The sequence below is a fragment of the Nerophis ophidion genome, linkage group LG21 (genome assembly GCF_033978795.1).
Source record: "Nerophis ophidion isolate RoL-2023_Sa linkage group LG21, RoL_Noph_v1.0, whole genome shotgun sequence".
NCBI lineage: Eukaryota > Metazoa > Chordata > Actinopteri > Syngnathiformes > Syngnathidae > Nerophis > Nerophis ophidion.
In genome coordinates, this window is record NC_084631.1 from 19,095,522 (window position 1) to 19,167,610 (window position 72,089).

The 72,089-nt window shown below is 38.9% G+C and overlaps 1 protein-coding gene and 1 long non-coding RNA gene across 2 annotated transcripts in view; both read left to right on the forward strand.

The window, feature by feature from the left end:
- The first annotated feature begins 13,484 nt into the window (after window positions 1-13,484).
- Window positions 13,485-48,430, forward strand: spaca4l (sperm acrosome associated 4 like). The gene is made up of 3 exons (XM_061882850.1): window positions 13,485-13,530; window positions 42,951-43,061; window positions 47,824-48,430. Exons 1-3 carry the CDS (start codon window positions 13,485-13,487, stop codon window positions 48,051-48,053), a joined length of 387 nt encoding a protein of 128 aa, XP_061738834.1. The 3' UTR covers window positions 48,054-48,430.
- Window positions 48,431-68,021: 19,591 nt separating this feature from the next.
- Window positions 68,022-72,089, forward strand: part of LOC133539459 (uncharacterized) — a 21,883-nt gene continuing 17,815 nt past the window's right edge. The window contains exons 1-2 of the long non-coding RNA XR_009803388.1: window positions 68,022-68,103; window positions 68,884-69,023. This is a non-coding gene — a long non-coding RNA (uncharacterized LOC133539459). The remainder of the gene's footprint in view (window positions 68,104-68,883; window positions 69,024-72,089) is intronic.

Here is a 72,089-nt window from a genome sequence, read left to right on the forward strand (position 1 = left end):
GAAATACCAGATCTTTATGTTCTAATATCGATTATCAAAACAACAAATCAATACTTTTGATATTTTGGTTCAGGGGTGTACAAACTTATTCCTGTACAAGTCAGTTTGTGAGGGTCATTGATATTGGTTAAAACATTTGTGAGCTTTGTATTATAGGTGATGAAGTATATTATTATCATTACTTAGAACATATCAGCATTTTTTCCATTACATACTGTTTTTTTGCATCTTTTTCTTGAATTTGTACAGGTTTTTTTCCCCCATGTAAGAATGGAATAAAATAACATGAATGTGTAACAGCATAACCTAGTATATTAATGTTCAGTTACATATTCATATTTTTGTGATTAATTCATAAGTTAGTATTTCATTATTTAATTAACTACGTAGCTACATTTTTCATATTTTATGTAAATTGTGTTTTTATTTTGGGACCTTCTAATTTAGATAATTTTTAATGCTTAAAACATACATATTTAAATACAAAATATTGCATTATAATTGACTAAGCATGTTTTTATTAATTATTAGTTAAAAGATTTCAGATTTTTCTCATTACATGCCGATTTTTTTGCTCTTTTTTAACTTACATTTTATTGTTGTTTTTGTTAAATAGATGCTATTATTTAAAATAAAACTAATTTTTATATTATAGCAGATACATTAGTTATATTTGCACCGAGTATCGGATTGGTATCACCGATACCTTCCTGAATTTTACTCAGTGTCGGATCACAAAAAAAAATGAGTGGTATCGCACATTACTACCAAAAATAAAATACATTTTTTTTATTTTGTCTTACATTTATGAAACAAATTCATCACTGTTAAAAACACAAACAATATAACATCAGAGCGTAGGTCTTGAAAAAGCAATACTAGGCGAACACACACACACACACATATATATACATATATACATATATATATATATATATAGAATATATATACCGTATTTCTTTGAATTGCTGCAGGGCATATAGTATGCGCCTGCCTTGAATTACCGCCTGGTCAAACTCGTGACGTCACGAGTGACACTTCCCCTGTCATCATTTTCAAAATGGAGGAGGCTGATTTCAATACCGGTAATTTGAAATTGCATAAAAAGAAGAAGATTAAGAGCTATTCAGTAGGATTTAAGGTCCAAGCTTACATTACACTCAAATTTTTACTGCATACTTTTGGTAAGTGCCGGAGTGAGAAGAGTTTTTAATTAGCGCATGTTTACTTTTACCGCATGCCTTTGGTAAGCGCAGGAGTGAGAAGAGGTTTTAAATTAATTAGCGCCCCGACGGCAATTCAAGGAAATACGGTATGCAATGTATGTGTGTATATACATACAAATATGTGTATATGTATATATATATATGTGTGTGTCTATATGTATAAAATATATGTGTGCATATATATATATATATATATATATATATACATACATACATATATACACTGTCAAACTCGTTTGCACTTGCATGACTTAATCTTTGAGACAAGCATATGCTACTGGCAGGTAGACCCGCTAGCGTGTTTACTGGCATATATATATATATACATATAATGTGTGTGTATATATGTCTGTATATATATACATATGTGTATATATGTATGTATATATATATATCCATCCATCCATTTTTTATACCGTTTATACAATATATATATATATATATACTGTATCCATCCATTTTCTACCGCTTATTCCCTTTTGGGGTCGCGGGGGGCGCTGGCGCCTATCTCAGCTACAATCGGGCGGAAGGCAAAGTACACCCTGGACAAGTCGCCATCTCATCGCAGGGCCAACACAGATAGACAGACAACATTCACACACTAGGGCCAATTTAGTGTTGCCAATCAACCTATCCCCAGATGTATGTCATTGAAGGTGGGAGGAAGCCCAAGTACCTGGAGGGAAGCCACGCATTCACGGGGAGGACATGCAAACTCCAAACAGAAAGATCCCGAGCCTGGGATTGAACCCAGGACTACTCAGGACCTTCGTATTGTGAGGCAGACGCACTAATCCCTCTTCCACCGTGAAGCCCTATATATATATATATATATATATATATATATATATATATATATATATATATATATATATATATATATATATATATATATATATATATATATATATATAATATAATATACAGTGGCATACTCCAGGGGTCAATACTGTGACCAAAGCTGTTTAATGTTACAATGTTAAACTTATTAAATATACCTAATGTTACATTAGGTAAATTTGCACCGAGTATCAAATTGGTATCACCGATACCTTCCTGAATTTTACTCAGTATCGGATCACAAAAAAAATGATTGGTATCGCACATTACTACCAAAAATAAAAATGTATTTTGTCTTACATTTATGAAACAAGTTAATCACTGTTAAAAACACAAACAATATAGCATCAGAGCATATGTCTTGAAAAAGCAGTACTAGGCGAACACACACACACATACAGTTTATATAAAACCCCGTTTCCATATGAGTTGGGAAATTGTGTTAGATGTAAATATAAACGGAATACAATGATTTGCGAATACTTTTCAACCCATATTCAATTGAATGCACTACAATGACAAGATATTTGATGTTCAAACTCATAAACTTTGTTTTTTGCAAATAATAATTAACTTAGAATTTCATGGCTGCAACACGTGCCAAAGTAGTTGGGAAAGGGCATGTTCACCACTGTGTTACATCACCTTTTCTTTTAACAACACTCATTAAACGTTTGGGAACTGAAGAAAATAATCGTTGAAGCTTTGAAAGGGGAATTCTTTCCCATTCCTTTTTTATGTAGCGCTTCAGTCCTTCAACAGTCCGGGGTCTCTGCTGTCGTATTTTACGCTTCATAATGTGCCACACATTTTTCATGGGAGACATGTCTGGACTGCAGGCGGGCCAGGAAAGTACCCGCACCCTTTTTTTTTTACGAAGCCACGCTGTTGTAACAATTGTCTTGCTCAAATAAGCAGGGGCGTCCATGATAACGTTGCTTGGATGATAACATATGTTGCTCCAAAACCTGTATGGACCTTTCAGCATTAATGGTGCCTTCACAGATGTGTAAGTTACCCATGCCTTGGGGACTATTACACCCCCATACCATCACAGATGCTGGCTTTTGAACTTTGCGCCTATAACAATCCGAATGGTTATTTTCCTCTTTGTTCTGGAGGACACCAGGTCCTCTGTTTCCATTTGTCTTTGAAATGTGGACTCCTCAGACCACAAAACACCTTTCCACTTTGCATCGGTCCATCTTAGGTGAGCTCGGGCCCAGCAAACAAACTAAGACCATAACCAATGCGCTCGGAGCCGCACTTTGGAGACCTTCTGATGTAAACTGTTAGGATTTCCCAAGTCGTTTATCTGCAGTCACAGACTGTTGGATGATTTTAGGTGCGTCACACCCACTTTTTAAAGCCCTGGCAAACTAAATGTGTGTTTCACCCAAAGAGGCCTTTTTACCGCCTCCCTCTGAGCAAACATTTAGAAAAAGTTGACTCTGAAGACGCGGTTGCATAATCTGACAGGAGACTCTTCCTCCTGTTGTCCAGACACTAGACGAAAGCGCGTGGTAGTCATGCGGACAAACAAAACAACTGATGGTTTTAGCCACACTAAAAGTTTTGATGTTCTTTCTGCAGGGCGTGCTGGACGAAAGTAAACATACTCGGGCAAGACGAGGCCTGCTTGTGTGTGAACAAGTGCCCTAAGTCTCCTCCTCCTTAGCAACTTGTTAGATAACTCTGCTCACGGCTAAATTGGGGCCCTTAAGAAAGGAAAAAATTAAAATTGGAGCTTCCCCAACTTTTTTATCTATTTCTGTGAAACCATTTTGATACTTTTTTTAAACCCTCATGGGACAAATCCTGAATTTTTTTGTCCTTTTAGTCCATTTTGTTGTGTCCATATTACATGATTTTTCCAGTCCAATTTTTCCACAGGTGTACGATACGCTGGCAGGTAGTTATTTGACAACACCCCAAATCCAAACAAGTCATAAAAGGACCTTTTTTTTTTCAAAATGCATAAACACATTTTGGTTTCTTTTTTATTTTATTTATTTTTTTTTGCTCAAACCTCTCAACTTAAGCCCTAAACAAAAATGTCAAACAATCAATCAATCAATCAATCAATGTTTACTTATATAGCCCTAAATCACTAGTGTCTCAAAGGGCTGCACAAACCACTAAGACATCCCCAGTAGGCCCACATAAGGGCAAGGAAAACTCACACCCAGTGGGTCGTCGGTGACAATGATGACTATGAGAACCTTGGAGAGGAGGAAAGCAATGGATGTCGAGCGGGTTTAACATGATACTGTGAAAGTTCAATCCATAATGGATCCAACACAGTCGCGAGAGTCCAGTCCAAAGCGGATCCAACACAGAAGCGAGAGTCCCGTTCACAGCGGAGCCAGCAGGAAACCATCCCAAGCGGAGGCGGATCAGCAGCGCAGAGATGTCCCCAGCCGATACACAGGCAAGCAGTACATGGCCACCGGATCAGACCGGACCCCCTCCACAAGGGAGAGTGGGACATAGAAGAAAAAGAAAAGAAACGGCAGATCAACTGGTCTAAAAAAGGAATCTATTTAAGTGAAGTGAAGTGAAACATATTTATATAGCGCTTTTCTCTAGTGACTCAAAGCGCTTTACATAGTGAAACCCAATATCTAAGTTACATTTAAACCAGTGTGGGTGGCACTGGGAGCAGGTGGGTAAAGTGTCTTGCCCAAGGACACAACGGCAGTAACTAGGATGGCACAAGCGGGAATCGAACCTGCAACCCTCAAGTTGCTGGCACGGCCGCTCTACCAACCGAGCTATGCCGCCCGGTTGGGCGGTTAAAGGCTAGAGTATACAAATGAGTTTTAAGGTGAGACTTAAATGCTTCTACTGAGGTTGCATCTCGAACTGTTACCGGGAGGGCATTCCAGAGTACTGGAGCCCGAACGGAAAACGCTCTACAGCCCGCAGACTTTTTTTGGGCTTTGGGAATCACTAATAAGCCGGAGTCCTTTGAACGCAGATTTCTTGCCGGGACATATGGTACAATACAATCGGCAAGATAGGATGGAGCTAGACCGTGTAGTATTTTATACGTAAGTAGTAAAACCTTAAAGTCACATCTTAAGTGCACAGGAAGCCAGTGCAGGTGAGCCAGTACAGGCATAATGTGATCAAACTTTCTTGTTCTTGTCAAAAGTCTAGCAGCCGCATTTTGTACCAACTGTAATCTTTTAATGCTAGACATGGGGAGACCCGAAAATAATACGTTACACTAGTCGAGGCGAGACGTAACAAACGCATGGATAATGATCTCGGCGTCTTTAGTGGACAGAATGGAGCGAATTTTAGCGATATTACGGAGATGAAAGAAGGCCATTTTAGTAACGCTTTTATTGTGTGCCTCAAAGGAGAGAGTTGGGTCAAAGATAATACCCAGATTCTTTACCGTGTCGCCTTGTTTAATTGTTTGGTTGTCAAATGTTAGAGTCGTATTATTAAATAGAGTTCGGTGTCTAGCAGGACCGATAATCAGCATTTCAAAAACTATGTTTTTGTTTATTTCAACTAGTGCTGTCATATGATCAATCTTTTAATTCAAGCAGTCACAATTTGGATCAATCATGTTTAATCATGGTAAAATAATTTTAAAACATAGTCCAATATTCGGACATTAATGCAATGTTATTGTCAGAATGCAAAAAAAGAAAAACAAAAGCTGGACTTGAATATTTTTTTAAATCAGATTAATCCCACTTTTGAGTTTGGATTAATTTGGACTGATTAAGTAAATTACCTTTTAAAAAGAGCCCAATGTTTGGACAGAAATGCAATTTTACTGTCAAAATGTCAGAAAGGAAAACTGTTTCAATGTACTTAATATAAAAAAGTTTAATCAGAAAATTACAATTTTGAATTTGGATTGATCATGATAAATCAAGTAACACTAACCTTTAAAAAAAACAACAACAACCTAATATTAGGACAAAATTGCAATTTTATTGTCAGAATGACATCGATTTTAGTTGTTTCAAATGTGCTTGAATGCACTAAAAAGAATTTAAGATTTTTTTTAATCTGAATAATCACACTTGAATTTGGATTCATCACGAGCAGAAAAACTTTAAAAATGAGCCCAATATTCAGACACAAATGCAATTTTATAGTTAAGATGTCATTCGGGAACATTTTTTTAAATGTTGTACTTTAATGCACAACATTTATTTAATGATTACATGTTTAATTAGATTTATCACACATTTGCGTTTGGATTAATCACAACTAATCAGAAGTAAATAAACTTTCGAAAGAGCCCAATATTTGGACAAAAATGCAATTGAACTGTCAAAATGTCAGAAAGGAAAACTTTCAATGTAGTTTTTTATTGAATTTTTAATCATGAAATTACAATTTTGAATTTGGATTAACTATGATAATATCAGGCAACAATAACTTTTTTTAAAAGCCTAATATTAGGACAAAAATGCAATTTTACCGTCAGAATGTCATAGATTTTAATTTTTTTAAATGTGCTTGAATGCACTGCATTTTTTTTTTATTATTATTTTATCGGAATAATTACACTTGAATTTGGATTAATCACGGACAGAATAACTTTAAAAATGAGCCCAATATTTAGACGCCAATTCCATTTTTATGGTTAAAATGTCATTCAGGAACATTTTTTTTAAATGTACTTGGACGCATAACATTTATTTGATGATTACATTTTTAATCAGATTCATCACACTCTTGCATTTGGATTGATCATGATTAATCAGAAGTAAATTACCTTTAAAAAGAACCCAGTATTTGGACAAAAATGCAATTAAACTGTCCAAATTTCTGAAAGGAAAACTGTTTCAATGTAGCTTTTTTTTAATTATTACAATTTTTAATCAAAAAATTTTAATTTTGAATTTGGATTAATCATGATGAATCAGGTAAGAACTTAAAAATAATAATAGGGGAAAATGCAATTTTACTGTCAGAACATCATGTTTTTAAAAAAAATTAAAAGCTTGAATGCACTTATTTTTTTTAAGTTTTTTTTTTATCTGAATAATCACACTTGAATTTTGATTAATCACGAGCAGAATAACTTTAAAAATTAGCCTAATATATCAACAAAAATGCCTTTTTAATGTTAAAATGTCATTCAAGATTTTTTTTATGTTGTACTTGAATGCATTTATTTGATGATTACAGTTTTCATCAGATAAATCACACTTGCATTTGGATTAATCATAATTAAACATAAATAAATTACCTTAAAAGGAGCCCAATATTTGGACAAAAATGTAATTTCACTGTCAAAATAACAAAGGAAAACTCTTTCAATGTACTTTTTTTTTATTGCATTTTTAATCAGAAAACGTATTTTTCCCATATTGCCAATGTAATAGGAAAGGCTTTATGAACATGCCAGTCAGAGTTAAGGGTACCATAACAACTTTTAAATGAGGAAAAATAATGTATGCTCAAAATATTTTTTAGTAAAAGTGCAATTTTACCAAATTTAAACTTATTTTTTAAAACTTCACAAATATTTATTTAAATTGTGAATAATATTGTTTTTTAAATATTTTCCCCCTGAACCTTTAACTAAAAGTTCCCCAAAAATGTCCATTCAAAATATTTTCAGTAAAAAGGGCAACTTTCAAAAATGTAAAAATATGTATTAAATTATAAAAATATTTATTGAAATTATAAAAAATATTGATTGTAATTTTTTTCCTATAAACTTTCAAACATAGGTTCATAAAATGTGTCTGTTCAAAAATTTTTTTGTAAAAGTGCAATTTTCCCAAATTTAAATATATCTTTTTAAAAATGTAACAAATGTTTATTTAGATTATGAAGAATATTGGTTTTAAATATTTGTTTCCCCTGAACCTTCAATTAAAAGCTCCCAAAAATATTTATTGAAATTATAAAAAATATTGATTTAAATTTTTTCTATAAACTTTCAAACATAGGTTCATAAAATATGTCTATTCAAAATATTTTTTAGTAAAAATGCAATTTTACTCAATTTAATTATATATATATATATATATATATCAATCAATCAATCAATCAATGTTTACTTATATAGCCCTAAATCACTAGTGTCTCAAAGGGCTGCACAAACCACCACGACATCCTCGGTAGGCCCACATAAGGGCAAGGAAAACTCACACCCAGTGGGACATCGGTGACAATGATGACCCAGTGGGACGTCGGTGACAATGATGACTATGAGAACCTTAGAGAGGAGGAAAGCAATGGATGTCGAGCGGGTCTAACATGATACTGTGAAAGTTCAATCCACAATGGATCCAACACAGTCGCGAGAGTCCAGTCCAAAGCGGATCCAACACAGCAGCGAGAGTCCCGTTCACAGCGGAGCCAGCAGGAAACCATCCCAAGCGAAGGCGGATCAGCAGCGCAGAGATGTCCCCAGCCGATACACAGGCAAGCAGTACATGGCCACCGGATCGGACCGGACCCCCTCCACAGGGGAGAGTGGGACATAGAAGAAAAAGAAAAGAAACAGCAGATCAACTGGTCTAAAAAGGGAGTCTATTTAAAGGCTAGAGTATACAAATGAGTTTTAAGGTGAGACTTAAATGCTTCTACTGAGGTGGCATCTCGAACTGTTACCGGGAGGGCATTCCAGAGTACTGGAGCCTGAACGGAAAACGCTCTATAGCCCGCAGACTTTTTTTGGGCTTTGAGAATCACTAACAAGCCGGAGTCCTTTGAACGCAGATTTCTTGCCGGGACATATGGTACAATACAATCGGCAAGATAGGATTGAGCTAGACCGTGTAGTATTTTATACGTAAGTAGTAAAACCTTAAAGTCACATCTTAAGTGCACAGGAAGCCAGTGCAGGTGAGCCAGTACAGGCGTAATGTGATCAAACGTTCTTGTTCTTGTCAAAAGTCTAGCAGCTGCATTTTGTACCAACTGTAATCTTTTAATGCTAGACAAGGGGAGACCCGAAAATAATACGTTACACTAGTCGAGGCGAGACGTAACAAACGCATGGATAATGATCTCAGCGTCTTTAGTGGACAGAATGGAGCGAATTTTAGCGATATTACGGAGATGAAAGAAGGCCGTTTTAGTAACGCTTTTAATGTGTGCCTCAAAGGAGAGAGTTGGGTCGAAGATAATACCCAGATTCTTTACCGTGTCGCCTTGTTTAATTGTTTGGTTGTCAAATGTTAGAGTTGTATTATTAAATAGAGTTCGGTGTCTAGCAGGACCGATAATCAGCATTTCCGTTTTTTTGGCGTTGAGTTGCAAAAAGTTAGCGGACATCCATTGTTTAATTTCATTAAGACACGCCTCCAGCTGACTACAATCCGGCGTGTTGGTCAGCTTTAGGGGCATGTAGAGTTGGGTGTCATCAGCATAACAGTGAAAGCTAACACCGTATTTGCGTATGATGTCACCTAGCGGCAGCATGTAGATGCTGAAGAGTGCAGGGCCAAGGACCGAACCCTGGGGAACTCCACACGTTACCTTAACGTAGTCCGAGGTCACATTGTTATGGGAGACACACTGCATCCTATCAGTAAGATAAGAGTTAAACCAAGACAAGGCTAAGTCTGACATACCAATTCGTGTTTTGATACGTTCTAATAAAATATTATGATCGACGGTATCGAAAGCAGCGCTAAGATCGAGGAGCAGCAACATAGATGACGCATCAGAATCCATCGTTAGCAATAGATCATTAGTCATTTTTGCGAGGGCTGTCTCCGTGGAGTGATTTGCTCTGAAACCGGATTGAAAGGTTTCACATAGATTGTTAGACGCTAAGTGTTCATTTAACTGCTCCGCAACAATTTTTTCAAGGATTTTTTAAATAAAGGGAAGGTGAGAAACCGGTCGGTTGTTTACCATGAGGTCAGGATCGAGGTTAGGTCTTTTAAGAAGAGGATGAATAACCGCTTTTTTGAATGCTAGGGGAACAGTGCCCGAGGAGAGTGATAAGTTTATAATATTTAGCACTGATGGACCTAATAATGGTCCTGGTCGTGGAACTGTGGACCAGCTCCATACTCTCGGCAGGGTTCTTGAGGGTGCATGGGAGTTTGCCCAACCAGTCTACATGTGCTTTGTGGACTTGGAGAAGGCATTCGACCGTGTCCCTCGGGAAGTCCTGTGGGGAGTGCTCAGAGAGTATGGGGTATCGGACTGTCTTATTATGGCAGTCCGATCCCTGTACGATCAGTGTCAGAGCTTGGTCCGCATTGCTGGCAGTAAGTCGGACACGTTTCCAGTGAGGCTGTCCTTTGTCACCCATTCTGTTCATAACTTTTATGGACAGAATTTCTAGGCGCAGTCAAGGCATTGAGGGGTTCCGGTTTGGTGGCCGCGGGATTAGGTCTCTGCTTTTTGCAGACGATGTGGTCCTGTTGGCTTCATCTGGCCGGGATCTTCAGCTCTCACTGGATCGGTTCGCAGCCGAGTGTGAAGCGGCCGGAATGAGAATCAGCACCTCCAAATCCGAGTCCATGGTTCTCTCCCGGAAAAGGGTGGAGTGCCATCTCCGGGTTGGGGAGGAGACCCTGCCCCAAGTGGAGGAGTTCAAGTACCTAGGAGTTTTGTTCACGAGTGGGGGAAGAGTGGATCGTGAGATCGACAGGCGGATCGGTGCGGCGTCTTCAGTAATGCGGACGTTGTACCGATCTGTTGTGGTGAAGAAGGAGCTGAGCCGGAAGGCAAAGCTCTCAATTTACCGGTCTATCTACGTTCCCATCCTCACCTATGGTCATGAGCTTTGGGTCATGACCGAAAGGATAAGATCACGGGTACAAGCGGCCGAAATGAGTTTCCTCCGCCGTGTGGCGGGGCTCTCCCTTAGAGATAGGGTGAGAAGCTCTGTCATCCGGGAGGAACTCAAAGTAAAGCCGCTGCTCCTTCACATCGAGAGGAGCCAGATGAGGTGGTTCGGGCATCTGGTCAGGATGCCACCCGAACGCCTCCCGAGGGAGGTGTTTAGGGCACGTCCAACCGGTAGGAGGCCACGGGGAAGACCCAGGACACGTTGGGAAGACTATGTCTCCCGGCTGGCCTGGGAACGCCTCGGGATCCCCCGGGAAGAGCTAGAAGAAGTGGCTGGGGAGAGGGAAGTCTGGGCTTCCCTGCTTAGGCTGCTGCCCCCGCGACCCGACCTCGGATAAGCGGAAGAAGATGGATGGATGGATGGATGGACCTAATAATACAAAGAGCTCCTTGATCAGTTTCCCAGGAAGAGGGTCAAGTAAGCATGTTGTCTGTTTTATTCCATTTACACGTTGTAACAATTCCTCTAATGTTATTTCCTCAAAACGAGAGAAACTATTTTGGAGGGCAGTATCCGCCGTATATACCATCGTATCAGTGTTAATAGAACATATATATATATATATATATATATATATATATATATATTTTTATATTATTTATTTATTTATTTATTTATTTTTAATTTAACAAATGTTTATTTAAATTTTGAACAATATTGGTTTTAAATATTTTTTCCCTTGAAACTTCTATTAAAAGTTCCAAAAAAATGTACATTTAAAATATTTTTTAGGTTAAAAATGTAACTTACAAACATTGATGTATTAAATTATAAAAGATATTTAAAGAAATCATAAAAATATATGATTTTAAGCCCCCGTCCCAAACGTTCAATAGAAGTTACATAAGAGGTCTATTCCAAATACTTGTTAGTAAAAAAAACTTCACAAAATTTAATAAATCTATTACATTACAAAAAAATTTTAATTGGTTTTAAAGGCCTACTTAAACCCACTACTACCCACCACGCAGTCTGATAGTTTGTATATCAATGATGAAATATTAACATTGCAACACATACCAATACGGCCTTTTTAATTTACTAAATTACAATTTTAAATTTACCGGGAGTTTCGTCTTCGAAACGTCGTGTAATGATGACGTGTACGCAAGACGTCACGGGTTTTTAGGAAGTATGAGCGCTGCGCACACACAAAGCTAAAAGTTGTCTGCTTTAACGGCATAATTACACAATATTTTGGACATCTGTGTTGCTGAATCTTTTGCAATTTGTTCAATTAATATTGGAGAAGTCACAGTAGAAAGATGGAGTTGGGAAGCTTTAGCCTTTAGCCACACAAACACACGGTGATTCCTTGTTTAAAATTCCTGGAGGTGAAACTTTTACTATGGATCAGAGCGCGGTCAAGAGAACATGGATCCCGACCACATGTCAACCAGCGGGTTTCGGTGAGAAAATTGTGGTTAAAATGTCCGTTCTTACCGGAGAAAAGCTGAGTTTGTGCCGTCCATAGCTGCAGTCGACTCCCCTGAGACACTGCGCGTCAACACACCCGTGGAGACACCCTTCCGACTATCAGGTACTGTTAAACTCACTAAAACACTAGCAACACAATAGAAGGATAAGGGATTTCCCACAATTATAGTAAATTTGTCTAAAAACATCGGAATCCGTCCCAATGCAATCGCGTTTTTGTTTTTTTTCTAGTCCGTCGCTATCAATATCCTCAAATACGAATCTTTCATCCTCTCTCAAATTAATGGGGAAATTGTCGTTTTCTCGGTCCGAATAGCACTTTTTGTTGGAGGCTCCCATTAAAAACAATGTGAATATGTGAGGAGCCATCAAACACGTGACGTCATCGTCTGCGACTTCCGGTAGAGGCAGGGCTTTTCTCTTAGCACCGAAAGTTGCAAACTTTATCGTGGATGTTCTCTACTAAATCCTTTCAGCAAAAATATGGCAATATCGCGAAATGATCAAGTATGACACAGAATGGACCTAAATAAGAAATCTCCTTTCAGTAGGCCTTTAAACTTGTGATTTAAAATGTCCAATATTTTTCAGTAAAAAGTGCCACTTTCAAAAAAATCTAAATATGTGTGAAACTTTATATATATATATATATATATATATATATATATATATATACATATATATATATATATATATATATTTATATATATATATATATATATTTATATATATATATATATATATATATATATATATATATATGTATATATATATATATATATATTTATATATATATATATATATATATATATATATATATATATATATATATATGTATATATATATATATATATCCTACTGGTGGACTTCAACACTCATGTTGGCAACGACAGTGAAACCTGGAGAGGCGTGATTGGGAAGAATGGTCGCCCGGATCTAAACCCGAGTGGTGTTTTGTTATTGGACTTTTGTGCTCGTCACGGATTGTCCATAACAAAGACCATGTTCAAACATAAGGGTGTCCATATGTGCACTTGGCACCAGGACACCCTAGGCCGCAGTTCCATGATCGACTTTGTAGTTGTGTCATCGGATTTGCGGCCTTATGTTCTGGACACTCGGGTGAAGAGAGGGGCGGAGCTTTCTACCGATCACCACCTGGTGGTGAGTTGGCTGCGATGGTGGGAGAGGATGCCGGAAAGATCTGGCAGGCCCAAACGCATTGTGAGAGTCTGCTGGGAACGTCTGGCAGAGTCTCCTGTCAGAGAGAGTTTCAATTCACACCTCCGGGAGAACTTTGAACATGTCACGAGGGAGGTGCTGGACATTGAGTCCGAGTGGACCATGTTCCGAACCTCTATTGTCGAGGCGGCTGATTGGAGCTGTGGCCGCAAGGTAGTTGGTGCCTGTCGTGGCGGTAATCCCAGAACCCGTTGGTGGACACCAGCAGTGAGGGATGCCGTCAAGCTGAAGAAGGAGTCCTATCGGGTTCTTTTGGCTCAGAGGACTCCGGAGGCAGTGGACGGGTACCGACGGGCCAAGCGGTGTGCAGCTTTAGCGGTCGAGGAGGCAAAAACTCGGACGTGGGAAGAGTTCGGGGAAGCCATGGAAAACGACTTCCGGACGGCTTCGAAGCGATTCTGGACCACCATACGTCGCCTCAGGAAGGGGAAGCAGTGCACTGTCAACACCGTGTATGGTGCGGATGGTGTTCTGCTGACTTCGACTGCGGATGTTGTGGATCGGTGGAGGGAATACTTCGAAGACCTCCTCAATCCCACCAACACGTCTTCCTTTGAGGAAGCGGTGCTTGGGGAATCTGTGGTGGACTCTCCTATTTCTGGGGCTGAGGTAGTTAAAAAGCTCCTCGGCGGAAAGGCCCCGGGGGTAGATGAGATCCGCCCGGAGTTCCTTAAGGCTCTGGATGCTCTGGGGCTGTCTTGGTTGACAAGACTCTGCAGCATCGCGTGGACATCAGGGGCGGTACCTCTGGATTGACAGACCAGGGTGGTGGTCCCTCTCTTTAAGAAGGGGGACTGGAGGGTGTGTTCCAACTATCGTGGGATCAACCTCCTCAGCCTTCCCGGTAAGGTTTATTCAGGTGTACTGGAGAGGAGGCTTCGCCGGATAGTCGAACCTCGGATTCAGGAGGAACAGTGTGGTTTTCGTCCTGGTCGTGGAACTGTGGACCAGCTCTATACTCTCGACAGGGTTCTTGAGGGTGCATGGGATTTTGCACAACCAGTCTACATGTGCTTTGTGGACTTGGAGAAGGCATTCGACCGTGTCCCTCGGGAAGTCCTGTGGGGAGTGCTCAGAGAGTATGGGGTACCGGACTGTCTTATTGTGGCAGTCCGATCCCTGTATGATCGGTGTCAGAGCTTGGTCCGCATTGCTGGCAGTAAGTCGGACACGTTCCCAGTGAGGGTTGGACTCCGCCAAGGCTGTCCTTTGTCACCAATTCTGTTCATAACTTTTATGGACAGAATTTCTAGGCGCAGCCAAGGCGTTGAGGGGATCCGGTTTGGTGGCCACGGGATTGGGTTTCTGCTTTTTGCGGATGATGTAGTCCTGATGGCTTCATCTTGCCTGGATCTTCAGCTCTCACTGAATCGGTTCGCAGCAGAGTGTGAAGCGACCGGAATGAGAATCAGCACCTCCAAGTCCGAGTCCATGGTTCTCGCCCGGAAAAGGGTGGAGTGTCATCTGCGGGTTGGGGAGGAGACCCTGCCCCAAGTGGAGGAGTTCAAGTACCTAGGACTCTTGTTCACGAGTGGGGGAAGAGTGGATCGTGAGATAGACAGGCGGATCGGTGCGGCGTCTTCAGTAATGCGGACTTTGTACCGATCCGTTGTGGTGAAGAAGGAGCTGAGCCGGAAGGCAAAGCTCTCAATTTACCAGTCGATCTACGTTCCCATCCTCACCTATGGTCATGAGCTTTGGGTCATGACCGAAAGGATAAGATCACGGGTACAAGCGGCCGAAATGAGTTTCCTCCGCCGGGTGGCGGGGCTCTCCCTTAGAGATAGGGTGAGAAGCTCTGCCATCCAGGAGGAGCTCAACGTAAATCCGCTGCTCCTCCACATCGAGAGGAGCCAGATGAGGTGGTTCGGGCATCTGGTCAGGATGCCACCCGAACGCCTCCCTAGGGATGTGTTTAGGGCACGTCCAGCTGGTAGGAGGCCACGGGAAGACCCAGGACACGTTGGGAAGACTATGTCTCCCGGCTGGCCTGGGAACGCCTCGGGATCCCCCGGGAAGAGCTAGACGAAGTGGCTGGAGAGAAGGAATTCTGGGCTTCCCTGCTTAGGCTGTTGCCCCCGCGACCCGACCTCGGATAAGCGGAAGATGATGGATGGATGGATGGATGGATATATATATATATATATATATATATATATATATATATATATATATATATATATATGTATATATAAAAACACTTCATTATATGATTAAAAATATTGGTTTTAAACTTTTAGTGGAATGTTTCAGAAAATGTGCATACATTTACAAAAGGTCCTCCATGCAACCTTTATGATGACCTGATATATTTCTGTTCTATTTCATTCTTCTTTATGGTTCTTATGCAACATGTCCCAAATACTGTGCAGCATTTTGGCTTGTGTTTTCTCACTGTGCTGTGACAACAGGTTCAAATGCTAAAAATAGACATCTTGAAATGTGTACATGAGGTCATCCCAATGCTTTCGGGGTTACATGTGATTGTTTCTGACTCCTCAGGACCCTTTTTATGTACGATGTTTCATGTTTCAGTGTTCATGCGTGTCATATTGCAGGCTTGTATAGAACTTTTGTTGTGGTGTTGACAGCTGCTTTAGACACACGCTCTGTTAACCAAATCAGGCTGAGCAAGGGGTGATGTTGTTGTGTTGCATTTTCATTGTGGCTGCATCTCGATAGCGCTTTTGTTTGGCCTAAAAACCTCCCTGACCCCGCCTTTGTTGATATGTGATACAAGCTGACTACACTGACTGACCACTGATTCACCAACAGGAATTCATGGCTTAGTCAAATATTAGCTCCCACTTTTAAATACGCGCTCGTATTGCAACAAGGTGGTGAAAAGGCTCATATGAAATCCTCACTGAGGAAGACAATAAATGCATCTATTTCAGTGTGATGTTGTATAATTGGATTTCATTCTTTCTTTTTTTTTTATACTGTATTTTAAGTCTTTATTTGAGGCCATGAGGTAGGAATGTATTAAGTGTATTCAAATAAATTGTGTTTTATTATTATTTTAATTTTGTACACTCATTATTACGATTTGGATTATTCATTAATTACATAATATTGCTAAAATAATAATAATAATAATTATTATTATTATTATTATTATTATCCTACATAGTAGTAATGGAAGTAGTAGTAGTAGTAATAACATTTTGTAATCTCATTTTATCACACAATATTATCATTATATATTTGTATATATTGTATATGCATAGGGACGGCGTGGCGCAGTGGGGGAGTGGCTGTGCGCAACCCGAGGGTCACTGGTTCAAATCCCACCTAGAACCAACCTCGTCACGTCCGTTGTGTCCTGAGCAAGACACTTCACCCTTGCTCCTAATGGGTGCTGGTTGGCGCCTTACATGGCAGCTCCCTCCATCAGTGTGTGAATGTGTGTGTGAATGGGTAAATGAGGAAGTAATGTCAAAGCGCTTTGAGTACCTTGAAGGTAGAAAAGCGCTATACAAGTACAACCCATTTATTTATTTATATATTATGTGAAATTGTAGTATATAGTGATATATATGACAATGTTTGTATGTTTCCTGTGTTTGTGAGCCAAAGACCATTTTCCACCTTGGTTCACAATACAAATGTATTCTATTATCATTGATAGTACTTATTATTGTAATAGGTATTCATTCATATTATTATTATAATAATGCATATTATCATAATAAGTATATATTGGTAATGGTCTGTATTTATCTAGTCCAGTCATACACAAATACACACACTGATGGCGGATTATCATTATCATTATTATTATAATAACCCTGCCCCAAGTGGAGGAGTATACATTTGTATTATTATTAATATACTATTGACTAGTAACTGGTTATTATTATTATTATTGTTATTATTATACAAAAGAAGGATGTTACCTGTTATCAATATAATAATAATAATACTTAATATTATAATAAGTATACATGTGTATTCAATATGTATCTTCTTAATAATTTAATCATTATAAGTATTATTATTATGATAATAGAATAGATCTAGGTTTCTCATTGTCCCATTGGGTTGAGTTTTTCCTTGCCCTGATGTGGGATCTGAGCCGAGGATGTCGTTGTGGCTTGTGCAGCCCTTTGAGACACTCGTATATTTAGGGCTATATAAGTAAACATTGATTGATTGATGATTGATCTTTATAATAATAACCAATACAAATGCTTGTTATTATTATTAGTATTATCAATGTTAATATTATGGTAATAGACTAAATCTTCAATGTGCACCGATAAGCATTATGATAAAATCCATCCATCCATTTTCTACTGCTTGCCCCTGCATTCGGGCCTAAAGCCACCTCAACAAGTCGCCACCTCATCACAGGGCAAACACAGATAGACATTCACACTCAAAAATAATAATAATATTTAATCATTATTATTATTTGTTATTATTTTGTCATGACATTTTATTTTTTGTGCCATGGACCATCTCTTTTTTTTTTTTTAAGAAATGTTTTTTTTTCCAATAAATATCTTTTTTTATAGCGCTTAAGTGCTGTGACTGTGTTTTATAAGAAATAATGGCAATACGCTCGCTAATATTATTTCTGATTATCATTTTATTTTACCATATCTTATTTTTGTTTTGTTACACAATTTCAAAATGATCTGGGGTGGAAAAAGACTATATTTTCTTATTGAAGGATGTCTCCAAAGTAAAAATAAATGTATTCTGGGCACATACTATAGCAGGGGTGTCAAACGTACGGCCCGCGGGCCGGATTAGGCCCATGAACAGGTTTTATCTGGCCCGTGGGAGGAGTTTGCTAAGTATAAATGAGCCAACATTTTTGAATGAAAGAAACTGCTTTTCTAAATGTGTCCACTAGATGTCGCAATAGCAATTCTTTGTATCTTTGTAGATTATGCTACATAATGTAAAAAAAATAAAATAAATAAACCACGTTAGTGTATCAGTCGAGGAAAATTAGCAAACTACATAAATAACGTCCTGTGATTCGATTTTTATTTATTTTTATATCTTGATAGATTGAAAATTAACACCAATGTGCTGACTGGTGAACATTATCACATAGTTTATTCAGAAGGTATAAATAATGACAAATAAAGGTGGAATACTATTAACCGCAGCATGTAAGTGTAAAAAAAACAACAACATTATAATTTGTACATGTTCAGAATGTGCTTGTTCTAGTTTTAAACAAAAAAAACAATTCGAAGTTGTCTTTATTTTTGAGTTATCGTGCAGTGATTTTACCAGTCCGGCCCACTTGGAAGTAGATTTTTCTCCATGTGGCCTTCGATCTAAAATGAGTTTAACACCCCTGTACTATAGCACAGTGGTTCTCAACCTTTTTTCAGTGATGTACCCCCTGTCAACATTTTCTAAATTCAAATACCCCCTAATCAGAGCAAAGCATTTTTGGTTGAAAAAAAGAGATAAAGAAGTAAAATACAGCACTATGTCATCAGTTTCTGATTTATTAAATTGTATAACAGTGCCTAGTAAGGCTATTAGTCTAGGAGAAGGATCTCTGATATAAAATACCCCTTCCAACCCACACCAAGCCAGCGTGGAAGGTGTAGGCTAATAACCAGCATGAAAAGTACGCCAAACGGCAGAAACATGTTGAGGCTTTCGTCCAGCAGTGGACTGACAACGGCTGATGATGATGATGATAACAGTGCAAAATATTGCTCATCTGTAGTGGTCTTTCTTGAACTATTTGGAAAAAAAGATGTAAAAATAACTAAAAACTTGTTGAAAAATAAACAAGTAACTCAATTATAAATAAAGATTTCTACACATAGAAGTAATCATCAACTTGAAGGCCTACTGAAATGAGATTTTCTTATTTAAACGGGGATAGCAGGTCCATTCTATGTGTCATACTTGATCATTTCGTGATATTGCCATATTTTTGCTGAAAGGATTTAGTAGAGAACATCCAGGATAAAGTTTGCAACTTTTGGTGCTAAGAGAAAAGCCCTGCCTCTACCGGAAGTTGCAGACGATGACGTGACATGTTGATGACTCCTCACATATTCACATTGATTTGAATGAGAGCCTCCAACAAAAACAGCTATTCGGACCGAGAAAACGACAATTTCCCCAATAATTTGAGCGAAGATGAAAGATTTGTGTTTGAGGATATTGATAACGACAGACTAGAAAGAAAAAAAGAGACATTTACTAGGATAATTCTGGGAAATACCTTATCTTTCTATTGTGTTGCTAGTGTTTTAGTGAGTTTAACAGTACCCGATAATCAGAAGTGACTTTTTAACCACAATTTTCTCACCGAAACCTGCTGGTTGACATTCAGTTGGGATCCATGTCCGCTCTGATCCATAGTAAAGTTTCACCTCTTTGAATTCTAAACAAGGAATCACCGTGTGTTTGTGTGGCTAAAGGCTAAAGCTTCCCAACTCCGTCTTTCTACTTTGACTTCCCCAATATTAATTGAACAAATTGCAAAAGATTCAGCAACACAGATCTCCGAAATACTGTGTAATTATGCGGTTAAAGCAGACGACTTTTAGCTGTGTGTGTGTGCAGCGCTCCTAACAGCCCGTGACGTCAAGCGTACACGTAATCATTACGCGCCGTTTTCAACAAAAAACCCCCGGGGAAATGTAAAATTGCTATTTAGTAAACTAAAAAGGCCGTATTGGCATGTGTTGCAATGATAATATTTCATCATTGATATATAAACTATCAGACTGTGTGGTCGGTAGTAGTGGGTTTCAGTAGGCCTTTAAAGTGCCCTCTTTGGGGATTGTAATAGAGATCCATCTGGATTCATGAACTTAATTCTAAGCATTTCTTCACGAAAAAAGAAATCTTTAACATCAATATTTATGGAACATGTCCACAAAAAATCTAGTTGTCAACACTGAATATTGCATTGTTACATTTCTTTTCACAGTTTATGAACTTACATGTATATTTTGTTGAAGTATTATTCAGTAAATATATAAACGATTTTTGAATTGTTGCTATTTTTTAGAATATTTAAAAAAAAAATCTCACGTACCCCTTGGCGTACCTTCAAGTACCCCCAGGGGTACACATACCCCCATTTGAGAACCACTGCTATAGCATACAGTTCGTGTTGAGGAGGCGTTCAAGTCTGGTGGGAAGTTCTGCTTCCCTTTTAAAGTGTATGTGAGTCACACGTACTGTACACAATGTAATAAAAGTCTATACAATGAATATGTAAAGTTGTAGTGAAATATAAAAATATTGAGATAACGGCACAATCTTCAACAAGGGAGTCGCTCGCGTCACCATGGCAACCTGAACCTCCCAGGTGATTCATATGAGCTGATTTCGACAATACTTATAGCTTTTTGTGACGTCACAACCCCCTTACCGTTGAGTCACAGGTGATTTTCTGTTTTTTTAATGAAAAAAAGTTGTTGGCTGCGCAGTAAGACCTCCTCTGATTGGACAACGGGGTCCGCGGGATGGGAGGGGGGGAGATTATAAACGAGGTGATGGTTGGAAGCATCTTGAAAAGGAGTCGCTTTTTTGAGGAAGATTTTAATAACGGTCTAAGTCAGTACTTTAACGTCCTTTTTATCCTCTCACAACATGAACCGAATTATGCTTCACCATCGGTAAGAAAATCCTCTCGATTCCACACTTTTTGACTATTTTTCAAAACTCGAAGAAGGCTTCAGAACGTCATCTGCTCGGGCGTAAAATTAGGCGTTTTCTCTATGAGGTTTGGTGCGTGTAGTGAAGTACGTGAATTGAACACTTAATTGCTACTCAAACAGGCTTCTTTTGACTTTGTTGTCAGCTTCATTAATGTGAAGTTTGATATATCTTTGTAAAATCGCCGTATTGTTTTTTCCAATTTAGGTGAGTTTATTGGGTCTGTAAACACTTTAACAGAGGGTGGGGCGTTAAGGGGTAGCTCGGACAAATTGAACCGACTAGCAGAAACACGCCCTAAAACACGCATGCGCCCTAAAAAGTGTCATATTGTCCAAACTTTTCCAGTGATTTAGGCATAATGTGCTAATTGGTCACATTTGAATCATTACGCAATCACATACAATGGGGCAAATCGAATGCTTTATAGTAGTTTATTTTCAAATGAATCAAGAACCCGTTTATGTCTGAAATAAAATAACCCCAATTGTGAAAAACAAGGGTGTTCAAAGTGCGCCTCGGGGGCCATTTGCGGCCCGCAGCTAATCGTTTACCGGCCCGCCACACATTCTGCTAAATTGATAGTATTGCAACAATTTTAAAAAAGTGGAATGAGGTGAAATCTAATGAGAAAAAGTGGCAATGTTGACACAAAGCTGCCATGCAGGCAGTTATTTTTTTCCTTTTTGTCTATTTTTTTTTTTCCTTTGCTCAAAAAAATCTGTTAATGAATAATTACTTAAAAATGATCACTTTGAAATGTTTTATGTGGAAAAATATTGCATATGTTGTGTGGTTGCCATATAAAAACATCTGTTTTGACAGAGCGTAAAACAAAATAGTTCAAACTTAAAATCCACAGATATATCTGAAGTTGATCTTGAAATTTAAGTGTTTAAAAGTTAAAAAAAAAAGTATCACTTTATGAGTGGGGAACCTTTTGGATCTCAAATATATTTAGTAGGATTATATTTAACTTTTCACTGTGATTACTCAAATATTAAAATTAAATCAGTGGTGTCCTGCATTATTGATCTTTGAGGGCTTAATTGCTAAATAAAGGAACTCTCCTGAAGGAATCAATAAAGTGCTATCTATCTAAATACTGCATATTTCAGTTTTATTATAAAAAACAAAGTTGTCTTTGACAGAAAAGGCATAAAACCTTATTTGTTTTACTTTATATCAACGTCAAGTTGATTTAGAGATTTACATCCATCCATCCATTTTCTACCGCTTATTCCCTTTTGGGGAGATTTACAGTAAGCATTGAATAAAAAATAACAATAATTTGACTTATTTTTAACATTTTAGTGACTGAGACCCTCTATGCTCCCCAGGAGCACTAAGGATTAAAAAAAAAAATCCATATATTTCGTTATGGTTTGAAAATGAAAAATATCAAAATGGCCACCGCATGCTTAAATTTTTCCGTGTGCGGCCCCCTGGTGTAAAACATACATGACTTTACCTAAATTGATTTTTAAAATTGTGCCTCCGCTTGTTGCTAGGTATTGATTTATGTATTTCATATTACACACTGTAAAAAAATAAAAAATATCCAGGATTCAATAGCATTCAAAAGTATTTTTTCCACAGTCAGACTGTAATCCACTGTTAACCATAGGGGGGCCACAAATACCCGCTAGAGCCCCAACCAAAAATGTTTTTCAGCGGTACTCTATTGTAATGAAAGTTTCCACCACTTGTCGCAGTCATGACAATATCAAACAGAAGTCTGGCGCTAAAGTCAGAAGTTTAAGCGCAAAAATTATGACCAAAGTGGTGAAGCTGTATTTTTATTTGCGCTTAAAAATCTTTAAGTTAAAGAAACCTATTTTTATACAGTCTATTTTAGCACTGCACAATTGTGTACATCTATTTTTATTAGTCCTTCCTTTTGCTGTGTGTGTGTGTGTGTGTGTGTGTGTGTGTGTGTGTGTGTGTGTGTGTGTGTGTGTGTGTGTGTGTGTGTGTGTGTGTGTGTGTGTGTGTGTGTGTGTGTGTGTGTGTGTGTGTGTGTGTGTGTGTGTGTGTGTGTGTGTGTGTGTGTGTGTGTGTGTGTGTGTGTGTGTGTGTGTGTGTGTGTGTGTGTGTGTGTGTGTGTGTGTGTGTGTGTGTGTGTGTGTGTGTGTGTGTGTGTGTGTGTGTGTGTGTGTGTGTGTGTGTGTGTGTGTGTGTGTGTTCGTCTTTCTGATTAACTTTTTTTTATCATTTGACAAGGTTAATCATTTTTAAAATGTAACTAGGTTAGATATAATAGTATGAATAAAATAAAGAGTAATACCATTAATTCAGTGTTTGTTTGAGTGGGCCGCAATGTCAAATGTTAAGGACCCATGCTGTAATCAAAGTTTACTCTATTGCAACCAATTTCTGTAAAAATAGAATGATACCAATATTTCACAGTAAATTACTGTAATAAGGCCTCTGTAATATGAACAAATTACTGTAACTTCAAGCGGATTTGTCTCGGAAGACGTTGCATTTTTGTACAGTAGGTGGAAGTATGCTGCTAAAACCAGAGCAACTGTACAATTGAAGCGTTGTAACTTTACCGTAATGAACTGTAAAACCACAGCTCTACAGTTACAACAAATTCCTGTAAAGATATTTTACTGTGAATGCAACACGGAAGCCAGTAATTGTCTGTCAATTTCCAATGACCGTGCATCAATCGATATTTTAACTATATATCAGATCATTGAGATCAAAACATAATTTAAATGGCACTTTTCATACATAACACACAGCACTATTTACAACAGTGGTTCTCTAATGGAGGTACTTGAAGGTAAGCCAAGGGGTACGTGAGATTTTTTTTTAATATTCTAAAAATAGCAAGAATTCAAAAATCCTTTTATAAATATATTTATTGAATAATACTTCAAGAAAATATGAATGTATGTTCATAAACTGCGAAAAGAAATGCAACTGTGCAATATTCAGTGACAGCTTGATTTTTTTTTTGTGGACATGTTCCATGTTAAAGATGTATTTTTTTGTGAAGAAATGTTTAGAATTAAGTTCATGACTCCAGCTGGATCTCTATTACAATCCCCAAAGAGGGCCCTTTAAGTTGATTACTTCTGTGTAGATGTCTTTATTAATAATTGAATCACTTGTTTATTTTTCCACAAGTTTTTAGTTATTTTTATATATTTTTTTCCAAATAGTTCAAGAAAGACCACTACAAATGAGCTATATTTTGCATGTTATACATTTGAATAAATCAGAAACTGAAGACATAGTGCTGTATTTTACTTCTTTATCTCTTTTTTTTTTTTTCAACCAAAAATGCTTTGCTCTGATTAGTGGGTACTTGAATTAAAAAAAAATCACAGTCACTGAAAAAAGGTTGAGAACCACTGATTTACAATAACGAGAAGTTTTTGTTTTTTTATTAATATTTTGGCAAAGGGTGGGGAGACTGTTCAAAACTGTACGAGGAGAACTGGCAGGAACTTGGGAAACAACTTTAACTGTATTTTTCAATGAATTACAGATTAATCTTTTTTCACCATAGTGCCATCTGCTGGATCAGGTAGATTACTGCCTAGTTTATGTTTACAAATTGTCAAACTGCTGGCATCTAAGACATTCCTTGATGTGTAGTGTTAGTATTTAATATATGGCGTTGCTTGTGTGGGTTTACTCCGTGTTTTCAAAAACTTGCATTATAGGCTAATTGGACTCTAGTCTGCTAGGTTAGACTCCAGCAGACCTGTCTCTCATATAGACTTGCACTCACTTCAATGATCCACAAGGGAAATTGCTCCACACAGTAGCTCAGTTAGACATTTGTATTGTCAGGTTATTGATGTTGGTTATGTATGATGATGATTTACACTTCAACTGTAGTTCAACACAGCAAATGGCAGCACAACCCAAATCCTTGTTTCTTCCATGGAGGGTTAGGCTGCCCAGTTGTGGTAGGAGGAGCCTCTTTGTGTTTTCCCAAGACGCTATTGAAAGACTGGATCAGGTCCCAACTTGTCAGCCATCGCATGAGAAATTCCTCACCTCATAACAGATGAAGCCCGTGTCTCAAATTCCTTATCCACACAGGATTTGCTGGGTCTGCATGACAAGTAACAGTTCTTGGACTATTGTGTTTATGCTCCCATTGTGTGTGTCCCCACCACTTTCCCAGTCAGCGCCTTTTGTCCGTATCTCCTGTTTCGGACCACACCCTCGCTTGCACTGACTCTTTTTATTCCCATGCTGGCTGCTTTTTGTGCTTTCAGGGGTTGCGTAACCTTCTAGCTTCATTAACCTGCCCCTCAAATGCTGAAGTTGGTGGTTGCTGTGGAAAAGTAGAATTTTTCCTATTGCCTGCTTGAGTTATTTTCATGGCAACATGTCACAAGCTTCCATTGGCAAATATTGTCAATCACTAACACGCCCACCAAAAAAGGATGTCTTTCTTGTACCCAGAGTTTGTGTCAAACTCTAGACCTGGGGGCCAGATCAGGCCCGCCACATAATTTTATGCAGTCTGCCACATTTTGTGTAGTTGTACGTTGTCCAACAAATCATATTGTGGTTTGTCACATCATTTAATATGGCCCACCATGTCATTTTGTGGTCAGCACATTATTTAATGTGACCATTACATTGCCTTCACGTAGTCTGCCACGCCGCTTTTAATGTTAAAAAACCAAAACACTTTCTGGCTAAATGTACAGGCCAAAAGTTTGGACACCTCATTCAATGAGTTTTCTTTATTTTCATGACTATTTTTGTTGTAGATTGTCACTGAAGGCATCAAAACTATTAATGAACACATTAAAAAAGGTGAAATAAATGAAAACATGTTTTATATTGTAGTTTCTTCAAAATAGCCTCCCTTTGCTCTACTAACTGCTTATCACACTCTTGGCATTCTCTCGATGAGCTTCAAGCACACTTGGGAAGTAAAAACCATTTCAGGTGACTACCTCTTGAAGCTCATCGAGAGAATGCCAAGAGTGTGCAAAGCAGTAATCAGAACAATGGGTGGCTATTTTGAAGAAACTACAATATAAAAGTTCCATCCATCCATCATCTTCCGCTTATCAAAGGTCGGGTCGTGGGGGCAGCAGCCTAAGCAGGGAAGCCCAGACTTCCCTATCTCCAGCCACTTCGTCTAGCTCTTCCCGGGGGATCCCGAGGCGTTTCCAGGCCAGCCAGGAGAAATAGTCTTCCCAACGTGTCCTGGGTCTTTCCCGTGTCCTCCTACCAGCTGGACGTGCCCTAAACACATCCCTAGGGAGGCGTTCGGGTGGCATCCTGACCAGATGCCCGAACCACCTCATCTGGCTCCTCTCGATGTGGAGGAGCAGCGGCTTTACGTTGAGCTCCCCCCGGATGGCAGAGCTTCTCACCCTATCTCTAAGGGAGAGCCCCGCCACCCGGCGGAGGAAACTCATTTCGGCCGCTTGTACCCGTGATCTTATCCTTTCGGTCATGACCCAAAGCTCATGACCATAGGTGAGGATGGGAACGTAGATCGACCGGTAAATTGAGAGCTTTGCCTTCCGGCTCAGCTCCTTCTTCACCACAAAGGATCGGTACAACATCCGCATTACTGAAGACGCCGCACCGATCCGCCTGTCGATCTCACGATCCACTCTTCCCTCACTCGTGAACAAGACTCCTAGGTACTTGAACTCCTCCACTTGGGGCAGGGTCTCCTCCCCAACCCGGAGATGGCACTCCACCCTTTTCCGGGCGAGAACCGTAAACTCGGACTTGGAGGTGCTGATTCTCATTCCGGTCGCTTCACACTCTGCTGCGAACCGATCCAGTGAGAGCTGAAGATCCCGGCCAGATGAAGCCATCAGGACTACATCATCTGCAAAAAGCAGAGACCTAATCCCGTGGCCACCAAACCGGAACCCCTCAACGCCTTGGCTGCGCCTAGAAATTCTGTCCATAAAAGTTATGAACAGAATCGGTGACAAAGGACAGCCTTGGCGGAGTCCAACCCTCACTGGAAACGTGTCCGACTTACTGCCAGCAATGCGGACCAAGCTCTGACACTGATCATACAGGGAGCGGACTGCCACAATAAGACAGTCCGGTACCTCATACTCTCTGAGCACTCCCCACAGGACTTCCTGAGGGACACGGTCGAATGCCTTCTCCAAGTCCACAAAATATCGGGGCTGGATGAGATCCGCCCGGAGTTCCTTAAGGCTCTGGATGCTGTGGTTCTGTCTTGGTTGACAAGACTCTGCAGCATCGCGTGGACATCGGGGGCGGTACCTCTCTTTAAGAAGGGGGACCGGAGGGTGTGTTCCAACTATCGTGGGATCACACTCCTCAGCCTTCCCTGTAAGGTTTATTCAGGTGTACTGGAGAGGAGGCTTTGCCGGATAGTCGAACCTCGGATTCAGGAGGAACAGTGTGGTTTTCGTCCTGGTCGTGGAACTGTGGACCAGCTCTATACTCTCGGCAGGGTTATTGAGGGTGCATGGGAGTTTGCCCAACCAGTCTACATGTGCTAATATAAAAGTTATTTCAGCTTTTTTGAAGTACATAACTCCACCTGCTCATTCATAGTTGTGATGCCTTCAATGACAATCTACAATGTAAATAGTCATGAAAATAGAGAACTCATTGGAGGTCTCAACTTTTGGCCTGTACTGCATGCAATTGCGAATGTTCAACCTTTTTTAATCTGATCATGCAACATGTTTAATGCATTTTTATTTTTTAGTTATCAAAAAAATACTGTATATATTTTGTCAGCTTGACTTATGATTTCAAAGCAGTCAATCCGTCTAAAGAAAAAAAAGAACTTAGTTGGCCATTAGGTTTGTATTTACGGTTAGAGGTGACCCTCTGAGGGTGGCTCTCAATAAAAAAAATAACTGACACCCTTGCCCTAAACCTTACAATACTCCCCAGTTAATAAACTATACAGTAGTAATGGTTAAATGATGCCTCAGTGTGTGGCACACTCACTAACTGTATTGATGCTGCACCGATTGTCTCGTTTCGAAAGTTGTCCGCATCTTCTGGATCAGGCACTTCACTTTGACTGGCAATTTAGTAAGAAAATGTAAATGATCTAAATAAATGGCTGAGCAAAAAAGGAATATGAAATGCACAACTCAATGAGCCAAATGGTAAACAGGAAAATATTAACCTTATTTGGTGCTATAAAATCTAAATCATCCCACATTTTAGATGTTTTTCTTTTCTTCATTGCTTTTAGATTGATGGTGGTTAAAAACCGATGCAACAAGCCACGTTGACTTCATTTAGTTTGAGCTGTCACTCGTAAGCTCAAAGTGCTTCCTGAAACTGTTTGGTCCTGTCAAATGACGCAGCAGCTGTATTAGTCACATGATTTTTTTTTCTTAGTGACACCATCACTAGTATGCAATATTGTATCTCCTTACACGGTGTCTTGTCAAAGCATCTTCTTGTTGGAGACTGAGTCATGTTGACTTGTGAGACATTGCCCTCTGCTGGATTTGTGGCTGCAGCATACAAATAACTCCATCACTTTGTATTTAAAGGGGAACTGCACTTGTTTGGGGATTTTGCCTATTGTTCACAATCATTATGGAAAAACATGACGATGAAAGTATTTTTTTCAATGCATTCTAAATATTAAATAACTGAATAAAAGTCAGCTTAACAGCAGAGCCAATGGGAGCGCCACTATTCCACCTATAAAATCGGATAAATAACCGTTCAAAAAGCGCGAAAAATGTTAAATTTTCATTGCGTGAAATTTAATAACAAAAAATTTGTCATATAAGCGCTACGACAAACTATTGATAGCTGTGCTGTGATCACAAGCTTGTGTCCACTTTACATTTAGTGGTCTGCTGCTTCCTTGCTTCCCTGCTCCCTGGAAGTTTATTGTAGATAATGAATCATGCATCTCACCTGGACAAAAGACGTTTGAGAACATAAGCCGAAAAGCTGGGATACTTTGACAGCCATTTCGGACCTGTATGTGGTGGAAACGACACAAAAAGCACTTGTTTCTCCCCCATGAGACATTTTTCACCTCAATGGAAATCTATGAACATGCTAATGAGAGCAGACCTTGTACCTCATGTTTGTTGGCTCTCGTGAAGTCTGCAGTGAGCAGAAATTGGTGATGGGGGGGGGGGGCAAGTAATGGTGCGTTGTAGAAAATATACCGCCCCGTATGCTTAAAATGATCAAAATATGTAAATACTAAATGTTAATGTGGCTGTTAGTACATTACATATATACTTACATCATGTAGATACAACCCTAATAGATGTTTTTTTTAAGGGCTTCTCTAAGCAGAATTGAGCAGGTCCTGTAAGCAAACTTTTGATCCAATTGAATATTTAGAGGGTTTTTGTTTTTTTAAATCAGTCATGTCTTAATTATTGTGACCCAGGGGCAGAATTTCCCCAAAAAGTGCTGTTGCAATTTAAAAAAACAATAAATAAAATAAAAAATATTCTGAAATTCAAGCAGTAAAAAGTATTCAAATATGACAGGGTGAATACAGAATCCTAAATTCGTATTATGCTGGCAGGGGTTGCATACTAACCTTGCATCTTGTCCTGAGAATATACATGCTCAATTTTTTATTCTAAATATAAATTGTTTACTTACTGTGCATGTATGCATGTCATGTTGTATATTACCTTTCCACTGCAAATATTTTACATAACCATTAATATTTAAATGTTTGCATTAACATTTCAATGCATTGTTTTACATGTCATTCAAAGGGGAACTCCTCATAGAAACGATAAAGTATATTTTCACTATTGTTTGTACGCTGGTTAAATCTGTAAACTATATGTAGTTTTTATATTTTGCAAGAGGTTTCCAGGCTGCCTTATGAAATGCCATAAAAGTGAGTGCTCCTGGGTTGCTGTGGCAACCGCACCAACCGTGTTCAATGACACACACATTACATATTTGCTTTCGGAACTCTTGAAGAACTGAGCATCACTCCCAAATGCGCTCTTAAACTTGGCAGTACTCCTTTTTGAGCTTGTTCAAACTGGATATCAAAGTATTTTGTTGGGATGCATGATCATTGGCTGGTACCTCCCATCCTGTCATAGTTATGATTAACGGCTCTTAATCTCAACGCAAACTCCTGCTATTTGCTTTACACGCTTGACTCGCCTCTGTATTTATTTGTACTTTTTGAATGTTTGTGTGCAGTGGTGCGGTTTAAAGTGCTTGTGTGTGTAATATCAACTTTTTTTGTTTTTGTTTGGCCCAGTTTTCCACAGTAGTCATAGGAATACAAGGCTTTTCGAAACGTTCTGTTGGTGAAAATACCTTTTTTTTTTATTATTTTATTTATTTTTTTTTTTTTTTTACATGCCAACATGTGCTATGATGATGATATAATGTGCTAAAGGAACAATGAAACCTGCAAGTTTCCTAAAATGATACTGATCCCGAGGCCTTTTGTAGCATTAGCGCTCTCTAGAGGTAGTGGTAGTGCATTTTTTTTTTTAACTGACCTAACAGTAGGAGGCAGTATTGTGCATATGCAGGATGTACAAGGAGCCACGCCTAAAAGTTCTGTCAAGCTTCTTTTTTTTACATTTTTGTTATTAAAGGATTAGCACTGCTAGTGTCCAATGTCTCCTAGACTGAAAGTGCATTTCACATTTTGGCTTCCACCAACTAGGAAATGTCACCAGTGTTCTTGTCAGTTTTTCTTTTACTTAGTAGTTTGAGATTTTATTACACAGCATTTATGATGCTTAGACTTTGTTGTATAGCTCGGTCGGTAGAGTGGCCGTGCCAGTAACTTGAGGGTTGCAGGTTCGATTCCCGCTTCTGCCATCCTAGTCACTGCCGTTGTGTCCTTGGGCAAGACACTTTACCCACCTGCCCCCAGTGCCACCCACAGTGGTTTAAATGTAACTTAGATATTGGGTTTCACTATGTAAAAGCGCATTGAGTCACTAGAGAAAAGCGCTATATAAATATAATTCACTTCACTATTTTATCGCCTGCATTTTGTCACTGTCCAATGGAAATGATTACTGCTGAACAAATTCAATTGGTTAGGTACATTACTTAATTTCTAAATATTTGAACATACTTGTATACTAGTTTAATATCTATTACAATGTATTAAAAATAGTTTAGTTTTGTTACTATGTATTGTATAATCTATTTTCAAATATTAAAGCGGATTGTTACTAAATTGCGAAACATTTTTAAAACAAAATTGACATTTTGGTAGACTATTACAATATTGGAACAATTTAGTTATTTAAAAGTTTGCAATCCCAATACACATTAATGCTTATTCTTTATTGTATTGCATGACTTTTTGTCACAAGGATGACCATTCCTGAACTAAATATTAAGATTATCTAAAGACATTGATGAATTATTTGTTTTACTTCATCACTATATATAATATATTATCTACAGTATTTAGTTTTATATATAGTACAATGCATTAGTTTTTTAAATACGTAATTTTAGTATTGCTATATTAAGCTACATGATTTGTTAACTTATCACATTTTTAACTGTTTCACTTATTTGAATTTTTTAAATTATCAATAATATGGAGATTTTAATTTGAATATTACCATAACTATTTTTCAAATGTTTAAAAACTGTTTTATACATTACCATCTATTTTTAAGTATTTTAGTTTTGGTGTTTCAATATATGATCTGGTATGCTTTAGAAATCCTATTCAAATAGTTGTAAACTTTCAGTTTTACTATAAAAATATATATTTTAGTCTTGCTGTGAAACTCCACATGATCAATTTTGTTTTAAATATCAAACATTTGAACAGTTGGTTTTTACTATAGTACAAACTATTTTCAACTGATCTAAAAGTATAACATCAGTTTAAATATATTGACTTATCTTACAATTTTGGTGAACAAAATACTGAATATTTTAGGTTTGCTAAGTCACTAATTTGTTTGAAAAATCAATAGTTTTAAAATGTTATAAGAATATATTTTTAGTCTTGCCCTTACTTTACTATTTATACTTTACATACGGTATATCAAATATTTAAACTGTTTTACTATATTACAAAAATTGAATATCTAAACATTTTTAATTTTAGTTTGAACATATATCATATATTAGTTTTTTTTAACACTTAAATTTACTGTATTATATCGTTTTTGAAAGTATGTTTTAAAATTTTACTATAAATGATCCATGTTTGAGAAATATATATACTATAAAATGTTATACAAATATTGATATTGTTTTGACTATTCCAATATATCTATGAATGGATGAACAGACTATTACAATTTGACACATTTCTATAATTTACAAATCACATGAAAATTGTACATTTGACTATACTACATCATCAATCTTTATTGCAGACCTTAAGATCCATTACACATATATGAAACATAAAGCCCAAATGTCAGTTTCTGACATACAAATGTGTGCCAAGGTACTCATCTGGACTGTTAATCCATAACGGAACTCTGGCCAGGGTTTGTTATCACAGTAATTGTCATTTTCAGACTTCGATTCCCTACACATAAACTTATAAATAAGGTTGCGGAGTAAGTGGGCACCACAACAATAACAAACATCTGGCTTGCACTGGAGCTTGTTGGAATTCCCAGGGGAAGCCTCATACAATCATTATCAGCAACCTGCAGCTTCCGTATGCTTTTCCGCTTATACTTTACCCACAGGGGGGCAGTATACAGAGTGCAATAGGCTCTGAACAAGTTTCTTTACATCATCCGTACAATATTTCTCAGCATGTTTGCTTGGGCATACAGCATACGCCGCTGTCTGTATAGGTTATCATCGCCCCAGATACTTAGTTTTATTAAGCACCTGTCCTGACAGAATGAAGGAAAAGAGAGGTCCTTGTCTTTTGTTCTACATATCATGACACTCTTTGGCATAATATTTTACATATTTTAAACCATAATCTGCACATACAGGTGCTGTTCATTTTATTAGAATATCATGAAAAAGTTGATTTATTTCAGTAATTATATTCAGAACGTGAAACTTACATATTATATCAATTCATTACACACATAGTGATATATTTGAAATGTTTATTTCTTTACGTTTTGATGATTAGTACTGACAATTGCTGAAAATCCCAAATTCAGTATCTCAGAAAATTAGAATATTAGTTACGACTAGTACCAAAAAATATTTTTTAGAAATGTGGGCCAACTGAAAAGTATGAACATGGAATGTTTCCGCATGTACGGCAATCAATACTTAGTTGCAGCTCCTTTTGCCTGAATTGCTGCAGCAATACGGCGTGGCATGGAGTCTACCAGTCTGTTGCACTCCTCAGGTGTTATGAGAGCCCAGGTTGCTTTAATAGTGGCCTTCAGCTCTTCAGCATTGTTGGGTCTGGCATCTCGCATCTTCCGCTTCACAATACCTCATAGGTTTTCTATGGGGTTAAGGTCAGGTGAGTTTGCGGGCCAATCAAGAACAGGGATACTATGGTCCTTAAACCAGGTAATGGTAAATTTGGCAATGTGTGCAGGTGCCGAGTCATGTTGGAAAATGAAATCTTCACCTCCATAAAATTGGTCGGCGGCAGGCAGCATAAAGTGTTCTAAAACTTCCTGGTAGACTGCTGCATTGACCCTAGACCTCAGGAAACACAGTGGACCAACACCAGCAGATGACATGGCACCCCAGACCATTACCTATTGTGCAAATTTGACACTGGACTTCAGGCAACGTGGATTCTGTGCCTCTCCTGTCTTCCGCCAGTCTCTGGGACCTTGATTTCCAAAGGAGATACAACATTTACTTTCATCTGAAAACATAACTTTGGACCACTCAGCAGCAGTCCAGTCCTTTTTGTCTTGAGCCCAGGCGAGACGCTTTTGACGTTGTCTCTTATTCAAGAGTGGCTTTACACAAGGAATGCGACAGCTGAAGCCCATATCTTGCATACGTCGGTGCGTGGTGGTTCTTGAAGCACTGACTCCAGCTGCAGTCCACTCTTTGTGGATCTACCCCACATTTTTGAATCGGTTTTGTTTGACAATCCTCTCCAGGGTGCGGTTATCCCTCTTGCTTGTACACTTTTTTTCTACCACATCTTTGTCTTCCCTTCGCCTCTCTATTAATGTGCTTGGACACAGAGCTCTGGGAACATCCAACCTCTTTGGCAATGACCTTTTGTGTCTTGCCCTCCTTCTTTCAATGGTCATCTTTTGGACTGTTGTCAAGTCAGCAGTCATCCCCATGATTGTGTGTCATACAGAATCAAAGCGAGAGACCATTTAAAGGCTTTTCCAGGTGTTTTGAGTTAGCTAATTAGAGTGTGGCACCAGGTGTCTTCAATATCTGACCTTTTCACCATATTCAAATTTTCTGAGATGTTGCATTTAGGGTTTTCATTGGTTGTCAGCTATAATCATCTCCTTTTTGGCAAAAAACACTTGAAATGTATCAGTCTGTTTGGAATGAATGTATACATTCTACAAGTTTGACTTTCTAAATGGAATTAATGAAATAAATCAACTTTTTCATTATATTCTAATATAACCAGCACCTGTATATTCAGCAGCTGTTGGAAGCCAGCACTGCTAGAAGACCGGATGGCTAAATCATCCCCATACATAAAATGATTGACGACCGTATTACCAAGTACACATCCTGTTCTGCAGGTATTGAGCTGTACAGATAGGTCATTTACACACGGATTGAAGAGTATAGGAGAGAGAATTCCCCCCGGCGTACCCCGTATCCCAACCTTAAATGTTGCCTAGCATTTATCGCCCCATCTGATCTTCATGCTCTTAGCATACCAATCTGACAGAATTCTGTAGATACTATCAGGCATGCCCCTCTTTCAGTCTAAAAAAAGTTTCTGATGGTTGACTCTATCAAAGGCTTTCGACTGGTCAATATAGCCAACTAAAATTGAGTTCTTAACTTTTTTTATGCATATCACTTCTTTCAATGCATATATACAAAGGTCAGTACCATGCTTACTTTTAAAACCAAACTGTCAGCAGTGGTAAGAAAAGCACTTAAATTTGACAAATGATATCCTAACTTTAAAAACTATGCAATAGGCCTGTAGTTATCCATGCTTCCCACTTTACCTGCCTTGTCCTTGATGACCGGCACCAGAGTTACAGCCAGTACGGAGTCAGGCAGCAGCCTGTGTGACATGAGGCCTGTAAAACGGATGGAACGCATGGGGCTTGCATGTTTCAGTTGTTCTGCAGTTGTATGATCAGGGCCACTGGCTTTATTATTGGCTAGCTGGGATATTGCTTGCAGCACCTCACTTACAGTGACTTCCACAGCCTCACAGTTGTGGATGCTGCCTATATCAAAGGGCTCACTTTTAACACAAGTGCATAATAGTGCTGCCTCCATTTCTCAGCAATGTTATCAGCTCCAGCTACACCCTCAATCGTGCTTGGCAGCGGCATACTGCCTCGGTTCAATGCTTTTCACCTCTTTCCAGATTCCACTGATATTGCAATTAAGGAGTTTCTCAACCAATGAGTCAGCTCTCATAGTGTGCTCATTTTGAGTGACAAATCGACAGGCAGATTTGCACCTAGAATGCGTGAGCTTCTTACGATGTAGTACTGGACCTAGTCTAGGTCTGCCAGCCAGAAACCATTCACTAAAAGCCTCTTTAGCCGCAGTGTAATGCACTCGAACATGTTTATTCCAGCCTGGCTTCCCACTGGATTTCCTGTTGGTGCACGTAACATAAGGACTGCTAGCCTCACAAGGTTTTGACAGTATTGTCATACATTGCACAAAGATTTTCTATGATCCACATATGCGGTTCTCTAGTTTGTGAACCATTTTTCAAACAATAGCAAAACTATTCTGATTCTTTTCAAGGAAACTCAGTCATTGTCATCGACGTCCTGCTGGGGTGAGTTTTTCCTTGCCCTTATGTGGGCTCTGTCCCGGGGATGTCGTTGTGGCTTGTGCAGCCCTTTGAGACACTTGGGATTTAGGGCTATACAAATAAACTTTAACTGATTCATATCATTACATTTAAGATTAGTACAACAAATTGCATCAAGTGGAAGACACATTATTCAAAATAGCATCAGTTAGCCCGGGGGTCGGTATATTTGAGCTTATTTGATTTTCTTTAAGTCCTCTATCTGTATGCAATATGGCTTTTAATTTTTTGCGGCTCCAGACAGGTATGTTTTTGTATTTTTGGTCTAATATGACTCTTTCAACACTTTAGGTTGCCGACCCCTGAGTTAGCCTGTAATAAAACAGCCCTTTCTTGTCTGAGTTTAGACCTGTTTAGTTTGACCCTCAGGCTATTAACCTCCTGGGTCAACTCAAGGAGACTGTCCGACTCAATATCTAATATGAATGGAATATGGTCGCTCATAGAGGCATACTTGCCGACCTTGAGACCTCCGATTTCGGGAGGTTGGGGGGGTAGGGCGGATTCGTGGTTGGGGGGCGTGGTTAAGAGGGGTGGCGTATAATTCACCAACTGGAGTATTTCATATATAATGTGTGTATGTATGAAATACTTGACTTTAAGTGAATTCTAGCTATATAAATATAAAATAAATAGTTGAATTTCAGACGATACCTATAAACACACAGTTTTAACTGTACTGTGCTTGCTGGTTACTAAAAACAACATTTAACTTTCACTATTTGAGTAACCTTTGTTCTGCCATTTGCGTATTGGCGAGCGATCTCCGAATCCGGGAACATCCTCCAGGGATTTGTTGTAGACATCCACAAATGAAAACGGGATGTTGCTTCCAGCTATCAGCATAGCCATCTTTGTCTCAGCATAAATTACACCATCGGGTCTCCATTTTGCAAGGTGGCCCATAATACTGGGTTGTGAACGATGCTGCGCTGCGGACGCTTTGTGCTTTGCTGACTGACCGTTCATGGCTGAGTATATCCGTTCACCTTGTTCAATGGAGAGGTATGTTTTACAAAATTTACAGGTAACATACCCCTTCCCCTTCGAACTCTCCTGGATAAACTGTAATTCTTGTTTCCAATCATTCTGGAACTTGCAAGCGTATTTCTTTTTGCCCGTCGACTGTGTAATATATTGGGTTGGAGTCAATAACCAGATGCCGTGATGAAGTTACGTCTCTTTAATGTGGGCTTCAGAACAGACATTCTATTCTATGTACAGTAGATGGCAGTATTGTCCTGTTTAAGAGGGTCACAACATTTAGTCAGGTTCTCATGGAGCTGGAGTGGGCGTGCCCTCCAGCTCCGTCTGAATTTTGGGAGAAAATTTGTCCCGGGAGGTTTTCGGGAGAGGCGCTGAATTTCGGGAGTCTCCCGGAAAATCCGGGAGGGTTGGCAAGTATGCATAGAGGCCTCATACACAATCTCCATAGAGCGTATAGTGGCGTGTGCATCAGCCGTACTGACACAGTGGTCAAACAATAATGTGTGCCAGGCTTCACTAATATAAGAATAGCTATCAGCTGGCGACAACCTTTGACTAGATAAGATGAGTGCATTTTCATCACAAAACTATTAGGTGTCTTGCGAGTAAAGAGCTGCCATTAGAAATATCAGCATTCCAGTCCCCGACCACATAGACGTACACTGATTATCCAGTATAAAATAATTAAGGCGAGTTTAAACATGTCGTCCTCATATATACATATATTCTTAAAATTATTTACAATGTTTTTAGCTGAATTAATAAATTCATGTAATGTTTTGACTAACACAAACGTGTCAAAGTCAAGACGTAAAAATGGCTTTATTTGGAAGCTTTGGTTGGCTGAATTCAATGAAAGAACGTTTTGTTTGTTTGTGTAATATTCCTATGACTCATGTTGCACGTCTCACCTCAGTTCCTTTTGATCCGGGTGGCCTGTGGAACATGGAAACATTACGTAAAGGTGACATTTTTCTCCCAGTGATGTTTCCGGGATAATTTTCACACTAAAAATCAAGAAGCTGAAAATCAACTGTTCAAAAGGGAAACGTGCTAATTTGTTCTTCCTACTCTATGAAACATTGACACACACACACACCTGGTTGGGCTGGATTCTAGGAAGGAGAAAAGCTGACGTAAACATGTCAGCCCGCATTTTGATGCTTGTAAGGTGTGGTAGATCACATGCTAGTTGGGTTTGTGAAAAGTATGTTGACATCACCATATAAGGCCATAGTCAGTTGTCTTTTTTTGAAGTTGATGGTGAATTAACTTCTACCATCATGCAGAAAAATTGTAACATTTTCACCTTTTTTTTTGTTTGAAACACACTATACTCATCTTTCAGTCTCGGTCATCTAAACCAGTGGTTCTCAACCTTTTAAGTGATGTACCCCATGTGAACATTATTTATTTTTTTTAATTCAAGTACTCCCTAATCAGAGCAAAGCAATTGTGGTTAGAAAAGGAGGAAGTAAAATACAGCACTATGTCATCAGTTTCTGTTTTATTAAATTGTATAACAGTGCAAAATATTGTTTATTTGTAGTGGTCTTTTTTTAACTATTTGGAAAAAAAGATATAAAAATAAACAAGTGATTCAATTATAAAAAATAAAGATTTCTACACATAGAAGTAATCATCAAATTAAAGTGCCCTCTTTGGGGATTGTAATAGAGATCCATCTGGATTCATGAACTTAATTCTAAACATTTCTTCACCAAAAAAATCTTTATCAATATTTATGAAACATGTCCACAAAAAACCTAGCTGTCAACACTGAATATTGCATTGTTGCATTTCTTTTCAGTTTATGAACTTACATTGATATTTTGTTGGTTATTCAATAAATATATTTATAAAAGATTTTTGAATTGTTGTTCTTGAAATTTAAAAAAAAATAAAAATCTCACATACTCCTTGGCATACCTTGAAGTACTTCCAGGGATACGCGTACCCCCATTTGAGAACCACTGATCTTAACTACCAGAGGCCATTAGATCTACTCTTGTGATTCAGCATTTCCATGAAAATGAACAATTCCGAAATGTTTTGGTTTTTGACATTTTTCAAACATAAAATGTTTCATTAAACCTTCATATTCATTTTCTGTGACTATCTAAATACTATTTTGGCCATATATTTGACCGTTAAATATAAAAGTTGAATAGACAAAGTTTCAGATCTACCATTTTATTTAAAATTTCTTTCAGTATAAAAAAAAAATCTAAATGATGAAAAAATGAGTTATTGTATGTCAAGAATAAAATACGGCTTTTAACACTCTTGCATTCAATAGCTGATGCATGTGTGTAAATAGGGGACATACATAATTCAGTGTATTTTAATGTATTCTAAATATTGAGTAAATTCAAGAAAAATAGTTATGTAATGAAAGTAATTGCACAGAAATTTTGTAAAGCAGGCTGTTATTTTTTTCCCGAAAATCCATCCATTTTTTTAACACTTGTCCCATTCAGGGTCGCGGGGGTGCTTGAGCTTATCTCAGCCAAGATATCCCGCGAAAACTAGCCCCGTTTCACAGACTTAAGAAAAGCTCTGATTTTATAGGATGGCTTAATACAATTACAGTTGGATTACAAATGTATTTTGCGCCAAGCAAGTCAACATGGGAAAGTACCTGAATCAAAAAAATTGCTGCTAACAAAATAGATCTCTAAAGTTATTCACCCAGGTTCTCAACAATAGCTCTTACAAAGGCATGGCATGTGTTTTGCAGTCACACTTCAGCAACATGTAATGAATTACTTGTTTGGGAACTTGACTGTCATCTGCATCCGCCTTAAGTACCAGTGATGCATGTCGATGCGCGTCCTGTCTGAACACCGCTTGAAGAGTCACTGCTTAAGTATGTACAACAGCAAGGAGTAATTCCATCAATACCTCAAATAACTACAGTTGTACCTTGAGATACAAGTGCCATTTTTCTATTTATTTAAACTTTGGAGCTATTTCTTAACCTTATCAGAATAATCAGTACGACATAATTCCTCTAACAGTATAATTGTCTCCTGCTTTAACGACAGTGCTGTTCTCCCACATGTTAACCTTTTTTTGATTTTCTAGGCCCCTGGTTAAATGTTCACACAATTCTAATTGTTTTTAATTATCGTCACTTTTTATGGCTCACATGTACATAGTCAGACTTTTTCTTTATTTTTTTTTTCATATCCGACCCAGGCTTATTCTGTATGATCGTAAATCTGATATTCAATCTGGTTTTCAATGCGACTTGCAAGCCAGCATGCTATCTATCTTAAATGCTAAGAAACACAAGACACATCAAGGTTTTTCCCCTTTAAACGACATACCCCTATCTAAACTTGTATAAAGTAGGAGGAAAGTAGCTATTGGCGTACTTGCTAACCCTTCCGAAAATCTCCCGGGGCAACCATTCTCCCGAATTTCTCCTGATTTTCCACCCGGACAACAATATTGGGGGCGTGCCTTTTGAAGGGACTGCCCTTAGCGTCCTCTACAACCTGTCATCACGCCCGCTTTTCGTCCATGCAGTTTGCGGCACAGTCACATAATATATGCTGCTTCTATACACACACACACACACACACAAGTGAATTCAAGGCATACTTGGTCAACAGCCATACATGTCACACTGAGGGTGACCGTATAAATAAATTTAACACTTACAAATATGCGCCACACTGTGAACCCACACCAAACAAGAATGACAAACACATTTCGGGAGAACATCCGCACCGTAACACAATATAAACACAATAGAACAAATACCCTGAACCCCTTGCAACACTAACTCTTCCAGGATGCTACAATATACACCCCCCCACTACCAATCAACCCTGCCCATCTCCTGAATTCGGAGGTCTCAAGGTTGGAAAGTATGGTTATTGTCTGTCCTAAAAGTCATTCATTACATTGCCTAAGTTGCACAATTTATTGCAACAGACGCTGTACGAGAGGTACAAAAGTGGGTTTAAAATATGTATTGGAAGTACAAATTTCTTTTGCTTCTCAGATGTTTTTGAAAAAGTGTTCGGAACTGTTAAATGTTGGACTATCAAATTTGATCACGAGAATGGTTTGATTTTCACTAACGAGCCAAATCTGACTGGGTCATTGACTTGAACAATTGAATTGGGGCCTTTTGCAGTGATTATTAGCTTGACCTGACAGAAATATTTCCATCTCGATGTGATAGCTAACTGTTGGCCTTTTTGTCCCGGACACACACACACACACACAGATGAGGTGAGGGAGTGACTGAGGCTGTGTACAGTAGGCAGGTCGAATTCAGTGATTTAGGTGTGACACTAAAACATTTACAATTTTTAAAATGGCTGTCCAAACATTCAGCTAAGAATTCAGTCAATGTTTATATAGCCTTAAATCACAAGTGTCTCAAAGGGCTGCACAGTCAAAATAAAAAAAAATAAAAATCCAACTTTCTAGTACAACTTGAATGCGCCATAAACTACTCAGTCAGCTGCCCGTTGAGGAACTGCTGCATGCTCTAAGGCAGTGGTTCTCAACCTTTTTTCAGTAATGTACCCCTGTGAAGAGTTTTTTTTTTTAATTCAAGTACCCCCTAATCACAGCAAAGCATTTTTAGTGGAAAAAAAGAGATAAAGAAGTAAAATACAGCACTATGTCATCAGTTTCTGATTTATCAAATTGTATAACATTGCAAAATATTGCTCATTTGTAGTGTTTTTTTTCTTAAACTATTTGGAAAAAAATATATGAAAGTAAGTAAAAACTTGTTGAAAAATAAACAAGTGATTCAAATATAAATCCAGATTTCTACACAGAAGTAATCAACTTAAAGTGCCCTCTAATTCTGAACATTTCTTCACACAAAAAAAAATATTTATGGAACATGTCCATAAAAAAATCTAGCTGTCAACACTGAATATTGCATTTTTTTCAGTTTATGAACTTACATTCATATTTTGTTGAAGTATTATTCAATACATTTATAAAGGATTTTTGAATTGTTACTATTTTTAGAATTTTTTTTTTTTTTTTTAAATCTCACGTACCCCTTTGCATACTTTCAAGTACCCCCAGGGGTACGCGTACCCCCATTTGAGAACCACTGCTCTAAGGCATAGTCTCTTTACGTCGCCAAATGTCACTAGTAAATTTAATGACGAAGCTGTAACATATTAAAACACTTTTAAAACCTTTACAAATGAATTCGTAAGATCCAACATTAAATATGGTTCCTCAGAAGCCAGAAGAAGTTGGTTTCTTCTGTCAAGAACGTATATTGTCCATTTTATTTTTCTGTAAATAAAACTGTTTACATTTTTGTGGTGTGTGCCACTATAGGCCAAAAGTTTGGCCACACCTTCTCATTCATGTTGTACTTAACAAAAAAAGGTGAAATAACTGAAGAAAAAAAAAGTTTTATAGTCTAGTTTCTTCAAAATAGCCACCATTGGCTCTGATTGTTTTGCATTCTCTCGATGAGCTTCAGGAGGTAGTGACCTGAAATGGTTTTCACTTCACAATGTCAGTTTTGATGCCTTCAGTGACAATGTAAATAGTCTTGAAAATCCATTGAAATGAGAAGGTGTCCGAACCTTTGGTGTGTGAGCAGCCATATTTTGTCATTAAATCTGACGTTTGGTTACCCTCAAAATAGCACAATGTGACTCATTCAGCTGCCTCGTTCTTGTCATAGCACATGAACTTTACTGCAGAAACTGGATATCTGATGGCCCTCGATTTAAAGAAAAAAAAAAAAAAGGCCAATTTTCTTTTTCCTATGTCACTTTGAATCTTAACTAAATTACTTACAGGTGATGTATTTTGAATTAGTCAATTAATGCAATTACCTTGTTTCCTTCCCCCTCAGGCCGAGCTCTGCAGTGCTATGAATGCAAAGTGGGCCTTTGGAACTTGTGCATAACCAAAAAAGTGACGTGTGCCGAAGGGGAGCATTGCTTCAGCGGAATCGGGAAGGCCGGTAGGCAAATTTCTTTCTTTTTTTATTGTTCTGAAAACTATGTGGAACACGAATCATCCAGTATGGTCAGATTGTGACACCGCAGTTTACCCTCGTGAGATGCATGAAGAACGTAGTCGTAACGATGTGGAGATGAGTGCAAAGTGCACAAAAAGTGCCGCATTTGCAAAAGGAAATAAAGCGCATCACATCTCATGCCAGTGCATTTTTGATCACAAGGACTCAGTCACATGCATGTGGTGATTAAAACAATATTGTAGATGTAGAGATTGGCAACATAGCTAATCAGCCAAAAACTGGCTCAAACCTGCTTAGTTGGACTACTGGTTAAACCTGTCGGCAGTATCTTCATTCTTACAGGCTGACTAGTGACGACACACGTCTGCAAAGACGTCTTTGTCCTTCAGGCATTCACAAAAAGGCCATTCCAGCGACTCAACGACATTTGCTTGTCACTCAAATTTGTTTTTCTTTTTTTCAACTAAATCCAACATACAAATCCAAAATGAAAATTACTCTTCAGCAAAAAGAGTAACGGGAGTGAATTTTTAGCATAGAAGTAGCAAATGCATTAAATGTAGCACTTTTGCTAATGTAATTTGCTAGCATGTTACCATTTTTTGTTGAATCGGCAACTGTTCAATGACAATGAAAGCCTTGAATGTTTACATTGAGCACATTAGGGATTCAACAAGAAAAGGTAGTTTAAAAAATACACAGTCCTAAGTTTTTAGCAGTGAATTAGCAAAAGCATTAAATGTAGCCATCCATCCATCTTCCGCTTATCTGAGGTTGGGTCACGGGGGCTGCAGCCTAAGCAGTCAAGCCCAGACTTCCCTCTCCCCAGCCACTTCGTCCAGCTCCTCCCGGGGGATCCTGAGATGTTCCCAGGCCAGCCGGGAGACAGTCTTCCCAACATGTCCTGGGTCTTCCCTGTGTTCTCCTACCTGTTGATGTGCCCGAAACACCTCCCTTGGGAGGAGTTCAGGTGGCATCCTGAGAAGATTCCTGAACCACCTCATCTGGCTCCTCTTGATGTGGAGGAGCTGCGGCTTTAGTATGAGTTCATTCCGGGTGACAGAGCTTCTCACCCTATCTCTAAGGGAGAGCCCCGTCACTCGGCGGAGGAAACTCATTTCGGCCGCTTGTACCCGTGATCTTGTCCTTTCGGTCATAACCCAAAGCTCATGACAATAGTTGAGGATGGGAACGTAGATCGACCGGTAAATTGAGAGCTTTACCTTTCGGCTCAGCTCCTTCTTCACCACAACGGATCGATACAGCGTCCGCATTACTGAAGATGCCGCCTGTCAATCTCACGATCCACTCTTCCCTCACCCGTGAACAATACTCAGAGGTATTTTAACTCCAACTTGGGCAAGGGTCTCCTCCCCAACCCGGGGATGACACTCCACCCTTTTCCGGGCGAGAACTGTGGACTCGGACTTGGAGTTGCTGATTCTCATTCTGGTTGCTTCACAATCTGCTGCGAACCGATCTAGTGAGAGCTGAAGATCTTGGCCAGACGAAGCCATCAGGACCACATCATCTGCAAATAGCAGTGACCTAATCCTGCAGCCACCAAACCAGATCCCCTCAACACCCTGACGGTCACCTATTCTGTTCATAACTTTTATGGACAGAATTTCTAGGCGCGAAGGGCACCACGTACCATTCATGCTAATAGGCTAGCATGATAACATCAAGCACTTTACTGGGATTCAACAAGAAAAGGTAGTTCAAAAATAGTTTTTAGCAGTGAATTAGCCAGATCATTAAATATAGCCATGTAGCATTTATGTTAAAAGGCTAGCATGTTTACATCAAACACATTACAGTGATTCAACAAAAAAAGGTAGTTTTAAAAATACAAAGGCCTGAGTTTTTAGCAGTGAATTAGCAAAAGCATTCAATATAGCCATTTTTTGCTACATAGCCATGTAGCATTTATGCTAATAGGCTAGCATGTTTACATCAAACACGTACATTACAGTGATTCAACAAGGAAATGTAGTGTAAAAATTGGGGTAACAGAACTGAGATATTAACCCCTAAGTCAACTATTTAGAAAAATGAGTGCACTTCCATCCTCGGATCAGAATGATGCGACGTCTTCTGGACCACGGGTGACTTGTGAATTATTCCTCAGAAAAAATATAGAAAAATTTATTTTAAAATATTAAGTTTTTGTGTTTACAAAAACAATTACATTTATATAACATAAATTGTCCATTTATATCCAATTTGAACAAAAGTTGCAACAGTACTGTCCCTTAGTTTAAAGTCACAACACAGATACAATTACTGATCGCTAAAATGTATGTTTTTATGGGGAGTGCTATTGACAGTTTAACAATATTCACACAATATTTCAACTGGATCCTCATTCTGTTACCTACAATTGTTTGTAATTAACGAAATATTAACCTTTGTTATGTTGCTTGTAATGCTGTAAAAATCACATCTAATTTAAGTGACATGTTTGTACAGGGTTACTATTTGGTGCCAGATCAGGTTTAATCTTTATCTAATTCCAATGACTGTTTCTCTGCCATCGAGATGTAAGGTCGGTAGAAAGTCTCTCGGGCATGTTCCAATGTAATGGGTAGGTAGCGTGCATTTTAGTATCAATTACATCCCAAATACTACAGGGCCAAAATTTATTTTGATAGATATTTGGTCATAATTGGCATCAAAAATAAAATGCTTAAACAGGTGTCAAAGTCGTCTTCACTGAGGGCCACATCAGTTATGTTTGGCCCCAGAGGGCCGCGTCTAACAGTGAATACTATTACTCAATTGTTTTGTGCATTTTATTAGATTTATTTTAAAACTAAAATGTGTTAAGTTGTAGTAACTTCGCCTCAAAATATGTTTATTACTGTAAATGGAAAAACAGTTCTGTTTTATGGTAAATGCAGCTCAGTTGTCAGATTTTTATTGTAAAATTTACAAAAAAAATGTTACTGTAAAAAAAATGCATTTTTACAGTAAAATATTGACACCTGAGCTGCCACTTTGTTGTTGTTTTTTACCGTAAATCAACTGTAGATTATTCTGTTTATTACTGTAAATGCCGAAGCGGCACGACAGTTTATTACAGTAATTCATTTCGAGAAAAATGCTGTAAAAACACAGTAACTTTCACTATTACCATGAAATGTCTTGCTGCTATTACATTGCACAACTTGGATAACTTGCTTTAAAAAATGGTTTGAATGTTTCATCTTATGTTTTTGCATAATTAGACAATATTTAACTTAACATAATTTAAAATTTACATGAGTACTCCCCCCAACCCCCAAAAAATAGAAACATTTAGTAAGAAAAGTTACAATGTTTTATTGATGGTATTTCCAAGCTTTCGGGGGACTAATAAAATAGTGCCGGGCCACATCTGGCCTTGAGTTTGACACATGTATGCTAGACCAACATTTTATGCAGACAGTGATGTCAATTTCAGTTTTGTTTGGCAAACATAACCCTGTAACAGTATGTTTAAAAAAAAAAAAAAAAAAAAATACAGATTTGTGAAAATAAACATATCAATCTCGTTGGTATGGATCTGACTATGGTCTAAAGCAGTATGTTTCAACGACTAGTATGCTGAGAGAGACTGGAGATTATGTAATTTCACCTAAATGGATTACAAATATCTCAGCTACAATCGGGCGGAAGGCGGGGTACACCCTTGACAAGTCGCAACCTCATCGCAGGGATTGTAGCTGATAGGCACCAGTGCCCCCCGCAACCCCAGAGGGAATAAGCGGTAGAAAATGGATGGCTGGATGGATTACAAATATATTTTTTGCGAACCAGTCAGTAATTATAGTCCGCAAATGTGTCTGTACTGTCTTTAGCTTGGCAGAGTAACTGTAATACTCTTCCATATCAGTAGGTAGCTAATTACTTTGTTGTGATCACGATATGCAGACAGCAGGAGGCAGCGTGCAGTATCTAATGCTTTAACAAAAAATAAACAGAAGGCGAGTGCCGCTAAGAAAAGGCATTGAAGCTTAGGGAAGGTTATGCAAAACACAATTGAACTGGCTACAAAGGGGACAAAAATGGAATGCTGGACAACAGCAAAGACTTACTGTGGAGCACAGGAGGAGTCCACAAAGTACATCGGGACATGACTATGTCCTCACAAAGGATAAAAACTGAAATATTTTTGATTGCTAAAACATAGCTGGTGTGTGTATATTGCAGGAAAATATCAACAAAACAGGAAAAGCCACCAAAAGACAAAAACTAAAACTACACACAGGAAAACAACAAAAAATCTAAGTCGCGGCGTGATGTGAAAGGTGGTGACAGTACTTTGGGACAGGAGCTATTTGGAATCAAGCTTGGTTATGGTTTGAATTCATATCCAACAATTGCCAGAACAACTTTTTACTGTCCGTATCGGCTGCAGATTTTAATTTTTTTGTTTTTTGCTGGTGGTGTGCCTCTGCATTTTTTTCAAATAAAAAAAATAATTTGCCTAAACTCCAAAGGTTGAAAAACACTGCTCTAAAGCACATTGCTCTCTGCTTTTCTTATCCATTTGACATTTTTCTAATATTTCCTCTTTGAGTTTGAAGGTTCGACTAACGGCTTTTCGTCACAGTGATATGTTAAAAATGTAAACCGGCGTTGCGAGTGCATTTCTTGGCTTTCCCGACGACGGCATGCCTTGCATACCCCGAGTGCATTCTGCCATTTTTTATCGCAACAACTGCTGACTGTTTTATTGTCCCCCCCCCCCCCCCCTCAGCTGGCTTTGTGACCATCTCCATGAAGGGTTGCCTGGCAGTGGCCAAGTGCAACAAGACTGAAGAGGTCAACTTCCCCACCGATTCCAACACCACTCTTTACAAGATGATGAGGACGTGCTGCGACAGCCATGACCTGTGCAACGCTGCACCAGGCCTGCCCGGCGCCTCGGGCCTGTCTTTGGCCCTCGCCACCATCACCGCTGTGCTGATGGCCAACGTGCTGGTGTGACACCCTTGCCACTAAATATCGCCGTGGCTACAAAGCCAGCTTTTATTTGTATTCAATGATATAACAAGTTTTTTCTTACATTTATGCCTAAATTGTCTACCCTTTCTCTGACTGACGTGTAAAACTCTTAAATGGCTTTACGTTGCTCATAAAATTGACAATGTGTGAATTTCCTGTTGCTGTACGACTTCTTAAAACTGCATCACTGCAAATGTTGAATTGCACACCCTAAATTATAAAGATCTTGGATTTTTAAGAGGGATCACTCTCACTTTCTATTGCTCACAAACTGGAGATGATACAGCTTTTCTGATTGTGGAAATGTAATGAAACCAACATGTGGTTTGCATGTATGAAATAAAGGCTTCAAACCAGTGGTTTCTGTGTGAGTTGCATCAAACGGGACTCTGGTTTCATTGTTTTGCTCGTCGCTGTCCAACAAGACTAACCCGCCCCGCCTGTCCGACCAGCCCCCCCTAGCACAGAAAAAAAAGTCATTCATTCCAATTCTGACATCTCCTCTTCTGTAGAGGTATTTTAATTTAAGGATGTGGAGGCAGTTTTGGTACATTTTAAAGTATCCATTTTTTCTATCCATTTTCAACCGCTTATCCCCTTTTGGGGGCGCTGGCGCCTATCTCAGCTACAAACGGGTGGAAGGTGGGGTACATCCTGGACAAGTCACCCCCTCATCGCAGGGTCAACACAGACAACATTCACACTCACATTCACACACTAGGGCCAATTTTAGTGTTGCCAATCAACCTAAACCCAGGTGCATGTCTTTGGAATTTTAACATTTAACATTTTAAAGTACTGTGGGGGAAAAAAAATAAATGTTGCTCTTTGCATGCTCAGGTATCGCCTAACAAATCATTTGGTTCTCCAAGTACCACTGTAATGACCAGTAGCATAGTAGGCCTAAATATCCATTGAAAACAAGGCAGAGGTTATATTTGCAACTACATTTAATATTTTTGGCCACTAACATTGCACAAGTTTGAACTGTTTTTGGTGCACAGCTAAAAGAGCCTGTGTACCACTGCGGTATTGTAAAACATCTTAAAATGTTGAAAGTAACATAATTTAGAGCAGGACATGATCATATTACCATGAATTGATTAACGTGGACCCCGACTTAAACAAGTTGAAAGACTTATTCGGGTGTCACCATTTAGTGGCTAATTATACGGAATATGTACTGAACTGTGCAGTCTACTAATAAAAGTATCAGTCAGCCGGAGATTGTTTGCATCAATTACTGGTATTGCTAACAGTGGGGTAGATTTTGGATAGTTTTGAATTAGTGTAGTGAATTTTATGGATTACTTTGCAATGGATGAGACCATGATGGGCACATATCGAGGAGTGGACCAGTTTTAGGGCAGAGTTCCAGAGTTTATCAGATATGTTGGTGGTAAGATCGCTCTCCCATGAGGCTCTTATCACTGATAAAGTGTTTGGAGCAACAGAGCTTAAGGAGGTATGCAGGTGCTGTTCATTTTATTAGAATATCATAAAAAAGTTGATTTATTTCAGTAATTCTATTCAGAACGTGAAACTTACATATATCAATCCATTACACACAGTGATATATTTGAAATGTTTATTTCTTAAAATTTTGATGATTAGTACTGACAATTACTGAAAATCCCAAATTCAGTATCTCATAAAATTTGAATATTAGTTACGACTAGTACCAAAAAATATTTTTTTAGAAATGTGGGCCAACTGAAAAGTATGAACATGGAAAGTTTCAGCATGTACGGCAATCAATACTTGCTTGCAGCTCCTTTTGCCTGAATTGCTGCAACAATACGGCGTGGCATGGACTCTACCAGTCTGTTGCACTCCTCAGGTGTTATGAGAGCCCAGCTTGCTTTAATAGCGGCCTTCAGCTCTTCAGCATTGTTGGGTCTGGCATCTCGCATCTTCCACTTCACAATACCCCATAGGTTTTCTTTGGGGTTAAGGTCAGGTGAAGAGTCTGCAGGCCAATCAAGAACAGGGATACCATGGTCCTTAAACCAGGTACTGGTAGATTTGGCACTGTGTGCAGGTGCCAAGTCATGTTGGAAAATGAAATCTTCACCTCCATAAAATTGTTTGGCGGCAGGCAGCATAAAGTGTTCTAAAACTTCCTGGTAGACTGCTGCATTGACCCTAGACCTCAGGAAACACAGTGGACCAACACCAGCAGCTGACATGGCACCCCAGACCATTACCTATTGTGCAAATTTGACACTGGACTTCAGGCAACGTGGATTCTGTGCCTCTCCTGTATTCCTCCAGACTCTGGGACCTTGATTTCCAAAGGAGATACAACATTTACTTTCATCTAAAAACATAACTTTGGACCACTCAGCAGCAGTCCGGTCCTTTTTGTCTTGAGCCCAGACGAGACGCTTTTGAGATTGTCTCTTATTCAAGAGAGGCTTTACACAAGGAATGCGACAGCTGAAGCCCATATTTTGCATACGTTGGTGCGTGGTGGTTTTGAAGCACTGATTCCAGCTGCAGTCCACTCTATTTGTGGATCTCCCCCACATTTTTGAATCGGTTTTGTTTGACAATCCTCTCCAGGGCGCGGTTATCCCTCTTGCTTGTACACTTTTTTTGTCTTTCCTTCGCCTCTCTATTAATGTGCTTGGACACAGAGGTCTGGGAACACCCAACCTCTTTGGCAATGACCTTTTGTGTCTTGCCCTCCTTCTTTAAAGTATCAATGGTCATCTTTTGGACAGTTGTCAAGTCAGCAGTCTTCCCCATGATTGTGTATCATACAGAATCAAAACGAGAGACCATTTAAAGGCTTTTACAAGTGTTTTGTGCTAGTTAGCTAATTAGAGTGTGGCACCAGGTGTCTTCAATATCTGACCTTTTCACCATATTCAAATTTTCTGAGATGTTGCATTTAGGGTTTTCATTGGTTGCCAGCTATAATCATCTCCTTTTTGGCAAAAAACACTTGAAATGTATCAGTCTGTTTGGAATGAATGTATACATTCTACAAGTTTGACTTTCTAAATAGAATTAATGAAATAAATCAACTTTTTCATGATATTCTAATAATATGACCAGCACCTGTATATCACGGAGATAAATTTTTTATGATTTGGGCTCAGAGAAAGCAATGTATAAGAGCTTCCGGCAGACGATTTGGAAAGTGTGGGAACTGCTTCTTTACGAAGTCCCTCACCTGAAAAAAACAAAAAAGGTGAGAGTTTGGTAAATCGTATTTGGAAGAGAGTTCAGCGAAGGATGAGAACACTCCGTCTGTTTAGAGGTCTTCCACAGTGGTGATACTGTGATCGTGCCAGGTCATAAATGCGGGGTCGGTACGGGAGGTTTAAATAACTGTTTTTTAAGTAGCGGGGTCAATATAGATGGGCCCTGAAAACCCAAATGTTTCCTTAGCTGGTTCCATATTTTCATGGAGATCGATGCAATGGTGTTTGCGCCTTCAAGTTTAAGTGGAAAAGGGAGTGATGAGCATAAGCAAGAACGTAATAAAAAGTGTGGGATTGCCGTTTTCAAGGGATACCCAGGCCGGGAGGGTCTGAAAACTTCCGTCGTGGGTGGGTGGTTGGTTTTAGGGGTGAAGGTGTGAAGAATTCACTGACTTTAAAATTGTACTGTTTCGACTTGCACTTTTTTTCTGTATATGTGAAAAAGTCAATAAAAAAAGTTGGATTAAAAGTACCAATGATTGTCACGCACACTAAGTGTGGTGAAATGTGTCCTGCATTTGACCCATCCTCTTGTGCACCCCCCTGGGAGTTGAGAGCAGCAGCGGTGCAGCGCCCGGGAATCATTTTTGGTGATTTCACCCCCAATTCCAACCCTCGATGCTGAGTGCCAAGCAGGGAGGTAATGGCTCCCATTTTTATAGTCTTTGGTCTAGGCCAACTGAGTATTTTGATTGAATAGATGCAATATAAGAATGTGTGATGCTGGTTGACATACTAAAGTCAACAAAATATAACATCCAGACAATTGGACATCGACAGTGGATGTGTTGGAGCAGTGGTCCCCAACCACCGGGCCGTGGCCCGATTGTTACTTGGCTGCAGAATAATTTTTTATTCATTTTTAATTTAATAAAAACATTTTTTTTATTTTTTTATTAAATCAACATAAAAAACACAATATACACTTACGATTTGTGCACCAACCACAAAAACCTCCCTTTTTCATGACCAAAAAAAAAAAAAAAAGGATCCCCCCAGTCACCCTACCCCCCCACCCGCCTCCCAAGGAAACCATTCTCCCGAATTTCAACCGATTTCCACCCGGACAACAATATTGGGGGCGTGCCTTAAAGGCCCTGCTTTAAAGCGTTCTCTACAACCTGTCGTCACGTCCGCTTTTACTCCATACAAACAGCGTGCCGGCCTAATCACATAATATATGCGGCTTTTAAACACACACATGAGTGAATGAAAGGCATACTTGGTCAACAACCATACAGGTCACACTAAGGGTGGCCGTATAAACAATTTTAACACTGTTACAAATATGCGCCACACTGTGGACCCACACCACACAAGAATGACAAACACATTTCGAGAGAACATCCGCACCGTAACACAACATAAACAAAATACCCAGAACCCCTTGCAGCATTAACTCTTCCGCGACGCTACAATATACACCCTCCGCTACCACCACTATTAAGATTTTGCACTAAGTTATATAAGTGTTGCTTTTTCCATATTTAGTGTTAAAGCAAATCAGCTAAGCAATAATTAACATTTTATTTGTGCACTTTCTCTTGCTACTTCAAGACTTGAATGCTTGATTCATTCATTATTGTTATTTTATTTTCAAATTTCTTTTAAGCCTGTGAAAAAAGTTTATTTTGATATTTACCCGAGAAGGCTGCAAATACAAAAGAGGCATTCAATTTTTATTTACATTTTATTTGATACGCCATTGAATTTTTTTAAATTATTATTATTTGAAACTCGAGTTTGCATGTCACTATAAAGTTATATAAGGCCTGCTTGTTCAATATTCAATGCAAAACTTTTTTGGGTCCCTATTAAAAGGTTAATTTGTTCAACCTTGGCCCGCCGCTTTGTTCAGTTTTAAATGTTGGCCCACTCTGTATTTGAGTTTGACACCCCTGCTATAACCGATAAACCACAGAAACCTTGACTATACAAGTAAGACATGAAAATTAAAACACAAATACAGTAAATTTATAATTAATACATCTAAATAAAATCTTGCATAACTGAGACAAAAAGTAATATACGAATGACTTCAATTAAATAATTATTAGGTAAAAGCGGGTCTTTATCCTGCTCTTAAAAACATTTTGTTGCACCACGTCTGGCTTTCATAACAGCTTCCAGTTTCTAAGGCATGGACTTACTGAGCGACAAACAGAACTCTATTGATCTTGCTCCAACTTTTTCTGATTGCTCTTGTCAGATCAGCTTTGCATGTTGGAGTCTTGCCATCCACCATTTTCTTTCATTTCCACCACACGTGTTCAATTGGATTGTGAGCTGGACTATTGACCTTACGGGTCTTTCTTCCAACAGAGTTTTGGACTTATTGCTCCTCGGCAAGATGCGATATCATCTTGAAAAATAATGTCATCATAATCAAACATCCTTCACGATTGAGGGAATAAGAAAAGTGTCCAAAAATGGCGACGCAAATCTGTGCATTTATTTGCACGTTTTCTTCAGGCAGTCGTCTTCATAAATCTCATTGGCATCAAACAAGACTACTGGCATCGTCGCCGTGCCCATTGCAGATTGACGATTCAGAACTGAATATGACTTTCATCCAGTATTTCACAGTACACAAATCTGCAAATCTACAAAACCCAAAACCAGTGAAGTTGGCATGTTGTGTAAATGGTAAATAAAAACGGAATACAATGGTTTTCAAATCCTTTTCAACTTATATTCAATTGAATAGACTGCAAAGACAAGATATTTAATGTTTGAACTGAGAAACACATTTTTTTTTGCAAATAATCATTAACTTGGAATTTGATGGCAGCAACACATTGCGAACAAGTTGGCACAGGGACATGTTTACCACTGTGTTACATGGCCTTTCCTTTTAACAACACTCTGTAAATGTTTGGGAACTGAAGAGACCAATTTTTGAAGTTTTTCAGGTGGAATTCGTTCCCATTCTTGCTTGATACAGCTTAAGTTGCTCAACAGTCCAAGGTCTACTTTGTGGTATTTTAGGCTTCATAATGCGCCACACATTTTCAATGGGAGACAGGTCTAGTACCCGCACTCTTTTACTACCAAGCCATGCTGTTGTAACACGTGGCTTGGCATCGTCTTGCTGAAATAAGCAGGGGCGTCCATGATAACGTTGCTTGGATGGCAACATATGTTGCTCCAAAACCTGTATGTACCTTTCAGCTTACAGATGTGTAAGTTAACTATGCCTTGGGCACTAATACACCCCCATACCATCACAGATGCTGGCTTTTGAACTTTGCGCCTATAACAATCTGGATGGTTCTTTTCCTTTTTGTTCCGGAGGAGACAACGTCCACAGTTTGTAAAACAATTTGAAATGTGGACTCGTCAAATCACAGAACACTTTTCCACTTTGCTTCAGTCCATCTTAGATGAGCTCGGGCACAGCAAGGCCGGCGGCGTTTCTGGGTGTTGTTGAAAAAAGGCTTTCTCTTTGCATTGTAGAGTTTTAACTTGCACCTACAAATGTAGCGACAAACTGTAGTTACTGACAGTGGTTTTCTGAAGTGTTCCTGAGCCCATGTGGCAATATCCTTTACACACTGATATCTCTTTTTGATGCAGTACCGCCTGAGATATCCAAGGTTCGTTATATATTATCGCTTACATGCAGTGATTTCTCCAGATTCTCTGAACTTTTTGATGATATTATGGACCGTAGATGGGGAAATCCCAAAATTCCATGCAGTAGCTCCTTGAGAAATGTTGTTCTTTTACTGTTGGACAATTTGCTCACACATTTGTTGACAAAGTGGTGACCCTCGCCCCATCCTTGTTTGTGAATGACTGAGCATTTCATGGAAGCTGCTTTTATACCCAATTGTGTAACCAATTAGCCTGTTCACCTGTGGGATGTTCCAAATAAGTTTTAATGAGCATTCCTCAACTTTCTCTGTCTTTTTTGCCACTTATGCCAGCTTTTTTTAAAACATGATGCAGGCATCAAATTTAAAATAAGCTAATATTTGCAAAAAAATTAAGTTTATCCAGATGGAAGGTCAAGTATCTTGTCTTTGTAGTCTATTCAATTGAATATACCGGTAGGTTGAAAAGGATTTGCAAATCATTGTATTCTGTTTTTATTTACCATTTACACAACGTGCCAACTTCACTGGTTTTGGGTTTGGAAAAAACAGAACTGTCAGCCAGAAATTTGCCTATAGTGCTGTGTCATGTCTGTGATCTGTTTTTATTTTCCACAAAAGTCAAACAACTGAATGAACATGGTCCAAGTCTGGTGATTCCGTCATTTTTTAAAAGCGTTGCAGTAAAGAAAATGACGTTCACTTCAAGCGCAGTGGCTCTGGGGGCCATTTTTCCCGCAGTCGGGATAACAATTGCCCGCTCCACAACACAATATATGTGCTATTGTGTTGCGTGACAAAAGTTCACATTTAATTGTGAGTCGCCCGAGGCACACCTGTGCAAAAGTCCTGCTGTGTAAACAGCATCTTGATATGCCACACCTTGGACATGGATGGATTATCTCGGCAAAGAAATGATCACAAACACAGATTGACAGGTTCATCAACAATGTTTGAGAAAGATCGGACTATTGTGTGCAAGGGAAAAAGTTTAGACCTTTGAGTGCGGGAGCAAAAAAGTCCCTGCAAACGTATGCCGTTACATAAGTGGTCATGAAAAAGATGGAGATCTTCTCACCCTTATGTCAACATCACCTTTCCGGGTTTCTGTGTACATAAGGACCAGTGTCTTTGTCACTTCTAAAAGTCTGCTCATTTGACCAGAGCTCGTACATAAAAATATTCTGGTACACTGATCATTATGTGCCGGGTTCATATTGCCATATTATTAGTAAAAAAATAAAATAAAGATCCCATTCATGAGCAAGTATTTTTTCTAAATTGTAGTTATAATTACTGGAGTGCTTGATTTAGATATTCAAGAAATGTTTAAATAAAATGTTAAATTAGAAAAATACATATTTTTTTGCGGCTACTACAGTGTATACCATTATAGTTTCCTATCATTAGTAAAATAAAAAAATAAAAATAATTCAAGGAAGTATTTAAATACAATTTTAGTCAGTGTTTATAATCAATAATTTAATATTGATGTAATGTTTACATGTTCATTGTCACAGGAATGGAACACTTATTGGGCTATTAAGGAGTAAATAAAATAAAAGCAAATGAAAAAAAAAATTATATATATAGAAATTTTAAAAATAACACTTGCGAATAATCTTTTTTGAATTGTCAGATTTTATCTTATTTTAAATCTATCGCATTCGACAAAAAAATACTGAAAACATATGTTGAGCTATTTAATATTTATTTAATATTCATATAATCATTGTTTGCCAGGTCCAAATTGCCCTACTATCACAAAATGTCACAGGAATGCAACGTTTGATTTGGCCATTCAAGAAAAGTTTAAATAAAACGGCAATTTAAACAAAAACTTTTTTTTTGTGGTCATTATATACATTTATATTTTCCTCTAATTAGTCAAATAAAAATACCATTATTGAGGAAGTATTTAAAAAAGAATTGTAGTCATAATTTATAATCAATAATTTGTAATTAATTTAATATTTATATTATATTTACATGTTCATTGTGTGCCTGCCCCACAATTCAAGAGTAATTTGAATAAAATGTAAAAAAAATATATATACAAATGGAGTTGGTACGTTGTGTAAATGGTAAATAAAAGCAGAATACAATTATTTGCAAATCCTTTTCAACTTATATTCAATTGAATAGACTGCAAATACAAGATATTTAATGTTCAAAGTGAGAAACGTAATTTATTTTTGCAAATAATCATCAACTTAGAATTTAATGGCAGCAACAGCTTGCAAACAAGTTGGCACAGGGACATTTTCACCACTGTGTTACATGGCCTTTCATATTAACTCAGTAAACATTTGGGAACTGAGGAGACCAATTTTTTAAGCTTTTCAGGTGAAGTTTTTTCCCATTCTTGCAACAATCCGAGGTCTCTGTTGTGGTATTTTAGGCTTCATAATGCGCCACACATTTTCAATAGGAGACAGATCTGGACTACAGGCAGGTCAGTCTAGTACCCGCATTCTTGTGGCTTGGCATTGTCTTGCTGAAATAAGCAGGGGCGTCCATTATAACGTTGTTTGGATGGCAACATATGTTGGTCCAAAACCTGTATGGACCTTTTAGCATTAATGGTGCCTTCATAGATGTGGAGTCACTAGATCATTATTTTTTAATCTATCATATTTGACAAAAAAAAATACTGAAAACATACAGTATATTGAGCTATTTAATATTTATGTAATATTCATATAATCATTGTTTGCCAGGTCCAAATTACCCTACTATATCAAAATTTCACAGTAATGGTACGCTTTTGTCACTCCCATGAGATCATGTTTCGTTTTTGTCATGTTTGGTTTTGTTTTTTTGGACAATCGGTTCTTATGTTTGCACTTCCTTTGTTTGTTTTATCACCATAGCTACTCAATGATTTTCACCTCGCCCTCATGTCACGCCCATGTCCTCAGCCCTCACACCTGTTTGTAATTATCACTGTTATTATTTAATGTAGTTGCCAAGTGTGCAGCCTGGCAACTTCGTATTCCTCAACCCGTTCATGCCATACCATGCTGTTCATTCATTTTGTCCATGCCACGTAAGTTTTTGTTTTTTATGCCACAGTGCAAGTTTTTTTTTCATGTCTATAGTTTGTAGCCTTTGTGCTAGTCTTTTGTTTTTTCATTAGTCAAGTTTGTTATCCACCATTGTGCGCGCCTTTATTTTCCCCTTTTGTTAGTTAAAGTGTTTAATAAATAAAAATGTACTTGCATTCTCGCCTGGCTCGAGACAATTTTCCTTTGCGCCGGAGATACAATCCAAGTCACAGTCCTAGTCCTGACAGCTTGATTTGGCCATTCAAGAGTAATTTGAATAAAAACAAAAATTAGACCAAAAAAAAAATACACAGTACATAGCGGTTGGGCATCTACAATTATAATTTCCTTTGATTAGTAAATTAAAAAAATACCACTCGCGAGGAATCAAACAAAAAATTGTAGTTAGAATGTTTTTTTTTATCTATCATATTTGACAAAAAAGCCTGAAATAATATATTGTACTATTTAATATTTAAATAATATTAAAATATTAATTGTATGCCAGGTCCAATACAAAGTAAGTAATTTAAATACAATTGCAAATTGACCCCCCCCCCCCCCACCCCCCACCCAAGTATCATCTAAAATGATAATTTCTTTTAATAGTATATATAAAAAAAAATACCATTAATCTTTTTTAGATTTGTACACTCATCAAAAAAATTATTATGTTCGACAAAAAAAAATCGGTGACAAATGTATTGAACCATATAATATTTGGATAATCAATGAATTTTGCTAAAGAGCATCCTTCCATGTTTCTGTATGTGGCCATCAACGGAAAAGAATGGACACTTACCTTACGTTAACTTACCTTTACGTTACCGGCGTCTACTTCTGTGTGGGTATGCGAGCATCCCCGCCTCCACCCACAGAGACAAAAAAACTGGATGATTGACCCGAGTCTTCACTCCTTTTATTTATTACGCTCTAGATAGCTCAAGAATTATGGACATGCTTTGCATGAAACTTAATTTATTTTTTATTTTTTATTTCAAAGTATTTTTACCGTCAGTTTTTTTAATACAAACATATACACATATAATAAAGTAAATGAATAAAATATGAAAATAAAAGTAATGAATGAAAAGTTGTTTTCCACAGATTATAACATGTAAAAACTACAATACATACAAAGAGGTTTAACATATCAGTTGAATGTCCACTTTCATCAATCACATCAAGTATGCCAAAACATATACTTCTCAGGGGGGAGGGGGTTTAGAGTTATTTACTACAGTTTCAAGTATTCCAAAATGGGTTTCCATACATCACAAATTTGATTTAAAGGCCTACTGAAACCCACTACTACCGACCACGCAGCCTGATAGTTTATAGATCAATGATGAAATATTAACATTGCAACACATGCCAATACGGCCTCTTTAGTTTACTAAATTTAAATTTTTAATTTCCCGCAAAGTGTCGTGTTGAAAACGTCGCGGTATGATGACGCGTGCATTTGACATCACCGGTTGTAGCGGACATTTTTTCCCAGCCCGATCCAAGCTATAAGTAGTCTGCTTTAATCGCATAATTACACAGTATTCTGGACATCTGTGTTGCTGAATCTTTTGCAATTTGTTCAATTAATAATGGAGGAGTCAAAGTAGAAAGATGGAGGTGGGAAGCTTTTAGCCTTTAGCCACACAAACACAGCCGGTGTTTCCTTGTTTAAAATTCCCGAAGATGAAGCTTTACTGTAGATCAGAGCGGTCAAGCGAACATGGATCCCGACTACATGTCAACCGGCAGTTTTCGGAGACAAAATTGTGGTAATAAGTCGCCTCTTACCGGAGACATCAGCGGAGCTTCCGTCCTGCTGCAGCTGCTGTGACTTCCCTCAGAGACTCTGGCGTCAACACACCCGTGGCCACACCCCTCCAACTTTCAGGTACTATTTAATCTCACTAAAACACTAGCAACACAATAGGCTGATAAGGGATTTTCCAGAATTATCCTATTAAATATGTCTAATAACATCTGAATCGCTCACACTGCAATCGCCTTTTTTTTTTTTACTTTTTTTTTTTTTCTAGTCCTTCACTTTAAATTTCCTCATCCACGAATCGTTCATCCTTGCTCAAATTAATGGGGAAATTGTCGCTTTCTCGGTCCGAATAGCTCTAGCTGCTGCTGGCTATGATTGTAAACAATGTGAGGATGTGAGGAGCCCTACAACCTGTGACGTCACGCGCACATCGTCTGCTACTTCGGTAAAGGCAAGGCTTTTTATTAGCAACCAAAAGTTGCAAACTTTATCGTGGATGTTCTCTACTAAATCCTTTCAGCAAAAATATGGCAATATCGCGAAATGATCAAGTATGACACATAGAATGGACCTGCTATCCCCGTTTAAATAAGAAAAACTCATTTCAGCAGGCCTTTAAGTTACCAGAAATCTCATATCTCAGTTTTTCAATGTGAAAGATTCCCACTAGCTCCCTCAACCCGGCTTTCTGTGGATGAAACTTTCAGGAAATGTCAGAAAAGGAATGAGTGATTACATTTTGGGGGTGATCCGGACTTTGTTTTGGTTTAGTATTGGGAGGTCTGAGTGCTTTTCTGGTCATTATTATCACCAACCAATTATGAGAGTTTTAAATATGCCACTTAATAATTGATGAAGCACTTTGAATATGCTGATTAATAAATGATGAAGCATTTTATACTGTTTGCCAACAGTAAGGGCTTTTATTCGCACAAAAGATGTGCGCTCAAGGCACCGTCACTTAAAAAAATTCACTCCTTTTTACATTCCGTCTTGTGGTTGCCACACAGAGACTGTGACTCAACGCACCTCGCTTTTCTTCATTTTCGATGACGCACACAAAACAAGACAAAGGATGACAAACCACACCCGATTAGGCCACCTCCCCCGTCCTTGACCCACCTCACCCGGCGGGGATAAAACCCTGCCCTCCGACAGATTCACCAGTCACTCACCTGACGCCGAGCACAAAGGATTCTTTGAGCCGCTAAACGGAGAAAAATCCCAGCCCAAGACCACCAAGATGACCAGGATCCTAGTCGGAGTCGTCGCAGCCTTGGCATGCTTCATGCTGGGTAAGATATACACAATAACAACTTGAGTTATTTCATTCTTATTCTGTTTAGTTCATGTTATTCAGTTAATTTCAGCATGTAACAATGTAAATGTGTTTATTTTATTTGTGCAGAAAAGGGAAAAAAAACAAAAAAAAACTAACACTACATTTTGAGGCAAAAAATAGGTAGATTATAAAACAAGAATGGGGTTCTTATTAAGTATATTCCACCCAAATGAACTCTATATAAGCTTATCCAATTCATGTTCCACTAAAAGTGTTATTGATAACAGATTCCGCGTGCAAATCTCAGTAAATATTTGTTTTGTCTCTTTCAGTGGACTCCCTCACTTGCAACCAATGCTCCTTCGCTCTTTTGGGCTTCTGTTTGTCCACCACTGAGCTGGAGTGCTCCACCAACACCTCCCAGTGCTTTACGGGATCTGCAAGTAGGTCCACTACCAAAGACGCTATTTTAAAAACAACTTTTTTTTTCGAGCAGCGTCTCACTCATGTTGCGTCGCTCTTTTTTTCTCAGCATTCTCCATCTCCTCGGTGGGCTTCAACAACCAGGGCTGCATCGAGGCCGCCAGCTGCAACAGAACCACCAACAACACCCTGCTGGGCGTGATGTACAACGTGCAGGTGGAGTGCTGCAACACGGACAGGTGCAACCCCGTCCGGACCAGCGCCGCGCCGTCCACCAAGATGGCGTTCGGCACCACCGTCGGGCTAGCCGTCCTGGCCTCCATGTGGGGGAGCCTGCTGTGATGACCACTGCTCTCATAGTTATAGTCCCGCACCAACAGTACAGAAGACAGAAACCCTTGGACAACATGCAGGCATGAATATGCAGGCATGATCCGTACATATACACACTGTGCTCACAGCATGGGAGTTGAACAATGGGATGTTTCAGGGAAACATTGAGCTCATAAACCTTCCATGGTGTTTTTTAATGCATTTTTATTTATCCTTTGTAATACTGTGTGTCATTATGCAAAAAAAACAAAAAAAACCAAACATGATGTGAAAATAAAGTGCAATTGACGTGATGTTTTTGATATAATTCCTGTGAGATGATGTGTCTCTTCTTATATCTCACATTTTATCAGGCTATCAAAATACATGTGTTCATTCTAAGTTGGCCATGGAGATTGCAATGGAGGGGTGTCCAAAGTGCATGTAACATGTGAGCTACAAGCACTTTATATGCTGTAGTTGCATATATTAGTGATGGGTAAATGTGAGTGTATGCCACACTCGCTACCGGTATCAACACGGCGCTTATACTGTGTTAGTGTTTCGTGAAAAAGGATAAAAAAGTCACTCTTAGCTATGGTTAAATGACGCCTCAGAGAGTGTACGGCACACTCACTACCTGTATCAATTCTGTGTTATGTTCCATAATGGTCATCCGCCCTCTGCTGAATTAAAAAAGTCACAACTAGTGATGGGTAAATGATGCGTCAGTGAGTGTATGGCACACTCACTACCAGTATAGACATTGTGTTAGTGTTCCGTAATGGTTATCCGCCCTCTGCTGGATTAAAGAAGTCACTACTATCCATCCATTTCCTACCGCTTATTCCCTTTGGGGTCGCGGGGGCGCTGGTGCCTATGTCAGCTACAATCGGGCGGAAGGCGGCGTACACCCTGGACAAGTCACCAACTCATCACAAGGCCAACACAGATAGACAACATTCACACTCACATTCACAAACTAGGGCCAATTTAGTTTTGCCAATCAACCTATCCCCAGGTGCATGTGTTTGGAGGTGGGAGAAAGCCGGAGTACCCAGAGGGAACCCACGCAGTCACGGGGAGAACATGTAAACTCCACACAGAAAGATCCCGAGCCCGGGATTGAACCCACGACTACTCAGGACCTTCGTATTGTAAGGCAGACGCACTAACCCCTGTGTCCACCGTGCTGCCCAAGTCACTACTATCCATGCATCCATTTTCTACCGCTTATTCCCTTTGGGTTGCGGGGGGCGCTGGTGCCTATCTCAGCTACAATCGTGCGGAAGGCGGGATACACCCTGGACAAGTCGCCACCTCATCGCAGAAGTCACTACTAGTGATGGTTAAATAATACCTTTGTGAGTGTATGGCACACTCCCTACCTGTATCAACACAGCACTTATACTGTGTTAGAGTTTCATAAAAAAGGATAAAAAAAGTCACTCATAGCGATGGTTAAATGACGCCTCATAGAGTGTATGACACACTCACTACCTGTATGAATACTGTGCTATGTTCCATAATGGTCATCCGCCCTCTGCTGAATTAAAAAATTCACAACTAGTGATGGGTAAATGAGGCGTCAGTGAGTGTATGGCACACTCACCACCTGTATACACACTGTGTTAGTGTTCCGTAATGGTTATCCGCCCTCTGCTGGATTAAAGAAGTCACTACTAGTGATGGTTAAATGATACCTTTGTGAGTCACTACCTGTATCGACAGTGCACCGATACTGTTAGTGATTCATCATGATCACACGCCACCTGCTGGATTAAAAAAGTCACTACTGGTGATGGGTTAATGACGTCTCACTGAGTGTATGGCACACTCACTACCTGTATCAATAATGTGTTAGTGTTCCATAATAATAATCTGCCATCTGATGCATTAAAAATGTCACTACTAGTGATGGCTAAATGATGCTTCAGTGAATGTATGGCACACTCACTACCTGTATCAATACTGTGTTAGTGTTCCATAATGGTCGTCTGCCATCTGCTGGATTTAAAAAGTCCTGACTAGTAATGGGTAAATGACACCTTCGTGAGGGTGTGGCACACTCACTACCTGTATCGACACGGCACTGATACTGTGTTAGTGTTTAATAATGATCATCTGCTATCTGCTGGATTAAAGACCAGTAAATTTCCGGAAGATAGTTATGTCAGTTACAAAGCTCCACCAGAAGGGGTCGACACTGGAGTCAATGCGTGCAGGTCGTCGGGCACTGACTGGAGACTTGGATCAGCACATTAAATTTAGAGAAAATCAAACTACCTGGAATGTTCTAATTTTCCACCAGCAAAGGATGATGCAACAACAAACAATGTACACGATTTGACCGTGTGAAAGGTAGTTATACATGTTCACCACTAGAGGGCGACATGACAGCCCCTTACAGAGTGGTGACTTTAACCACCATGCAGATTGGAGAGGACCAGAGCATCCAGAATGTTATGTTACAACTTTTTCACCAGCAGGGGGCGTGCTGACAGCCTGCTGGGTAATGGCGAGGAGCTGGTTTGGTCAAAAGCCCTAGAACAGGGGTCACCAAACTCTTTGAAACCAAGAGCTACTTCTTGGGTACCGATTAATGCGAAGAGCTACCAGTTTGATACACACAAATAAATTGCCAGAAATAGCCAATTTGCTCAATTTACCTTCAACTCTATGTTATTATTAATATTTAATGATATTTATCTTTGTGGAAACACTGATCTTCTTAATGAATTCTCACAATAAATATATATTTTTGATGACATGTTTTGAATTTATTCAAGCAAGTGAAGACCAAGTCTTTAAAATATTTTCTTGGATTTTCAAATTCTCTTTGAGTTTTGTCTCTCTTAGAATAAAAAAATGTAGAACAAAGCGAGACCAGCTTGCTAGTAAATAAATAAAATTTAAAAAATAGAGGCAGCTCACTGTTAAGTGATGCTGTGACGGACTCACGCCGTCATCTTGCGGGTTCCATGGACCACCAAGGAAGGACATGACTTCGAGCAGGTTTGACTTGCTTTATTTTCCCACACAAGCTTTTCTGAGGTTGGGTCGCTCTTCCGCTGCGTCTCCCGTCTCCCTCTGCAGCTTGCTCCGCCGTCTGCTTTTCAGCAGCACGTATTTCAGTCCGGCTCTTTTGGTGTCCGTCTCCGTCGTATTATGTGTTTTTCTCGCTCCGCACCATCACCAGCCCCGTTCTCTCCTCCTTCTCCCCTTTTATACAGCGAGAGGAGATGGGTTAATCTTGTACAGGTGCGCGATCCACACACCTGTTCTTGTTTGTGGCGTCGCTCCCGGCACGCCCCACCTCTCCGCTCGCTCGCCATCCCCGCCTCCTCGCCGCCATCTTGGGCCGGGCTTCAGCGTGCCCTGCCTCTCTGTCGGACCGTCGGCTCCGCCTCTCCACAGCTGCTATTTGAGCAATTTTTAGCACAGGCCAGCCAGCGGGCGACTCATCAAAAAAAAAAATATATATATTAAAAATGTTATATATTTTCCTCAAAAAAAAAAAAAAAAAAAAATACATTTTAATTTCCCTGAAGGAACTCTCCTGAATGAATCAATAAAGTACTGTCTATCTATCAATCTATCTGGTCCTTACAGCCAACAGTACTGGTCCCTGCGGGCACCGCGTTGGTGACCCTTGCCCTAGAAGAAGCTCATCAAAATAAAACCCCATGTTTTCTCCCAAAATGTTCACTTCATTAGGGTTTTTTTTGCTGCCGATTCCGATCACCCTTGATTGATATCGGCCGATACCAATCCCGAGATCACATGTATTAACTGTTCAATTGTCCATGTATTTATGGTGAGTGCTACTCACAGTGTGACAATTTCAACAAAACACTTAAAGTAGTTTCCTTTTCTCTCATCACATACAATTGATTGATCAAAACAAAGTCACAATAACTCAACAAAAACTACCGTCTACTGCTTATTTAAATCCCTTCGTTGGTACACATGAACAAAAACAAACACAAAAGCTTTGAAGATAGTAAAAATATCCACCTAATCTCTTTAATGACGATCATATATTGATACTACCCTTGGTACCGTCCTCCAGTGATAATGTTAGGTGATACTAACAAATAAGACACTAAGAAATGCAGTTGATATGCCATATTGGAGAGGATTATTATCCATGTTTTATTCTTTGATAAATTAATTTATCATCACAATGACTTTAGCAGTAGAATGTTGAATATCTTAAAATGTGCTTGATGCTTGAGGCCAGGGGCGGTTCTAGGCATGCTTATATGAGGGGGCAGTCAGAAATGTGAAGGGGGCATCATGTGTACACATCATGCCCCAGCACTTTTTTTTCTGTGCTTATAGTAACGATGCTTTCTTCATTGAAATGGGTCTTTAGCTATGTGTCCAACCCCAACCTGGAGTAGTGGATTGCACTTTGTCAGGCCTCTGCCTTCAGACCTGTCCAACTTGGGTGTCCCACCTGAAGACTAAGCTCCTGCTGGTATAGCTCTTACGGTCACTGAGGCACGCAAACCCCCTGACCACAATAAGGTGGCAATCCCTCAGGGGGGGAAAACATTAACAGCGCTGCCATATTTCCGACAGGGGAAACAGAAGCAGGCGTCTCGCACCACAGAATACTCTAGCCATGGTCGTGTGCGGTACCAGGCAGGATTGAATGATCTTAATGTTGTACCAAATGCACGCTTTGGGTAGCCACCCAGTATTGGCTGAGATGGTGAGTTGCCATTTAAGTCACTGGGTAGCTGAGCAGGCTGCTTTGGGGGAGCGCTTGTTGGGGGGACGGAGGGAGCTGGTGCAGGAGAAACAGTGCTTTCTGGTGCTAAAGGTGCAGTATTGCTAGCTGCTGTCCCTTATGTACTAGCAGTAGCATCATTGCTACTACTACATGCAGGAGGGTTGGCAAGTATGAGTATTAGCGGTGAATGCGGTGTTACAGTGGCACCGACGCTGTATAACACCGGCGGGCCAGATCTAATGCTAAATTAATATTGCCTCAAGGGCCAAATGAAATTACACGGCGGGCCAGATTTGGCCCGCGGGCTAGAGTTTGACACCCATGACGTAGGGGTCTGTCAGACACAGGTCACTTGTCTTCAGTTTGTCACATGCAGTGGACGTGGGCACTCATCTGGGCACAAAATTCATTCACTCCAATGTATGTGTGTTGCCCACTTGCTTGTAAATTGATGAAAACGGCTGTGTTTTTGTTTTTAGGTGTCTTGGTCATATCAAATGAAACTTATAATTTGTTTATTACAAAATGTAGATTGAAACATTAAAGGTTGACTATGTAGAATTACAAGAAAAACAACAGACAAAGAATTCCAGCAGTCGATTGCCAGACCGTTGCTAAGTAAAACGGGCCGTTGCTAGGGACTCCGCTCTGGACAGAGGACAGCAGAGGAGGACTGCTAAGCAGGATATATACCTTAAGTTTCATTTTTACCGCCATTAACAGCATCATATATGACTTGTAGCTTGTTACAGGGACAGTGGAGGCTCTCTGCCTTCCAAACCACTGCTGCTCAGAGCCTCCGCTGTCACTGCTCTCGTCAAGTTGTAAAAAAAAACAAAAAAAGGAACTCCGTAGCACCGAAAGTCCGCGACGATAAACGTGTTTATGACAGATAAGACTACACAAATACACCCATCCTAACAAGTATATGATAAATGTAGAAAACTTTTCCTTTTCTTTCACTTTCATACTGCAACAGTGATTGGATGTTTACCGAGAGCTGAGGTGTGTGCGGGTGTGTGTCTGCTGCGCAGCCTGTGGAATGTTGAATACACGCACAGCGGATCGAGGGATGAGAGGGAAGCCGACTATATCGTGTGTGTCCCTTTTTCGGCGGATGTTTCCGCTAGTACAGATAATTTTGTCAACTTGTAATGTAGTAATTTTGTGAGTTTATTAAAAATTGCTTTCTCAAATTTTGATTTGAGGGGGCAAGACATTTATTTAAGGGGGCTCTGCCCCCCTCTTGCCCCTGCGTAAAGCCGGCCATGCTTGAGGCTATGATTATAAGCAATGTGAGGATGTGAGGAGCTCTACAACCCGTGACGTCACACGCACATTGTCTACTACTTCCGGTAAAGGCAAGGCTTTTTTATTAGCGACCAAAAGTTGCGAACTTTATCGTCGATGTTCTCTACTAAATCATTTCATCAAAAATATGGCAATATCGCGAAATTATCAAGTATGACACATAGAATGGACCTGCTTTCCCCGTTTGAATAAGAAAATCTCATTTCAGTAGGCCTTTAAGTAGTAGGTTACACTTCTCAACACTGGGGGGCGCACTAGACTAAATAATCCACTTACTCCTTACAGAGCGAGAGCGAGGAGGACAACACACTCCAAAATGTCTTCTCCTATCAAGGTAATAATTACGGTCGAGTTGTTTTAAATCATGAATTAAAAAGTTACATACCAGCGCATCACATTGTTTTAGGTGTGTAAAAATGAGTAGGAAGAAGCACATCTAATTTAATCCTACTCCTTGTTCCGTTTTCCAGCAATGACTAATTATGCTCACTTCCTGTGTTTAACCGCTTCTAAAGAAAGGATTTCGTATTCAACACAGGGATGACAAGGAATGAGATGATAAGTAACATAAAAGGTGGTTCACAAACTCGAGTAAACAAATAGATGAATGAGCTTAAAGGCCTCCTGAAATGAGATTTTCTTATTTAAACGGGGATAGCAGGTCCATTCTATGTGTCATACTTGATCATTTCGCGATATTGCCATATTTTTGCTGAAAGGATTTAGTAGAAAACATCCACGATAAAGTTCGCAACTTTTGGTTGCCAATAAAAAAAGTCTTGCCTGTACCGGAAGTAGCAGACGATGTGCGCGTGACGTCACCGGTGTGAGGGCTCCTCACATCCTCACATTGTTTATAATGTGAGCCACCAGCAGTAAGAGCAATTCGGACCGAGAAAGCGACAATTTCCCCATTAATTTGAACGAGGATGAAAGATTTGTGGATGAGGATATTGATAGTGAAGGACTAGAAAAAAATAACAATAATAAAATTTGAAAAAAAAGCGACGGCTCCGGGCGGCGGCAGTGTGAGCGTTTCAGATGTAATTAGACACATTTACTAGGATAATTCTGGAAGATCCCTTATCTGCTTATTGTTTTAATTGTGTTTTAGTGAGATTGTAAAGACATACCTTGAGGTCGGATGGCTGCGGTGAACACGCCAGTGTCTCAGAGAGAAGCCAAGGAGCCAAGCTCACAGCTGCCTTTTTTGACAGCTACTGCAGGAGGAGGAATAATCCACTGATGTCTCCGGTAAGATATATCCCATAGCAAAGCAAAATTGAAGATGAGATCTCATTTATGTCTTATATACATCTCCTAGACATAAAAGAGCAATAATCGATACCAAAGTAGTTTTCTCATTCTTCTCAAATGTATCTCCTGAGAAATAAGGCTCACAGTGAGCACTGTGAGAGATATCAAAGTTTTCTATTATCTCTTTTCCCGATTTCAACTAAGACCAAAATGAGAGATGAATGAGCTGGTCTCCAATATGTCTCAAATATGTCTCTGTGAGAGATATACATGGTTTTGTTTCTCACTACCCACTGTTTGAGTTCTCAGATGTCTCTTTTCTATTTCGTCAAAAAGAAAATTGATGAGTATGGTTTCAATACGTCTCAGTGAGAGATATACTTGTTTTGTCTCTTACTGCTCATTGTTTGAGTTGTCGGATATGCCTCTTTTCTATCTTAGGAAAAATGAATTCATTTTAATTGGCACAATTTAATTATACGTCAATCATACTCCAGTTTATCTCATGCCAACATTTGGAGAAAATAATTAATGCAGGCAATATGGATATATGCTCTGTAAGCTATATGGTTTATTTACATAATGTTCTACTTAATTTATTGATTTCTTATACACACGCCATGTACAGTAACTCAGTGACTACAATTATGAGATTTAAAACTGAACCCAAACAATACTGATATGATCACAAAACACTGTTTAAGACCTTTTAACATTTGTGAACTTTCTAGAGCAGTGGTTCCCTAACTCTTTTCACAAAGTACCACTTCAGAAAACATTTGGGTCTCCAACCACCATGATAAGGACTAATATTAAAATACAGTAACGTAGTAGACCTAAGTATTCATTAAAAAAGACCGTTGTTTTATTTAACAAGTACATTTTATTAACTGAAATATTACAGACAATGCAAAAACTTAATCAACAATGATACTCTATATACAGTACATATTTACAGACTTTTACAGCATCCACGGCAACCTCACATCGGTGTGTATTTTCAGAGCATTTACAACAATGATCAAATATTTGATTTGTGGCTTCTTAGGCCAGCTCAGTTCTTAATTAGTTAAAACGTTTCAAGTGTGTTTGGGAAATGAACTGCAAACACAATGCCAGGCATTGATGTGAAATCAAGGAGAACAACTTTACCCAATATGTCATCCAAGGATACTACTGTAATGGCAGAGGTTTCCAATGACTGCATGTACCATTTGTTAATCTATCTTGCAGCAAAGAAAAACCAGCATGTTTAAATTCACGAACAAGGGCCCATTTGGCACATGATTGTGCTATGGTAAAGAAGAAATCAATCTGTCCATACTTTCTTTGTCCGTCATTTGAAAAAAAAACTGTAAAATTGTTTCGTCTATTACCTTTACCATAGTGTTTTGATGTGAGATAATTTCTCTTAACTTGTGCCCTGTGAAAGATGCTTACTGTTCCAGAATTGATGTAGTGACCAGCATGTATTTGTAATGCAGAGAGGTGAACTGTGTCCAATAGGAAATTCACTAGATACTCCATATAGTTTAATCCTAGACAAATCTTCGTTTTCCTGACAGAAACTATCATCTTTAGTCATATGTCTGTAAAATTCACCTATGACATTCCCTGGTTTAATAGTTTGTGAAATAACAGGAATAGACTGCACAAGTTTGACTGCATTTACCATCTGCATAGGTATATTTTGAGTACCATGTATGAGCCTTAACAAATATCCATTTTTGTCTTCAAAGTGGAAACATGAATGAGTCCATAATGGACCAAGGGCCCTGACACTGTCTGCCGGGTGCACAAGAAGGTGTACATTTGCCGTTTCGTACCGCTCACCATAAAGTGTAGCCATTTGAGAACAAAAATTCCACAATAGTTTTTCTGCATGATGGATCTGTTCAACCGATATAGATTCCATTAACAAAATGAAAATGGCTTCACTTAGTAGAAGGAAGTGGTTGTAGTACATTGTTGCAAGAATTCCACGGAAAATAACAGGTCCATAGAACAGCAAAAGATCCCGGTATTCTGACGCTTTAAAAAACATTCTGTGAGATGCCACTGGTCGAGGATATCTAATTGAGGATGGAGCACAGACTTCCTGAAATCGCGTGTCAATTTCTTTGGTATTTTTTGCCATGCTGAAGGGCTGACGAGAAAACTCTGTAGAAAACCACAACACCATCAAAAGGCGCATTACTCAGAGGAGGACTGAGTGCATGTAATCTACGGCAGTTCCTTTGATAAGGTTATACATTTTAAGTTTGCTCAGGCAACAGGGACTCTTTACCCCTTTCACAATGGTTTTGGTTTCATTTACGATTTTCATATCAAGTACAAACTTTTCATTGGTGCGCAGTGGCCCCTTTGGATCTCCATGTTGGACTGGAAATACATGGGCATGGCCTCTTTCCCCAGTTTTCACAGTTTTTCCTGGCTGTTCACATTTGTGACATCCAAATTTCCCATTGTATTGCACTGAATAAAGGACTAATGCTTTAGCAGGCAAGTCGCATGTTCCAGGAATGGTGAGCACTTTACACACAAAAGGTTCAGATGTCAACTCCGCAGGTTGCACAATAATTCCATCGTCTGCAAGCTTACTCAGTGTGTCACTTAGTGGTCTCAAAAATGTAACCATTGATGGTTTTGAATCCCCATACCAAAGTTCAGCAAATATCATATTCTCTCTTTTTGTGCGTTCCATGAAGCTCAATTCATTGATGATAGAATAAAAAGGCCACACTGAAAACTTGGATGATTTGAAAATAGGTACCCCATCAGTGTTCCAAGTAAGTGAGATGTTTTTAGGGTCACTAAGAGAACCACCCCTATCGACAAGCTGTTTGTAAACTTCTGCATCATATATATCTTTAATGTTGTTAGCATCTGCCTTCTTTCTGTTTAATCTGAAGTTAAGCTTCTCCTGAAAATCTGGCTTGGGGAACAATGATCTTATTTGAGCGTTAATTGGAACTTCTATAAAGGATGAGGATCTTTCTTCTGACACACTGGTCCCACAAGACAGGCATTTTATTTGTTTACTTTCTATTGGCCCAAAACAAT

Excerpts from the sequence above, each read along its gene's own strand:
- spaca4l (XM_061882850.1), top strand. The coding sequence starts at position 13,485 with ATGGTGGGAGAGGATGCCGGAAAGATCTGGCAGGCCCAAACGCATT. Across the intron at positions 13,531-42,950 it reads CTGGCAGGCCCAAACGCATT|GCCGAGCTCTGCAGTGCTAT; the intron begins GTGAGAGTCTGC and ends CTTCCCCCTCAG. Across the intron at positions 43,062-47,823 it reads CAGCGGAATCGGGAAGGCCG|CTGGCTTTGTGACCATCTCC; the intron begins GTAGGCAAATTT and ends CCCCCCCCTCAG.